This window comes from Natrix helvetica (genome assembly GCF_964273705.1).
Source record: "Natrix helvetica genome assembly, chromosome: 7".
NCBI classification, from domain to species: domain Eukaryota; kingdom Metazoa; phylum Chordata; class Lepidosauria; order Squamata; family Natricidae; genus Natrix; species Natrix helvetica.
The window spans coordinates 25,832,751-25,904,839 of NC_138558.1; the positions used below are offsets into that span (position 1 = coordinate 25,832,751).

Here is a 72,089-nt window from a genome sequence, read left to right on the forward strand (position 1 = left end):
ATGACAGAATTCTGATACGTCTTCCACAATAGAAATCTCTCCGAGGCGATCTTCTCTTCAGTGGCCTGCAGCCTTCTTGACTTCCACATTTCCATTCAATCTCCACAGAAGACATTGTGAGCAAATTCCCCACATGGGATGGAAAATTTGGGCAGCCAGGGAGGCTACAGTAATAGGGAAGAGGTGTAACAGAAAACAACATTGCATCAGGTCTGAAAATAAAGTCACTTCAAAAAATTCCATGCAGAGAAATTTGAAAAGAATTCACAAGAACCCTGAAATAACACCCAAAAATTAAAATCTCATTTTGAGAAATTACTATTATTATCACAAACCACACGATCAATGAAAGGTTCAATATCCATTTCCTCATTTTCCTAATTATCGTAATCGCGCCCTCTACCTCCATCTCTGTACAGACAAATAGTTTGAATTATTGTGGTCTGCATTTGTGTAGACTTTTCTTTATCGTTTGGGGGCTGGGCTTTTCTTTTTGTCTCTTTTGGGGGAACAGGATGATGCAGTTTGGGGGAGTTTGTTTTGAGACTCAAAGAAGCATTTACTCTAATTCACAGGGTTTAAAAGAAGAAGTGCCAAAAGGAATTAGCGTTATTTGCTGGGCTCATTGTTCAGCTGCCTCTTTTTCCATAACACAAATGTGCTTTGTTTACTCCCCAATTGGTTTGGAAAGAAAGGGCCTACTAAAATCAAACAGGCAGGGCTGCACAAAGAAAGCATGGAAAAATACCTGAGAGACAAGAAAGAAAAGTGAGGATTTACCTTGTCTCAGTCTATTATGCAGACATACAGATAAATAAACAGCCCACTCTGTTCAAAGGAAGAACACGCATTCTAAATGGTAAAAAGAATCTACTTGCAGATAGCTGTCTCCCAAACTCTTACTACCAGCAACAAATCCTGGAGGACAGCCAGTATGATTTGTTCTGAACGATTAAATTCTGTGTAGTTTATCATTTACTTCCTGTGTCAGCAAATAATTCTACGTCCATGCATCTTTACAAACATTTCAGGATGTCAGCAAAGTCACCTGTGCCTATAGAGATTAACAGATGTGGGTTTTCAATGCCCTTAGTTGCAACCTAGTGAGATGGACAGTGAAAGGAAAATGATTTCATTTAGCAAAGTCTTCCAACAAAAGCTACATACTTTGCTTCAGCTTTAATTTTACTACAAGATAGTTTTCTTGCAGGAATTTGTTGGGCAAGTTTTCAGAAATAGTTTGCCATTGCCTCCTTCCTAGGGCTAAAGGAGAATGACCGGCCAAAGGTGACCCTGCTGGGTTTGTGGTAAGACAGGACTAAAACTCATGATTTGCCAGTTTCTAGTCTGAGGCCTTAAATCTACATGGCTCTCCCATAATCTCATTTCAGAGACTATGTTGACAACAATAGCAGTTATAAATATTACAGCATACATCACTGAAAATATGGAGGAAGATTTAGATGTCGATTGCATATTCATAGAAAAACACAGTAGCATTTAGTAAATGAAATAAAAGATTTTGTTTACCGCTGGTTTGCTTTGGTTATCCTTTGGCAACCAAACTGGTCAGTCCTAGAAGAGATCAACTCTGACTGCTCTTTAGAAGGCCAAATCCTGAAGATGAAACTCAAATACTTTGGCCACCTAATGAGAAGGAAGGACTCACTGGAGAAGAGCCTAACGCTGGGAAAGATTGAAGGCAAAAGAAGAAGGAGACGACAGAGAATGAGGTGGCTGGATGGAGTCACCAAAGCAGTAGGCGTGAGTTTAAATGGACTCCAGAGGATGGTAGAGGACAGGAAGACCTGGAGAAATGTTGTCCATGGGGTTGCGATGGGTTGGACACGACTTTGCAACTAACACAACAAGCTTTGATTAGCTAATATTTGGTTAGCAAAATCCTCAAGTTTGTGAATTATGACTTTTAGATTCATAGCGTCATAATTTGAAGGAACCATACAATGTAGTCAGGCATTTATTCAGTAAATAATGAATAATTGATTTGAAAATCTTTTCACTTTCTCCCCACCCATCATCCGGATAACCTAATTGCTGACCCAGACTTTGGCACATCTGCCCAGATGACTCTTGGTAAACATCTCCTTCCAGAGTTGTCAACCTCTTAATGCTGTATCTCCAGCACTTCTTAAAAATTGAAAATATAATTTTTAAAAGTATGACCTCAGCCCAAAAAAAAGGAGCCTGCTATCAGAAGATAACTTTTAGGCAGAGTAGATATTTATGTTGACAAAGCATGAGTAGGCAGAAAATCTTGCCCCTGCTGATCGATGACCTGTCCACATTTTCAGAAGAGTTTCTAGACAGAAACTACGTTATGTGCGTAAACTGCAGAATTAATTTATGTTCTTGTGTGTAATAAATTGGTGAGAATTAATATGGAGTTTCTTACTGAAATATAATGTTGAAATGCTCTGAATGTAGAATCTGTCTATAAAATCATTAATGTACACTAAGTGTATATCCTTCAGTATTTGACTGAATGCTAGTTATGTCATTTTTACATACTCCTGTATAGGAAACAAACCTTGCTTCTTTGTAATATTTATTTATTTACATTTCACACTTTTTAGCCACCCATCTCCCTTAGAGAGAGGCTCTGACCAGTATACAATTTGATCAATAAAATTGAGCATTAAAAAGAAAATGTAAGATTAAAAATCTTTATAAATATCTAACAACCTTACCATATTACAAAAGACGGAACACTCCAAGATAGGGAGGTATACCAAAGTTATAATGAAACCAACTAACTCTCACATGGTTTTGCAAAACCCAACTTTAAACCAAAGTGTTAGGGACACATTTCTTTTCATTATATTGAGATGATAGGCACAAGTATAAACATATTCGTCACTGACTTTTATAAACATAGGGTTAGTTGAAGATTTTCAGAATCCATCCATATGATAGTCAAGAAAATAAATTATAAGTTGTATTCTATATTCTATATTTGATTTAAGTTATGAGACATATTCTAATTTTTAAACAACAGTTGGGGAAAGAACAAAAAGGGAAATTGGAATTTGATATCAAGTACTTTGGCACTTTTCTTCCATACTATAAGTTGAATAAAATCTCCATCACCTTGGAAGTTGCTCCAAAGCACATCATGGATCATTACAACACCAATAAAAGCATCCCTTCTGCAATCAATAATAGCTTCTGAACACAGTGGGTTTATTAAAATGCTCTATTAAAAACATTTCTATGCCACTGCAACCCAAATAACATTTAGCAATTCACATTTCTTATTGCTGTTATGGGCGATGGAATGGGCGGGGGGAGTATACAACTATTTCTCCATTTGCCCTGATCCTGACCAACACGCTTTTTTTTTTTTTTGTTATTTAATTAAAAAGAACCAGGACGTATTGAGGGCAATTAAGGCATTATTAGCAGATAGATCTAACTCGTTCATTCCAGGAGGATTCCCAACCAAACTGATTTGAAATGTTTGGACTTAAGCTCTTAGTTTTAATCTCATATCTTGAACTCTGCCCTTCAGTCACTCCCAACCCATTGTTGTCCCTGTCAGCTTTGATTAGCCAGTGACCTATATATTCTTGTGTTTGTGCAGTCCGGTTATACTATTTGTTTTTTAAATCTATCACAATTCTGCCTTCCTCTTCAACCCGAATTTTACTAATAGGGCTATAAAAATTAACTAAGATAACTTTTATTAGCTTGTTTTTTTCAGGTACCAATGCAATGGGACAAGATACACCCTTGACCTGACCCCTTTTGTCAGTGACTTCCACCATGTGACCATGTAAAAATAAGTCAGTACCTATGTCTACATAACATTTAGTAGAATTGCTTTGTGAATCGTGTGTGTGTGTGTGTGTGTGTGTGTGTGAGAGAGAGAGAGAGAGAGAGAGAAAGAGAGAGAGAGAGAGAGAGAGATTGACTGATCTTTTATGAAATGCCTCTTGGCAGGGATAGGATTGCACCCGATCAAGGGGAAAATCGCTATTCTTTGGGAACACTGTAGCCTTCATCACCCTTCAGGATAAACATCAGCTAAAAACAAAATGTGTAGCAAATGGTCAATACACAGCAATTGGTTTGTTCTCCCCACTCTCCTTCCTGGAAAGGAAAGTAGTCCATCTGAGTAGAAATGAATAAAACAACAGAAACTGTGGCTCGGTATTAGTCCAACAGCTTTGCTTACAACAATTCCCAGATTCTATCCTTGGCATACTAAGTTAGAGTTGGAATCTTGGCAGATGTTGCCAGTGCATCTCACAATAAGAGATGAGATGAATCATCGTTCTGACTGATCATATGTTCTTCCACGTGTGCTTTAGAGAATCTGTCCATCCTTTCTATATGGACATCCATTCGCATAAAATAATAATGGAACCGAAATAACAACTTAAAGTGCAAACTATGATTGGTTCTAAATACTGTTTTATGGTGATATTATTGTTCAGACATCTTCTAAATGCTTCAGAGTAAAATGTTTAGCTCAGTTCTAGAAGCCATCACTATAGAAATTGAATAAGTAGATATTGAAACATATAAATATGATAACTGAATAAACCTATATTTTTAAAAGGTTATGGTTATTTCATCGTCTGTTATCATGTATTAATATGTAAGAAGGGGTGAAGTGTTGGCATTAAGTAGCAGTAGGTGTGGCAATGTCAGGTCTTCCTTCTAAGCAGGCAAATCTAGTAGCAAGGATAGCTATAAAATTTGCTTAAATAATGGAGGAGAAACAACAGCATCTATATTAGGCTATATTAACAGAATCTGCAAGTCTGATTGTGGTCATCCCCACCACCCACCTTTTCTATTCCAGTGATTCAGGGATAAGCTAGTTGACTCTTTTCTTAATAATTCCTCCTTTCCAAAGCTCTTTTTCTGCTCTTTTTTTTTCTCTAAACATTTGTGAATATTTCCCCCATGACTATCTCCCTCTGCAATGTATAGTTGGGAAATCAAACATCAGTTGAGGAAGGACATGCATGAAAACTACATTGGTGTTTCCTTTCCTTCAATGATCCTCTGTGACCATTAAGATCTCTAGGAGATACTTTTTCTAAGGATGTCCTTAGGTGGTCCCTGTTTTTCTACTTGCATTTTTACATGGTTTCAAATGTTTATCTGACAAACAGAAATGTATGGTGTTGGGATTTTTGTCCCAATTCTACCTTGCTTTAGAAGAGTGGTCACCAAGTGTCTCTTTGGTCAAACTTTAAATATATTAATTAGGATTTCCATTGGATTTAGCTACTCATTTGAATTGATGTTTTGTATATTATTTCATTGTAATCTATCTTGTTCCATTACATAAAAAGGTAAAGGTTCCCCTCGCACATGTGGGCTAGCTGTTCCCGACTCTAGGGGACAGTGCTCATCTCCATTTCAAAGCTGAAGAGCCAGTGCTGTCTGAAGACGTCTCCGTGGTCATGTGGCCAGCATGACTAAAGGCTGAAGATGCATGGAATGCTGTTACCTTCCCACCAAAGGTGGTCCCTATTTTTCTATTTGCATTTTTACATGGTTTCAAACTGCTATGTTGGCAGAAGCTGGGACAAGTAATGGGAGTTCACTCCGTTATGCAGCACTAGGGAGTCAAACATCCAAATTGCCAACATTTCTGATCGACAAGCTCAGCATCCTAGCCACTGAGCCACCACATCCCTGATCCATTACATAGGTCAGATAAAACTCGAATCCACACGCAAACACCTGTTAAAACTTTTTTTTTCTCACCAAGAAGCTAATAAGCCTTGAATAACTAAATAATACCAGTTATTTCTTTGTTTTGTTATTTCAAACCAGCATGTGGAAGCCTTTTGTACAAGGTCTTGTTTTTGTTATTATTGATTTATTACTATTGCTGCTGCTGTCACCACTAGTTGGTCTCCGTTTTGCTCTTGAAAGAGCTTTCTGCAATTCAAAAGCACCTCTTCAGCGTTGGTCCAAAGAACAATGAACAGGTCAGATCAGCAAGTGGCTTTTTTATTCATTAACATACTGGTTGACTGATGGAAGTTTCTAACAGCATTAAGATTTTAAGCTCATGGTACATGGGTTTACATCAGACCCTTCATAGTAGGTGAAAGCTGGCTAATCCTTGAGTTGCTCAAACTTCTCACAAAGCAAAATAAACCATTGCAGAACTAAGTTTGTGTATTCAATTTACTATTTATAAACAATTTATTGATGAAGAGTAATAAACTTAGATCTCAGTGAAAATGAGGAATGAGAACAAACAGACATAAATTTACACTGGTACTGAGTTTATCTACTTTAAATGCCTAAGTCTTGATCATCGTTTGTCACTTATGTCTTTGTCTTGATTCTATTTTAAACAAGGTCATAATAGTTTCAGTTCAGTGCCTCAATGAACTGAAAAGTTTGCTTTTAAATAAATTATATTATCAATGTTTATTTTTGTTTTGGAAGAGGGATCTCTAAAAATAACACAGGAAGGACAATGTCTTTATCTCTTTGGACTAAATTTTGAGAGGTCGATGTATTCATATACTTAATTTTGAAAGTGACATACTTGGTTTTTTTCCCTCATGTCATTTTCACAACTTAAGAGAGGTTAAATTTAAGCCCCAGACTATCTTTCAAGCGACTTCATAATAGAGTGAAGATTTGAATTTGTTGAGTAGTTTTAATTCTATAAGGCATCTGTGTGAATTTATTAGAACTTTTTTTCCAAATAACATGCAAAAAATATCATCAGAGTTGTGCAGTATTTGTAATAAATACTGTACAACACTGAGGATTATTTTTGCAAAGTTGTTATAACCTTGAGTTGTGAGAGAATAACACAAAGTATTATTTTAAGACCCAAATGTACAGTAAGAATCTGAAATCAATCATACACATCCCTATTTTACTTGGAAGCATAATTTTTGTCATAATAATATTAAGCAATATGGTAATGTAGAGTAATTCTAAAGTTAGAAAAAGAAACGGATTGGTAATAGAATGCCAAAATAAAGGGCTCATCTCTGAATAAAAAATTCTGCAATGAGAGATGTTGTGGATCAGAAAATTGGTTTTACAACTTTTAATTTTGGCAATGTACAATTCAGTTAAAACAGTCTATTATTTGCTGAGAATTATCCAAAATGGACATAGTATCTGGTTTTTTTCATTAGATTTTTAGCTTATGCATATCTTTAAATCTCACTGAAATCAATGGAATTTTAACGATTCTATTTATTCATTACAGAGAGACATTACCAAATGCGTTAATGCATTATTGCAACCAAAAAGCACTTATTTTGACAAAACTGTACCGGTACTATTTATTAGCTATCTTCTTCACATTGGAAAGTAGATGCTTAACGTGATTATTATTTCTTGCTTGTTTAATACCAAATGTTTATATACAACCCAAAAAGTATTTTATGTTATTTTATTTTAAATCCATGTCATCCATAAGATTCGTAAAGATGTTTTTTTTCCATTTGAAGCAAAGCTTTCAGAGTTCCTGAACAGGATATCTTAATTTTATCCACTAAGGCATGAGATTTCAAAGCTTTGTGGGTACAGATAAGCTTCTTCTTCTTCTTTTTCTTCTTCTTTTTTGCCTTACACTTCAAACAGATGTGTCAAATGAATAGTAAGCCCAACTTGGAACACTTGAAACTACTGCCAGCATTTCTCTTCACCATGCAAGTATCTCTTGAAGTCTAATCGTTACCAAGCAACCATAACAATGCTACTGCATGTCTGCATGAAGTGTTCTCTGCTCATCTTGGCTCATTTTCTGCATCTTTAATTACAAAGGAGAAATTGTCCAGCAGCCATGCTCAGACTTGCCCTTATTGAAATAGGCAACAAAGAGGGATAGGATTTGCAGGGCTCCAGGGACCTAACAGACATAATATCCAGTTTTTCTCCCTACAAAATAATACTGTTGGGATAAAGGTTAATCAGAAGCAGGAAAACTCAAGGATCAATCAATAGGACAAGCAGCCCAGATGTGTGCTACTGTCAGCAAATGCATACAGATGAACCATAGTTTTCAGGGTTTTATTCAGGAGTGAAATCCAGTAGGTTCTAACAGGTTCTGGAAAACCAGTAGCGGAAATTTTGAGTAGTTCGGAGAACCGGCAAATGCCACCTCTGGCTGGCTCCAGAGTGGGGTGGGAAATGGAGATTTTGCAGTATCCTTCCCCCGCCATGCTCACCAAGCCACGCCCACCAAGCCACCCCATGCCCAACAAGCCACGCCCACCGAACCAGTAGTTAAAAAAATTGAATTTTACCACTGGTTTTAGTACGGTTTAGTACTGCCAGCTGTTCCTCAGATGATCAAAAAAACCCTCAGAAAATCTACTATTTCGTATAGCATGTGATTTCAGTATACAAGCACTTGAAGGTTGAGGACATTCTCAGGGCAAATGTTTTTTCTAAGTTTTAAGTAAAGAGATAAAGATATATATAGAAATATAATCTTTGCACCACACCCCCAGCTTTTTGTTTGTTTGTTCATTTTCACTCAGACTAGGCCTCATTTACTGCTGGATTTGTGCTGGATCCTTCTGGAGTACCTCAGAGTTGTTAAGTGACAATCTAAAAGCTGATTTAGGATTAGGATAGCTTAACCAGGTGAACCGAGGGCTTCACTTTGATTGGATAGAAAAGCTGGTGCTGTGCTTGGAAGTCCATCTAGTAATACTGAAAGGCTTTATCAACATCCTGAGAGGAGTGCATTCAGAATAGGTGGCCACGAGAATCTCGCTAATCAGGGAAGGATTAGCTAGGGCTCAGAGCAATGCTGCGTCTAATTCCTTTTTCATGACGCTCTCCATGTGCTGCAAAATGATCTGGGTGCAACACCACCACTGCTATAAATATTAGATGAGTCTCTCCAGTGTTTTAATTAGCATTTTCTAAGGGAGCTGGGTGTTGAGCAGTTAGAAATAATGCAGGTGGAAATTAAAAGAAGCAAAATTATTGCAAGATTTTAACACCAACTCTAATTTATGATCTCCCCTGTCATGTTATACAGTGTTCTTATAAATTGTTGTCGCTTTCTGGATATATTTTCAGAGGCTACAATTCACTTTGAGAAGGCACTTTACACCACAGAGATGATGGACTTCATCTCACAGAGATGAAGATCCCTTGTTCGCCTTAGATAATTGTGATGTTAATACTGCAAAATTTGCCTTGCATGGCTCTGTCTGTCTTTTTTTTCACATAATCCTCTTTTGTGCTACTGGGTGACTTGGCATACAGAGTCAAAATGACACACAGCAAAACATTTTGCTCAATAAAGAGTTGTGATGCTTCACTAAAAACAACAGAGTGCTTTGTTTGAAGCCACCCTTCAAAGTTTTGCACAACATTCATTAGCCTTATTATCAGGTATAACTGTCTCCTGTTAAAATGCTATTAAAGTAACTGGTTTCTTGATGATACCAACTGCCCAGGGATGCCTTCCTTTGGGTTTTAGGCAATATTTAATTACTGGGTTAGTCATTTACTATGTTGGGAGTGGGAGAGGGGAGACAGCAGAAAATTGGATCAACTGTATTGTGTGAATTAATGAATATATGCAGCATAACGAAAATCCAGACACTGCTGTCCTCTGAATTTGCTTCGGAATTCTCAATTTTGGGAGATATGTAAAACCAATAATTGCAACAAAAGACATCATGCAATAATGACTAAATCCAACTGTTAAAATTATTCTACTATACGTACCCAGTGATGCTAATGCCATAAATTACACACACACACACACACACACACACACACACACACGATGGTCTTCTTGTAATGCTGCTTTTAAATTTCAGATCAAAAGATACATACATGCGAACAACAGATTCACTTATTGGTAGTATTCTTTATTTCACATAGAAACAGGCAAGATCTTCTCCATAAGCTCCCATTTACTCACTAGCACCATTTAAGTAATATAACAGAGTTAACTATTTTCTGATTAAATCACCGTAACCATATGCTAGCAGCACATAGTCCATTCAATGACACAGTTGGCATTTTAGATTCTCCAAGTTATCACAAAGGAGACTTTGTTTTAATTTTATTTATTTATTATTTCATTTTTATTTATTTATTTAGTATTAGGAGGTAGAATTGTAGCTGGGGAAAATGGAAGTGCAGCCCTTCAAAGAGAGATGGCAGCTTATCCTCTGCACTAACACTTTTGAGTAATTCTATCTGGCCACTGAGAATGAAAAATAAGAAAACAGAGATGGAATGCCTGGAGACATTGTGCTCTATTATTTGCAACTTTTCTAAGATTTTATTTTTGATTTAGAAGTCAGAAGAGAAAGCCAAGCCTCAACTCTATGATTTTAGCCACAAAACACAGCTGATTTGGAAATTTATTTTAACTAAAAACAGCCTGAGATTATTTCAGACTAAAACTAATCCCATTTAGGTTCATTTTCAGAATAAATTAGTTTTTGCTATTTATATGACACCCTAGCTTTTCTCTTCCAACTCACATAACAGTTAACAGCTATAATCAAGACAGAAGAAATTACCTTTAATTTCATAGAATTATAAGGTTGGAATGAATCTTAACTGATTGGGTAGCATCTATTTAGAATCAATCACCCTTCATGCCTCTGCTGTTTTCCATCTTTCATCTTGATTCGGAACATGAAACTAACATAAAATCATGTGTCTGAGTAAATGAAAAGTGAAATCTGATTAAATTAGATTCTGTTTTATGTGCTGTCAAATGAAGTATTTAAAATATTTATATCCCAATGGTCAAATATATTTACCCAAGAGAAAACATGAATTGTTTTAATTACATTAAGTTCAGAGTGTTAAATGTTTTATCCACATGATGCTCCCAACTCAAGGTTCCTGGCTATAATGCACCTTTTCCCATTGACTTCATACAGATCCAGATCTCTGAATTTCTGAATTTGCTATTTCCATCTTTGCTACTTAAGTCATGCTCATTTTCATTACTTTTTTAGAATAATATTTTAAACACGGGTTGTTTTGAGTGCTATGGTCTGTAGCCATATAAAAGTGGTTATGATAAATCTCCATCTAACTTTTCCAAAATAATGTGCAGTATATACATCAATTTAGTCCATGCAGCAGATTGTACGTAAATTTAAAAATACAGAAAGAGAAAAACAGATGTATAAATTCTACTTTTGAAAATATTTTTACCAATTTAAAAAATAGTAAAAGTATCAAACATTAGGAATACAAAAAAAGAAGAACAAATGGCATAACTTTCTTTCAGTTAAGACAAGAGGTCCTAATTTCACTTGCTGTCTTCTGGACTCCTTCAAGTGGATTTGCAGTGTTTTCATGAATGTCAACTTTTAGACATTCGTGTTTCTTCTTTTCCTATGTTTCTCACAAGACATGCGCTTCATCTTTAATGCGGCATTTAGAACACAAAAGGACCCTCCTTTTAATCTTCCAGTTCTCAATATATATCCAAGTAGGCTTCAGTTTCTGCGGCGGGAGGACTTCCATTTCTATCACTTCCTCCATGATGAATGAAATTCTCCATCTAAGCAAACAAGCACTTCAGAGAACTCTCCTTGACAGGGCTGTTAATCCCAAGAGCCTTCCTTATCACTCCATGATTCAAGGGTTGAGGAAGTACAGTATCCCTGCACCGCCTGGCTCTTACATAACTACATGCAAATGTTGAAACATAACAAGGAAACCCCTCTGTAGGTGGGTGCTTTTGTACCATGGATCTTACAAGAACAGACACTTTTTCTGTGCCTGCATAATTCGATTTTGCAACTACCCAATCACATATGCAATATATGTGATTAACCTGATTAATATCATGTTGAACTGTATGAATCGTCTCTTCCTTCAATTATTGAAGCCTACCTTATTCTATTAGTTTTTTCAGAGCCTTTAGCATTATCCTTTCATTTACATATTCTACTATAACGTAAAATACCCTAGTGGAACAATAAGCAAACAAAGAACTAAAATAAATACATATCCCTCCACTATCTGTCTTTGCCTTTCTCTTCACTGAATTTTGACATTGACATATCTTAAAGAAAGTGATCTGTCTTTCTGTAAATGATATTGATCGTAATGGAACAGCTAAAGCCAACATGGCTCCTTTTGCATGTTTGACACTACAATGTATGAAAGTGATGTTCTTGTTAAATTAAACAAGTACTAAAAAGGTAAAGGTTCCCCTCACACATACATGCTAATCGTTCCCAACTCTAGGGGGCAGTGCTCATCTCCGTTACAAAGCCAAAGAGCCAGTGCTGTCTGAAGACGTCTCTGTGGTCATGTGGCTGGCATGACTAAATGCCAAAGGCGCACAGAACGCTGTTACCTTCCCACCAAAAGTGGTCCCTATTTTTCTACTTGCATTTTACATGCTTTCAAACTGCTAGGTTGGCAGAAGCTGGGATAAGTAACGGAAGCCCACTCCATTACACGGCACAAGGGATTCGAATCGCCGATCTGCTGACTTTTCTTATCGACAAGCTCAGTGTCTTAGCCACTGAGCCACCACGACTCTTTAACGAGTACTAGAGATTCGTAAGTCCAACACATCCAACCTAACCCTAACTACTCCGTGAAAATATGGTGTTATTGCCATGAATTCTAGTTTTCTTGCGGATGGGACCACACCGAGGATGCTGCTGAGATTGGACGACCTTGGCTTAGAGTCCAAACATTTCCTGTTAAAATCTTCCATGATTGTATATGGTAGTCAATAACCTGATCAGGCTTTCCCAACTACACTAAAGGAGATATGTTTACAGACATAAAGAGCATCTGCAATCTGAAATATTTTGTTTGCAATGTGGTATCTTAACTCAATTTATAGTCCCTTATCTGTTGGTTAAGCAAAGATCTAAGTACTTCCCATATCTACAAAGCAGATTTTTTAAATCCATTGATCAGGAAAAACTGCAGCTATTTCTATATGAATTGTACTCCAAAACCTACTGTCATTTCAGTAGTTACCTTATACTTTCCATAGTTTGTGTACTTTTCTAAGTTGCATTCTTTTTCTCTATAACCATCTATTAACTGTGATATTTATTTTTAAAATACACAATAGCAGCTTGGATAGTTCTATGAAAAGAGATGTAATCAATGCACACAGAGAGTAATCTTCATGTTTCCCTACAGTTGCTATCTTAAAAGTGCAGTCTAAATTTTGCAATAATTAACAAATTGGTATTATTTTAGATGTTATGCGTTTACATGTGTTCACCTTCTATGGAAGTGATCAAAGCAACACATAATTACTTAGCATTCATCATATAGCTATAGAGTCCGTTGCTGAAAATACTGGGAAAATAATTTTGATGCACAATGATAAAATCTTGCAATTCTTTTTTTGTTTTTGTTTAGATAAAGGAAGTTTGAGACAGAAACCTCACATCTTGATGCTTCTCATTATGTCTTGTTTGGTAGAATCAATTTGGAATCTACCTTTTAATCCATTAACATTGTACTGAACTGCTATAGAGAATAAATAGAGCAAAAACCTAACCTTGGATTGATATTCACGCCATGACATTCATCAGGTACCTATCTGTTTAATTTGTTTTGTAAAAGCAAATTTTCTGGGATCATCCGTAGAAAACCAGAAATACTTTTTTTTAAAAAACCTAAAAATAATAATATGCCTAGCCAGCTGCATCTAATTCAAAGAAAAGAAAAATTATAGTAACAGGGAGCATCAGTTCCAATGAGCTCTTCACACCAGTTTAAACCCTGATATTGATATTAGTCTGAAGCCCATTCTCTGGCTGATTGGGACCTCTCTTTTGTGGGGTCAGGGGGGAGGCCATATTTCAGATATGGGGCAAGCCCATCTGCATTATAGACTGTATGAAGAAAATAGTAACAACAATGTTAATAAATGAGATGTACAGCAACAAGTAGAGTTCTGCCAAGCCCTTTTTGCACTTTTCCCAAAAGCATCGTCATTCATTCTGATGGGGAGAAAATTGCTTTTTAGTTTTCATTAATTTGGTGACGTCATGATTAGAATATGGTATCTTCAACTCTCACTATAGGTTAGCCAAATGAGTGTCCTGTCTGTCATTCTAGGTGCCTCTCTTTAATTGTCCACAGCCTCCTTGGCTTCTCACTCTTCACTTTAACCCCAAAAGAATATATAATGTGCTTTTTCAGAAGTGGAAACATTGGCAAGCAGGAAGTTGCAGAGTGATAGATATGTTGGAAAGAAAAAGAAAATAGCAGCCTCCACCACAGCACATTATCAATCCAAGAATCATTTCTTTCATCAGAAGTAATGTGAGAAACCCTTAGAATGAGATAGAGGAACAAAATCCTCTTTCATAGGACAATAAGTCAAGAAAACAAACTTTTGGACGAAGGAAGGTAGGTTTTTTTCTCAAGTTAAATTAAAAGTTATACACAGTATTTAACTTCATCAGATATTGATCTCGAAAGTCAGACTGTAGTTGGGACTGGAATCTTGGGAGAGATCAGCAGTATGAATAGTATGGGTGTGTAGCAACTGGGTTTAATTCCAAAAAGCTGCATAGGGCTGTTGTCAACTAAATAATAAACTTCTTCACAACTCTTTCAATCAACTGTATCTTTTTCTAGGACTGCTGTCCTCAGGTATGGTCTGGGGAAATACAAGCTGATTTAACTTTCAGCTAGATTAAGAAAAGCCCATCTGGCTTCAAGTAATTTTGCAGCAGCTTGCAAGAGATTAAGTTATCCATAGCCCCATCCCACCCCAGTTAGTCTATTTTTCTAGTACTATGACTTTCCCATTTCCCTTATCAAGTTATCAATCATTTACTTCCTGGAGATACCTTCTTGATATGTATTTGACATATTTTATTTAGTCATTTGTATGTGTGTATGTGCATAAATATGTATGTGTGTACGTTTTTGTGTGTGTGTAGATATGTATGCAGAGTCAAAGCAAAAACAAAATGTATATGGTGGTAGAACAACCAACTTAAAAATAAACATCCCTACATTATATTTTTCCAGTTTGGATCAGAATGATCCTTGAGCAAAAGGATATGAACCTGGTATGTATGTACACACTCATCCATTCACATGGATTGAAGGCTCCGTTGATAAATAATGGATAGATAGATTGATTGATTGATAGATTGATTGATTGATTTATATAGACTTTACTTGTAATTCTTTGCTTAGAAGAGAAAGTTGGGATGGTGCAGCAACAGGAGATTAATTGTCCTGGCAGCCCAAGCTGAATCGATCTTCCTGAGAAAGAGAGAGAAGTAGGGAGGGAGGGAGAGAGAGAGAGAGAGAGAGAGAGAGAGAGAGAGAGAGAGAGAGAGAGAGAGAGATTTCTGATGTGTTTCATACCCGTGATTTTTTTATTTTTTTTATATTTCAGGCAAATGTTATAACTACTTCCCTCCTAAGATTCCTGTTTCTCATCAATAGCTGCAGCAGATGTTAGTATGATAGAGAGGAGCAAAGCACCAACTGTTGACTCCAATTTGGGACATTCCACCAATCAAAATGCAGAGTTGCCTAGAAAAAGGTAATTTACGGAAGACAAATCTAACATCAATGCTTGAGTTGACTCAAACTGTAAAACACTACTTTCAACACAGACTAGGAAAACACAGATAGTAGATACATTGTGGTGGGTTGCAGATGAGTGGACGCTGATATCATCTATTCATGCTCTTCAAAAAGGTTTGGTGCAGAGGTGGGTCGCTGCTGGTTGGCCCTGTTCGGCTGAACCAGTAGTGGAATTCAGGCCTGTGACATCCCCGAACCGGTCCCCTTGCTGCCACTTGGGCGCCATCATTTTGGATTTTAGTGACTGTGCGTTGCAAGTGAGTTGCAACCCAGCAGTAACACCAGCAGCAATCCACCCCTGATTTGGTGTTCCATACACACAAGAAAACAATCTGGAAGTACTAATGTCCTAAGCAGCCAATTGCTTCATCCCAATGTTCAAAAGAAAGAAGGTGTTTTCCAAAGCATCTTTGTCTAACCTGGTAGAGAACTATTGAAATTACACCTCCCCAGATTTAGATCTATTTTGGGAGTTGCAGTTCCAATATCCCGGGAAGGCATCAAAATATAGACGCCTGCTTAAGAAATTCTGACATAGCACAGTGGGTGGAAAAGTCTAGTTAAGTACATATTCTTGTTCATAGTGTATTTTGTTCACTCATAGGCTAGCCTTGGTGCAAGTAAAGCTAGAAAATCTTTCTCAGCAACATTATTTGTAGAGGCAACAAAATTGACAAGATGGCAGGCAAAGAAGAGAGAGATCAATGGGTGCTTTATGTTTGGGTGCTAAACAGTGTGAAGCTTGTATCATGATTCTCAGTCCTCTATCTTGCAAGAACTGATCTCCACCCTGAATGCCACTGACTGAAATCTTGAATTTACTCTCACACCCACCTCTTAAAATAGAATTCCTGGGGTTTTCCCATCCATAAGTGGCTTTATCAAAAAGAGAATCTTGAGTAAATTTTCATCATGCACACTCCCAGTGTGGGGAGGAAAAAATCTTGACTATTTTGTTTTCAACTTTCAACTTTTCAATATAATGAAGAACTGGGGACAAATGGGGCTGTAATCCCATATCTGTTTTATCAGAAGCCAAATAATCAATCTACATTTGTTTGTGACACCAGTACAAATTAATAACAATAACTTCCAAAGAAAATTATACCATAGTTTCCATATCTATTTCAGTTTGAAACACTGAGAATATAATGCATCATCTGCAAACATTGGATGAGTTTCAAAGACCTTTTACCTGCTCTCTGATCGTGCTGCCTCTCATATCTTTATGACATGGAATGAACTACTTGGCGCCACATTGCTGTTATCCATTAACCATTCCTGTTTTCCTAATCAGCTCAGACTCCATCTTTCTCTGTCCTATCTGTTATTGTCTTCTGAAGAGGGATGCAATGTTCTTTTTGCCCCGTCTGGTTTGCTTGACATGATTTGTGAATCTGCCTACTAACAGAGTTCCTTCACTGAACCCTGTGCATTATCTGCTTTCCTATTTCCTCACCCCTTCTCTATAACCAGGCAAAGAGGGTCATACATCTGTAAATGACAGCTGTTATGAAAAATGAGGACTTAGCACACATGGCTCTCATCACACACGGACTCATCTTCCACACCATAGACATGGCGTGCTTCTCTACAAAGGCAGAGTGCAGTTAAAAGTTGAAGAAACACCTAATAAATTGCTGGCCCATCCATTTAATAAGCCATCAAAGACAGAGTTAGCAAATCAACAAACCAATCAGAAATTTGAGACAAGAGTATTTTGTTTATTTTGCCACAGACATTGTATAATTTGTTATCAACCCCATTCTGTGATCATCCAAGCAGTGAGTTTATGGAGTTTTAAGGAAAAGCGTGTAAATGCTGTAATGTATATGCTTCTTTTCCATTCTCCAATATTTTCTTTTATTTATTGTCACAAGAATTCTGTGAGATAGGCACACATTTGACCTTAGCCAAAAAAGCAAAGAGCCATGTTATCTTCAGCACATTCATGAAAGAGAAAGGGACTCAAATTAATACCACTTTATAATGCCTTTGTAAGACCACACTTGGAATACTGCATGCTGGTTTGGTGGCCATGATATGAAAAGATGTTGGGATTCTAGACAGAATGCAGAGAAGAGCAACAAAGATGATTGCGGGATTGGAATTGGTTATGTCTAGTTTAATGAAAAGAAGGACTAAAGGTGATACGCCGCCCCGAGTCCTTCGGGAGAGGGTTGCGGCTAATCAAATAAAATTATTATTATTATATGATAACAATGTTCTGATATTTCAGGGCTGCCACAAAGAAGAGGAAGTCAAGGTATTCTCCAAAGCACCTGAGGGCAGGATAAGAAGCAATGGGTGGAAAATAATCAAGGAAAGAAGCAACCTAAAACTAAGGAGAAATATTCTGACAGTTAGAACAATTAATCAGTGGAACAATTTTTTCCAGAAGTTGCAAATGGTCCAACCCTGGAAATTTTTACGAAGATATTGGACAACCATTTGTCTGAAGTGATATAGTATTCCTTCCTGAGCAAGGGGTTGGACTGGAACACTTCCAAGGTCCCTTCAACTCTGTTATTCTGTTCTGTTTAAGGTATTTGAACTGAACCAAATGATTTGATACAAGGTACACTATTGAAATGTGATGTCATGCAACTTTTGCAAAGTAACTTTTGCACTTCAACTTCCTTTCTTGATAATGAATCTCCTCATGTTCCTCAGAGTAGAGAAAAACACCAAAATCAAATATATTATTTTATTTTTTAAAAATGGATGGATAGAACCTGTGAGAGGCAAAACCTTGGTGTGTGAGGGAATGGAGAAAACTAGGGTGAGCAGACTGATAAAAGTGCCATTATGTATAAAGCAAGCTCCATCTCTTTTTTACATGTGTCACAATATGACACTCAGAAATATCAAAGAGATGGAGTTTGTGGCATGATGCTGTCTCGTTATTTTAGTCCTATGACAATATCATAGAAAACTGCTAAAAATAGATCACGGTAGAGCATGGTTAGGGTATGTCTGAATGGATTTTTTTTCTCCCAATATGGTTTCAAAATCTTTTCCAGAGAATCTATGGTCTTCCATTGTGCACAAATTTAGAAATGTATGAACTGTTATTGAGTGACCTCCTGTGGTAGAGACATAAATCTGATGTGCAGTATGCATTTTCTAAAAACCGATGTATGGAGCTTGAAATGTAATAGAAATGAATAAGAGGACAAAGTAAATTAAACCCTTTCAATAAAACATTTTTGATAGAAATTTACAGTTTCTATCTGAAGCATTCTCCTCATCTCTTTTCCACACTCACTTCAGCAGAAGAAAAATTTCAAATGTCAAAAAACCAACAATAAAGGCGTGAAAATCCCATTCTCACAGTTTAATCAGAACTGATATTTAGTTCAGTTTTTATGTATATACAAACTTTAATTGCAAAACAATATTCTTAATAATAATTTTATAAATTTAAAAATTATTGCAAACAATAACAACATTCAATTTTTTTCTAATCATGACATTCAAAACGCCACAGCCTAAAATGGCTATTTTACTTAAAATTGGAAGATGACTAGAAAGCTAAAGAATAGAGGGCTCCAGTCGTACACTACTTCCAAAAATCATAGACATAAAAAGATCTTTCCACAAGTTCTTTGTAGATATTAGCCCATAAAAATTTGAAAAGGAGAGGTATAATTTTTTTATATTAGTCTTTTAATGGCTAACTCTCCAGCAATTGCTTGTTTTCTACAATTCTCAAACCAAGACAGGCCTTCCACAGATGTTCACAAAAAAAAATTCCATAGCCATATAAATTACAGTGGATTATATTGTTCACTTTAGAGCTTGACAAAATGATTCCAGAAACATGCCTCGGTACGTCCATTAGAAAAGTCACTAAAAGAAAGTGTGTCTTTCTATTGTTTTGGGAAGGGCGAAAATTCTGTTGCTCTTAGAAATAGACTTTTTCATATAAAAGTTATGTCTACCTCTTAGGCAACCAAATGCAGAAATATTCTTCCTAAACAATGGTTTTTGTAACTGATCCTGTAGATTAACAACATAATGAGTTGTGAATACAGTGCAGAATATTTGAATTGGGAGATTTTGAGTGTCTAATCCTTTTTCACATGGGGGAAGGTAGTTTTTTTCTTTTCGTTACCTTTGAATGAATTGGCTTTGTGCCAATAAAATAAAACATGAAATAATTTGAATGTTCCATGTTTTATTAGCACAAAACTCAAAATTGGTTGAAGATTCCAGACACAGCAAACAATAAAAAATCAGGGCCAGCTTCCAATTACTCATCTTTTCACAAGAGTAAGTCACATGTAAAGCTAGTCCTTGTTAACTGTGTTGTTAAGTTAGTAACACATTTGTTAAGTGAATCTGGTTTCCCCATTGGCTTTGCTTTTCAGAAGGCCACAAAAGGTGATCACATGACCCCAGGACACTGCAGCTGTCATAAATATGAAATAGTTGCCAAGCATCTGAATTTTGGTCACATAACCATGGGGATGCTGCCACACAAAAACAGGTATAAGTTACTTTTTTTTACTGCCATTGTAACTAAATAAGCTGTTGTAAGTCAAGGACTACCTATATTCGGTGCTGAGCATCATCAGATGCCAGTATTGCAAAAAATGTTATCAAGCAGGTGACTGTTAAAAGCATTTTGAAATCATTTAAACAAATCCTCATAGGAAACAGTGGTAAATCTTGTCTCATGCATTGAAAATGTGATTTGTCTCAATCTGAATCTGTCATCATAAAATCCAATTCCATTTCCTAACAAAAAGAACAAGCTGTAGTATTCTCACCGCTTTTAAAAAATTAACCCCAGTGAAGTATTAAACCAACAAGTTGCAGGCCAAACCTAATCATTTTTTAAAAACTTTTTAGGTAGCTAAATCTCAATCTGAAGAGACTCAAATTTTTAATAATAATAATAATAATAATAATAATAATAATAATAATAATAATAATAATAATAATAATAATAATAATAATAATAATAATAATAATAATAACAATAATAATAATAATAATAATAAAAATAATAAAAATAATAAAAATAATAAAAATAATAAAATAAAAATAATAAAAACAGGCAGGCAGGTACAAATGGTACTTCCTTCCATCCCTATGCAACTTCTTTGTTTGAAAATAAAAGCAATATAGACTAGCATTATAATAGCAGCTACTTTATAACTAGATCAATGCATTTAAAATCCTTTGCTTTATGTTGTGTTTATTTCCAACATCTGATAGTTATTATCAGTAAACTATAGCTGCTGTATAATGTTTAAAACAAATTCACCATCAAATCAAGCTCATTTCCTTATTATGTCATTGGCATGTCCATACTCCTTTCTTGGTAAAAAAAATATGGAAGTGGTGTACAATTACTATATTCTAGGATGACTTTTCAACATGACTTTCAGTCATGGGATTATTTTTTTACAGTTTTCCATCTAAATACCAACTGAGTGCAATCCCATTAGGCTTTCCCAGTCAAGATCAGCTGAGTGACAGTTCACATATTTCCTTTATCTTTGGTAAATGGTCATGGAAGGAATAGACAATTTTTCACAGCAATAATTCACTAAGAAAGCTATCTTGCACTTTTGAAGTCGTTAATGCCTAAATATCTGGCTCCAACACACCATCACAAAGTTGCGCCATACGATCTAGGAAATGAATTAGGGAATTAACTTAGCAGCTGTCAACAGCAATTAGTTTCCCCGGAACTTTGTGAAAAATGAGCATAATTTATAAGACAAAGACCATTGCAGTGAAAGGCAATTGGATTAAAAATTGTACATATGCTTGCATGCAAAAATTTAGGTATGTATGTTTCACAAAAAAGAACTTGATACAACTTCTACATAATACAAAGTAATATCTTCTTATAAATTAGAATGCATTGTTTTACTATTTTTGTGTAGCAAGCCACTTTTCACTTTTCTGACACAGCAAACATTGGCAGAGTGGATTTTTATAAAGTTATTTGACCAGCTTTAAAAAAATTACACACAATACATAAGAATGTGGAATATAATGTTCAAACTTATTAGAGTGAAGACAATTATCTGTTTTAGAAATTTACTGAATAATCACCAAATTGGAAAACAAGTTTCTTGGGGGCATTTTTATTTCATAAAATGCATTTTCCCTATTGTGACTCACTTCTTTGGAAATCTCTTCATTGTTTCTTCTACTTCAGTTACAATAAACAGTATTTATTATGCCACTTTTTCAAAGCACTGCTCACCTGCACAGCCAATGATATAACACACTTTTCAGTTTTCCCAAAGATTGTCTGGTGATTCTCAGAAACATGAAGGAGCATATTATACAATCGCTTAAATGTCATGTACCAGGATTATAGTCTCAACAACTAAAATATATGGGCTGTAGGCCATTTTCATGTCAAAGGTTCTACATATTCATCTGTAAAGGAACATTCTTCACAAACCTTTTTTTTTTACAAATGTCTAGTATGCTAGGATTTCTTTATAACCCTTGATTTTGAATTCAAGGCAAAGTTTATAGAAACTCTTTATAAGAAGAACTGATTGATTATGAGACTTAAATCTTAGGACTTTAAACCTCAATATTCACCGTATGCCAATAAATAGTCTTCACTCGGTTTAATTATATGGCATAGAATACAACAACTTACAATAATACCTTCAGATCTATTTTTTAAAGATGCATGCTGGGAACTGATAAAAACACATCTGCCTCTGTGGCCACAGGGGAAACATGTATCCATTCCTTACAAAGTCATATAATTTTTAAAGTTTTCACAAACTGACAAAGGATCCATTCAATGGACCGTGACAGACTTCCCAAAATACACTTAACAGGAAAGATAAGCATGGCCCAGCCAACTCCTGGATCAGACAAGTTTCCAGAGTTATTTGACAACATGGGTTTTCTACCCAAGTTCTACATTCAAGGCAAGAGTAGATGTGTAAACTGAGAGTTCTAAATATTAGTGCTCAAAGTGACATGGAATTATTGGCTAAAAATAGATTCTTAAGTTGACTGGATAAAAATAAAACTACTTTTCAACCTGAAAAATACCTGTGTCAAAAATACCAATGAGTCTGACATAATTTTTAAGATGGATTATTCTAGAAGAAGATTTCAGTTGTTGGATTCCATAGCCAAATATGGCTGCTTCTGCCATTTGCCATATTATGAGAGAACCTGCATTTGCACTCCAGCCATTGAAAATATTCCTCATCTTTTGTTGAGAAATTCTTATTCTCAACAATCAGTGCCAAATATCTACTGGTATCAAAACTGAATCACTGCACAATACAATTATTCAAGTGGTTCTTATTCTTCATATTACATTCTATACAAGAGTAAAAACCAAAGAACATTTTACTCAATAAGCCATTAAAATAAATTAATTCTTAAATAACACAGATTTAGAAGTGGGGGAGAGAAAGGGGCAGGGAAGGAAAGTAAGGTGGAAAACACATTTTTGGGTTTAGCTTGGGATAAGATGCTCAACAATTTCCCTGTTGAACTAAGGTTGAGTCTTTCCATGTATTGTGAAATTAAGGGATTTTCATCATGCTTTCTGACTGCTAGTTGGTGTTCAGGAATGCATATAATTTTCTGCCTATCTGTTGCACGTTATGGTTGTTACAATCCTTGCACTTTATGTTGTAGATTCTTCCTGTATTTTCTTTTTGGTTTGTTTGTATACTACCTTTATTATTTTTTCAAATAACTCAATGTAGTGAATATGGATACACTTTCCTCTCCTATTGTCCCTACAACAAGAACTCTGGCCTGAGAGACAATGACAGGCCAAGGCCACCCAGCTTGTTTTCCTAGCTAAGGTGGACTAGAATTGATGGTCACCTGCCATTTTTTAGCCTTCAAAAGATGTTTTGGAGGTCTTTACTTGGTTTGTGTACTATGGTGATACCATCTGGTTGTAATAGTTTAGTTTTTGTGATTTGTCTCTTCTACTGGTAGATTGTATTAATCATTATATTAGCAGTGCCACATTGAAAATACAGAATACAAGTTGTCGTTTTTAACAGTAGTTAAAAATTATGATGGCCTTGGAAAAAGTGACTTATGACTTGTACTCAACTGCGCCACCACCCTTGTCATGCGATCACAATTTGAGTACCTGGCATCTGGCTCATATTTATAACTAGTTTCAGCATCCATGGTCTTGTGGACCAAGAAAAAGTCATAATTTGCTACCTTTTTTGCCAATTTCTGGCAGCAAAAAGCCCATTGAAGAAGCTGGATTTGCTTAAGTTAAAGGTTTCTCCTATCCAGTTGTTTCCAACTCTAAAAGGTGATGCTGATCTCTGTTTTGTAACCGCGGAAGCCAGCATTGTCCGAAGACATTTATGTGGTCATATAGCCATCATGACTATAGCCCGAGGTCCATAGAACACTATAACTTCCCACCGAAGTGGTATCTTTATATAATTGCATTTGCATGCTTTAAAACTGCTAGGTGGGCAACTAACAGAAGATCACCCCATCATGCAGTGCTTGGGGTCTCAAACACAGGCTGTTAGCTTTCCAACTGACACGCTCAGTGTCTTTAACCAGAGGTGGTATTCAGCCAGGTTCTGCCAGGTTCTGGAAAACCGGCAGCAGAAATTTTGAGTAGTTTGGAGAACCGGCAAATAAGTTGACCCTGCCCCTGCTTCCTCCCAGCCTCCCAGCTGATCTTCTTTTGTTGCTCTGAACACGAGAGCAGAACTGGAAAGCAGGTTAGTGGGATGGGGAAGGAATAAGGATTTTGCAGTAATCTTCCCCTGCCATGCCCACCAAGCCATGCCCACCAAGTCATGCCCACCAAGCCAGGCCATGCCCACCAAGCCATGCCCACCAAGTCATGCCCACCAAGCCAGGCCATGCCCACCAAGCTATGCCCACCGAACCGGTAGTAAAAAAAATTGAATCCCACCATTGTCTTTAACCACTGAGACATCACACCCTCCATGGAATTGTTTAACAAATTTAACAACCACTGTAAAACTTGTGATAACATTGGTTCAACTAAACTTATGATTAAGATTTACAACAGAAATTCAGGTCCCAATTGAGGTCTACCTGTAGTTATAAACCCAGCCTCCACCCAAAAATGCCTTTATAGGTTTCGGTACAATTAGCACTTTATAGGAAAGAAATAGCAGACACAGGCCAATGGTTAATCCATTGAAAGTTGCTAGAACAAGATCATGGAGAATATAAGATGAAATTGAAAGAACAGCTGGCTGCAGAGGGATTTAGTTTTCAATAGTTTTTTATATGCACAGTTAAGAGAAAGATTTAAGGTAGATAATAGGATATTTGTAATTGAGGAGGAGAAAACAGAAGTTGAACAGTATATAAATTATGTAATTAGTATTTAATTAGTAAAATGTATAAACCATTATCAAAAATTGAAATGGAAGAAGAATAGTAAAAGAATGAATGATAAAATGGGCTAAGAACTTTGGACATAACATTGATATAATAACAGTGAGTGGTTAAGATAACTGAAATTTACATTATAATTTAAAAGATAAATTTTCTAAGATGATGTACTATTGGTATATAACCACAGACAAATTGTCTAGAATGTATAAAGCTACTTCAAATTTATATTGAAAATGTAGACAACACAAAGGATCGCTTTATCATGCCTGGTAAATGGTTTGGATTCAAGATCATTTTGGATTCAAACACACACAATGAAACAAAGAATTTTACAAATTAATATTTAACTGAAACCAGAATATTTTTGCTGGAATTAACAGACAACAATTAGAAAAGACCAACTGAAGATTTCCTTGCATATAATTAAAAATAGAAAATATTTTAAAAAACGACAATGGAGGTACGGTTGTTGAAGATGATGGCACTATCAGAGATGGCAAAATTAACTTGCTTGCTTAGAAAAAGATCAATGACTACATTCATTAGTGACTGGAAACCACTTATGGACTTTTTCGTGAAAAGGAGAAAACATGAATATGTGATTTATTGGTTTGATGATGGGAAAGGATAAGCAATGGAAAAAAGGAAATTACTTTGTAATCATAGCAAGAGGATTAAATATAAATGTACGTAATTGGTGCTAAAAAGATAGGAACCAACTTCTTTATACCTTTTCCCCTTTTCCCCCTCTTTTTTCTTTACCTTAGTTTCTTTGTACCTTTTTCATAATGCTCTACTTTCTTTACTTTTTCCTTCCAGAATTTGTATTGTTTTCATTCTCTTTTTTAAAAAATAATAAAAATTATATCTAAACAATAAAAAGAAACTTTAGAAGCTTCCAAAATAATATAGTTAGTGATGTGGGGGTATTAAAATATGGCTGACAACTAGATAGAGATATGAAGATAGGGGAAACTAACTCTTTTGCTTCCATATAGTGATCAGATTACACAGGACTAATAATGATGCAGCATATAATTGTTGGGTTATGTTTCTACATAATAAGGAATTTGAAATCCAGTGGCAAATAAAGTTAGCAACAACTGCAGTATTATCAGTCTAATTTTACATTTCATTAGATATTTCCCTCACCCCCACTGAAATTGTTAGAACAATTAATCAGTGGAACAAGTTGCCTCCAGAAGTTGGAAAATTCCAACACTGGACGTTTTTAAGAAGAAATTGGATAACCATTTATCTGAAATGGAATGGGGTTTCCTGCCTGAGCAGAGGAGCGTTGGACTAGAAGATCTCTAAGGTCCCTTCCAACACTGTTATTCTGAAAGCAAGAAATGAGAAGTCCATGAAGTGAATTCTTCTACCAGCAAAGAAGCTCAACCCACATATTTTCTTATGGTAAATATACCATAACACAGAGACAATGAATTATTCAAGATTTAAACATACTTTGTGTGTTTTACAGTTATGGGGATATTTATACTAAATGCAAGTGTAGTAAATTCTCTACTTAAATCAGTAACTATTAACTAGCCACCAATAAAAAACACTTTGCAGTTGTGCCAAATAATTTTATTTGCTGCCCTGAGTGTGTCAAAGTTGTGTATGTCTGATGTGTGGGGAAAGTCCTGGCATAGTTAACAAAAGCAGAGAAAGCTATTCCTGTCAGAGCCAAGTTGCGCCAGATGTACTTAACAATGGATCTGTCAAATCATAGGTTCTTTAATGGCAAAACAGACATGAAGCCAATGTTTGTTTTTGTGCAGCATTTTTGCCAAAGTGTGAGGAAGACAGATGAGCTGCACTGAACTTTGACTTGTAGCTAATGGCCCAAATTAATTATTGCAAGAGGCCTTATAGCTTTGCTTCAAATAGAAGCATGAGCTGATAATTTTTTCTCAGTATTCAAACTGACAGCTTTATGTTTGCTTCCATGTTTACATTGCTCAGAAATACAGCTTTAATATATCACTATGCCAATGGCCGATTATCTGGTATATGTTTATTAGTTTAATATGTCAGCCAATTCTTATAACAATACAATGAAGAAACTCAGTCTCGTGAGCCACTTCAGGTCACCTCCCATTTCCTTCCTGCCTCTTTTTCACTTCTCCATGGCCACTTTATTTTTTTAACCTATTTATACCTTCATATCTAACAAGACAACTTCTTAGAAACAGGACTTTAAGAAAAAGATGATTATTTTGTAGATTAGGCATTTGGTTCCAATTGCATATTTATTTGTAGGTCTTTTTACAATGTTATCCTACTCAAAGAAGGATTTTTCTAGGTCTAACTTCTTGAGTGTGATGTGGCATGGAATTCATTACATGAACTACAGTGAATCCAAAACAATAATCATACGGAATATTACAGTAATTGGCCTTCTACTAGGACAAATTATTTGTCAGTTTTATGTTCTCTGAGTCAGTATCTAAATCTGGGACCTCTACAACTGAGTACAAGTACAAGTGAGCTATGATGAACACATCTGCCTGATGAAAAATTCAGTCTTTTTTATAAAAATATTTATGTAGCTCTCAGGAAGTGGTTATTATAATCTCATGGGAGCTCCAGCGCAATTCCCACCACAGATACTTCTTCAAAGAAATCAGTTCTTGGGGAATTATAATACGTAGCCTGGCCTGGTTATTATTCATTTATTTACTTATTTATTCAAATTCTATACCCCTTCCCGCCATCTCAACCAGTCACTCTGGACAGCCTATAGATCTAAAAACATAAAAACATTTAAAAACATTTAAAACAATAAAAACATCCAGAAGGGCATATATGAGGGGGGGAAAGGTGAAACACAAGCAGTCCTTGAAATTTTTGGTACTCTCTAACTTTAAGTTTTGATTTTCAACCTTCAAATCCTAAATAGCACCACTGCAGAACGAAACTCAACTAGAGGAGCAAAGATTGGGTAATAGAGGAATATGGATTGCAGAGCTGTTACAATCATAACTATAGGACTGATTTTTATCCTTAATTATTAGTCTGTTCTATCTCTAACTCCCTGCGATGCTATTAGATAGAAATCTAGGGGGAAAGAGTTACAAATTGAGGAAAGTGGAGATTGGATTTGGAATGGTCAATTAAGCATGTGTTCATAAAATTAGACCATTTTAGACATTGGAAAAAGATTACTGCTTGCCTGATATGTACATTTACTCTCCCAAAGGTGCTGTTTCCAAAAGGCAACTAGACTTTCTTGCGTGTTTTTTTTTAAACATTTTGCTTCTCATCCAAGAAGTTTCTTCTGCTTAAAGAAGCTTCTTGGATGAGAAGCGAGATGTTTTCAAAGAGGAAAAAAAAACATCAAGAAAGTCCAGTTTCCTTTTGGAAAAGGGACAACCATGACCTGGATGATTTGAGAATCTTCATATACATTTTCTTCTATTAATTTTTACAGGGAGAAGTTGGAGTTGAATTTTATTCATAAGATACTGTCATGCTATTCTTCCCTCTGTGTTGCTGTGCTTCATTTTCAGACAGCATTGAAGGTAAGGAAAGCAAAGTCAACTGACAGTAAGATTGCTGGCTGGGGAATTCTGGGAGTTGAAGTCCACAAGTCTTAAAGTTCCCAAGTTTGGACACCCCTGGTCTAGGATCTGTCGTAGTATACAATATAGTAATAAATAAAACTGGGTACAGATAGTCAACTACAATCAAGCCCAAAATTTCCATTGCTAAATAAGACAGTTGTTAAGTAAAAGTTTGCCTATTTTACAACCTATCTTGCTATAGTTAAGTGAATCACTGCAGTTGTTTAATTAGTAACTGGTTGCTAAGGAAATCTGGATTTCCATTGACTTTGCTTGGCTGTAGGTTGCAAAAGGTGATCATATAACCCCGAGACTCTTCAACTGTCACAAATACATGCCAGTTGCCACGTATTTGAATGTTGATCACCTGACCATAGGAATGCTGCAATGGTCGTAAGTGTGAAAAACAATCCTGTCGTTTTTTTTCCATGCCATTGTAATTTCAAATGGTCACTAAACAAATGGTTGTAAGTTGAGAACTACTTCTATATTGAAACCAGTTTGATTTTTTTTCAGAGAAGGGCTGTTTGTTTGCTTGCTTGTTTGTATTGCTATTGGGCTATTTTGATGCGACTTCAGAAAAGATATTTTGGACCTCTTTTCAGTGCTTCCTAAGAGGAGTTTTCAAATGATTTAATATAAAATAGAATATTTTATGCAAACATTCTGGTTGGATAGTGAGTAGTACCATCATCCCTTAGTTTTGTGATTTTAAAGCAAAAGGTAAAGCAGAAAAAAATTTCCACTGTAAGGCATTCAAAATATTGTCTTGTTCAGAGCTGTAAAGTAAACATATTTCTATATTTCCATTTGCTGGAAATATATTTTCATTTTCCATGCCAGGCTACAAAAGTGATTTTAAATTATGGACTTTTATTACCATTTATACACACAACTATGTACACTGCTATATTGCAAAAGTATGGACAATCCATGTCTATACTGTATGTCTGGTGTTTATTGTGCTTAAATTGTTAGTAAAGGACTGCAACTTGAGTGATTTTTAAAAGTTCAATCATTGCTGGTGTTCTCAAGCTTAGGAACTACGATCCACCGAACAGCAGCTGAAGTGACCAGTAACAAGTAGTTCCAAAATAACATTTCTGCTGATTTACCCAGTAAATGGCAGTAAATATGCAACTGTAGAGATCATTTAAACAAACTAAACAAAGTTAGACCTGATTACGTCTTGAATGAGACTCTATTACAAAAATCCCAGAAATGTAAACCAGACTGGGAATTTAAAAGAAAAAAGAATACAACTATCTGTAGGCAAAGGCAAAGTAAATTTCACATTATTGCCAAGAAAAATGTAAGGCTAGGCCATGCATTTATCAAGAATCAAGCTCAACTGGAACAAATCATTGTCTCCTCTGTTACAAAGATTATAATCTAATATTACATATTTATTTTTTGACTAAAAGAGAGAATTGATCCACTTTGTTTCATTTGAAAACAAATAACCCAGATATTATTTTAGCACAAATATTTTTTACTTATTTTTATAGGTTAGCAAGAATTCTACAAAGAAGTTATCATTTGATAATTTACCATATTGGTTTTCAAAAGAAACTGAGGAATGCATGTTAGCTGCTTCAAGTATTGCTCTGCTTGCAAGTAGATTAAGTCTTGAATTCAAAGTACCAATACGAGAAGATTACTGCATTTTCTCCCAATAACGTACTTCTGTATACATACATTTTCCATTGTTTCCTACTGAACAAAGCAAAGCAAGGACACTTTTATTAACATGGCATTACTGCAAGACAGTCTTCATTAATTAGATGAAGTTGCCCTTCCTATTCTTATGATCAGTTAGCAGCTGGACAAGAGGCATCCACAGTAATATTGATCAAATAGATTATTAGAATCAAAACAGATTAGAGACTGATTCTTATTTTCTCTGCCTCTGATGAGACAAGACCTGAGATATTCAGCAGAATGGAACATTTTACAAAACCTAAAGTTATTCATTTTTCCCTCTTGTCCATCTTGTTTGGTACTATTCCCTTTATTTGTATGCCATAAAGGCATTTGATGGCAAAGGGGAAATCCAAATTAAAATTTACTGATTGCTTTCCAATTACTAGCCAAGTATTTTTTGCCTGCTGTTCAGCAATAATTCTTACTATTTTGTAAAAAGATCAAAGGAGCGTGTAGCTATGGTCAAGCATGCTGAACAATAAGGCCATTCCTATTCACCAGGACAATGCGCAGCACATCACAAGACTGAAATCCCGTAGGCCAGCATGGAAAACAGCTATCTACTTAACTTATACCCAGTTTAGCCGCAAGAATGCCTAGAGACAGGAATGGTCCAAAGTACCTTCTTGTGGCCTGAACAATAGTAATCCCTGTACCAAACCACCTGTTCTGATCTAAGCTTCCCTAAAAAGCACAAGGCTATTCCTGGTCCCAACAAAACCCCTTTTATTAAACAAATGTGAATTTCTCTCATTCACCTTCAGCAACGGCCTGGTAAGCAATCTTTTAAAGGTGAATTTACGACCACAGACCTTATTTAGTTTGGAAATTTGCCATGTAAATATTTTCCAAATGCAGTGCTGTGCAAGGAAAGACTTGGCACAGAGACTCTGAGTTTCACGGAGAGATCTTTACACTCGTGAAACGAACAAACAAACAAATTGTTTCCTGCAAAAGCCCACTCCTCTTTTATTTCCTATGGGAGGGGACATTCACCGTCCACCTGTGGCTTTACTCCCAAGTTGACCCTGATTTCTTAGCTGTTCTTTTCTTCTGGCAGCACTGCGCATTCGCAGTCTAGCTCTGAAGACAGCTGAGAACTGCCGGACGGCCTTGGTCACATCTCTGCCACTGATGCAGAGCCCTCGTCCGAACCTTCCTCAGTCTCCAGGACTGGCCCGTGTTCCTCCCCAATCTCCTCACTGTCCGACTCTGCTACCAACTCCGCTGGCCGCTGGTGGACCACAATACCACTTGGTTTTGACTTGCCTCCTCTATCTCATCGAAATTGAACAGAATTAGGTGTGATACTGGAAGAAGTGCCCCTGTCCTCTCTCATTGGGGATAGAAAGATTCCCCTTGTTGCAATTGTGGTGCTGATATGCAAACTATTAAATATATTGTTCAAGATTGCTCATGACTTGTATTCTCTGGTTTCTTAGAAGATCCATAAACATCAGAGGCAATGACCTAGATAGCTGAATTGGACATCCAATTATGAAGCTATTGCCATACCTCCATAGAAGTTTTGTATATAATTATGTGGATTGTTTGGATATGTTTGGTTCTGTTCTATTATGTTATTACATGTCAAACAAATAATAATCAAAAGAATAAAATTATCTTCATCTTGATTACCTACATTAAGGTTCTATGATAGTCTGTGTCCATAGATATGGATAAGATCAACTCTTTGGATTACTTTCCAAAGATCAAGAATATCCTCCTGCCTAGTTTTCAAGCCAGATTTGCTAGAGCTTGTCTTAAATTTTGCTCTGATGCCAGGGCTGGTCCCAGTCATATTGCTAATTGAAGAACATAACAAACCACACCACAAACATATTCATCAAGGTGCAAACTACCCTGGGCCACCTTAATAATCATTAAGGAGCTCGTCTCAATGCTCCCAGCAAGGATGCTATAGATCTTCTTTCAAATACAATAATAGACTATCACCATTTGTCTGACTTTTATTAGTTAATTGCCTCATGCTACTGTACTTGGTTAAACATTATCTTTTATGAACATTTCTGTTGTTTCTGCTGTAAAAGTTCTTTGTATACTTGGGCAAACATATAAAATGATGATGTGTGATGTCATAATTAGAAGAAGCTTGAAAAACCTATTCTAATCTCAGAAAATTCCAGATTCTGAATTCACTTGTACTTTGATATGCAACTGTATAGAATGATTGTTATGTCAAAGTTTGTGCAATAAGCTTTACATTGGGCAATAAAATACTTTACACTGGGTAATAAAATACTTTATTGATATTCAGAGAGATGCAAAACTTTTTTTCTTTATCTAATTAAGTTTGCTTTATATTTATGGATGGTGGATATTTGTCATTTGTACTGACTGCTGAATTTGTTTTCTTTCAGTTTTCATTGTATGCTGCTGCTGCTTAGAGAACATTTTATTAACTGGGGGGAAGGCAGTAGTGGGTTCCAGATCCCGTTGCAACCAGTACGCTGCAGTGGGGTTGGGTGTCCACCATTGCATGTGCGCAGCACGCACGAAGCTCATACATGCGTACCCACCTCCCGCGACACTCCAGCTGCAGAGTGTCACACAGGCGCCATAGGCTCTATGTGCATGCACGAATGCCCCAATCACCTCAAATAGAGGTAAAGAGAGTGGGCGGGCAGGTGGGCTTCCACAGCACCATACCGGAACAGTACCTGGTGCTCCCAGCAGACACCGGTACGCCCGTACCAGGGCGTACTGGTCGTATCCCACCACTGGGGGAAGGGATGTTGAAGTGACAACAGTGAAAATTATCTTCAACTCTCATTCATTGAATATGTGAACAGGAAAAGGAATTTTGTAGGAAAGTCCAAACGGGGAAAGGGGAACAGGCAGAAAAGGAGACAGAAGAAAGACGAACCAAACAGATGGGGAGACTACTGATTGTTAGTGCTGATTCGAGTGCTGCTGATTGTGTATCATGCTTGCACCATGATTGCACAACATATGCAACTTAGTATTGTCTTCTGTTGATCCAGTTGACCCACTTTCAGGAAACATGTAAGGAAACCAGCTTCCCGGAGTGATTTCACTGAGTGAAATGAGAGCAAACATGCATTTGCAGGAGAGGTCAAGGCAGAGTCACTCTTTTTTGTTGTGGTTTATTGTTCATCAGAAGAAGGACACGGGGATAGAGGGTGATAATTCATCTGGATTGCAGGGTTTCTTCCTTGTTTGTTTTTCTTTCAAAAGATGACAATATATTCTAAAAGCACAAGATTATCTTGAAGATATTAGAGACAAAATTGTTTTAAAGGAAGATGAATAACACTTAAATTGGACATAGAGATCCCTGCAGACAGATAATGCAGTAGAGGGACTACAAGATATAATAAAAGCCAGGAGAAGATGACTGAGAGATGGATGAATGTGGCACAAAGATCAAAGCCTATCTAAACTTTGGAGATCAGAAGAGATTCCAAGTATTCCCATGATCAAGTTAATTAAGGAACTGTTTGTCTCTTGTAGGACCTGCCCAATCAGTTCCATCGTGCATGGTTGGCATGCTCTAGGTTCCTTTGATTAAACAATGTCATCTATAGGATCTTGCAAGCACATGAAAAAAGGTGAATGTATATGTCCCAGGATAATGTTGCAGGATCCAATCTGGGTCAGTCACTGGGTCAGTCACCAGGACAAATGATTTTGTTTTCTGAGCTTCCAGACTCATTGTTGTTAGTCACGAAGTCATGTCGGACCCACCACGACCCAATGGACAATGTTCCTCCAGGCCTTCCTGTCGTCTACCATCCTCTAGAGTCCATTTAAGCTCACACCTATTGCTTCAGTGACTCCATCCAGTCACCTCATTCTCTGTCATCCCATTCTTCTTTTGCCCTCAATCTTTCCCGGCATTAGGCTCTTCTCCAGTGAGTCCTTCTTTATCATTAGGTGGCCAAAGTATTTAAGTTTCATCTTCAGGCTCTGGTCTTCTAAATAGCAGTCAGGGTTGATCTCCTCTAGGACTGACTCATACTGGGGCCCATCTTCAGGGAACGGCTCTCTAGAAGAGTGTGCGCTTTGGAAGCACATTTTCACTGTAGCAGGACCTTCTGAAATGAGGATCTAGGTCATATTAGTGTTGTTCAGAAGAATGGTGAAGATCCGGCCAACTTTTATCAATGTATTGTAATTTTTGGGTTGTTGTGAGACACTCTCAATTATTGGCACTTGAGCAGCATACAATTTTAATAAATTTAGCCTTTAAACCCTTTGCACAAGTTTTAAGGAGAATTGTAGAGACCTTGTAAAGATTCCTGCTTTTGCCTAGAAGAGGAGGAAGCAATGAATGGTCATGATCAGAGATGAGATTGAAACAGTAACCTGTTTGCCAGATGCTGGATCAATAGCAGTGTGCTGCTTTCCTGGGGTATACATTTGGAATGTGTCAGACAGATTCCAAAGGCTCTTTAAGCCTACTGATCAATTTTGCTTTTTATGGTTCATAAAAACAAAAATAAAGCCAGGCAAAACCTTGAGGATATTGCAATGGACTATGAAGCACAGGGCAAAAAGGTGAAAAAGCCAAGGGTAAAGATAAAATTTTCTTTACTCCTTGCTGTTAAAAGACATAGCCAGGAAGAGAGAAAGAAGACACCTGGAAGTGAACAATTGCTTAGGCACAGTGTTGAAATTGAATTTTTTTTACTACCAGTTCTCTGGGCGTGGCTTGGTGGGCATGGCAGGGAAAGGATATTACCAAATCTCCATTCCCTCCCCACTCTGGGGCCAGCCAGAGGTGGTGTTTGCTGGTTTTCAGGAACACTCAAAATTTCCGCTACCGGTTCTCCAGAACCTGTCACAACCAGCTGAATTTCACCCCTGGCTAGGCCAATTATGCCTATAGTTTGGGTGTTTTGCTAATGTGATATATTTCTAAGATGGGAGATTCCTGACAAGAGATAGACTGTAGCTCATAAGCAATGAGATATGAGTGTTTGGAAGCTGCCTTGCTTTAAAGTAATCCAGTGAAGGAAAAAAAGACTCCAATATATAGTATGATAACTGGAAGATATGCAGAATATGGAATCACCCAATAATGAGCATATATCGGTAAATGCAGGAAATAATTTATCAAATCACATGATCCAAGATTTCCAGTGTCTTCAATGTATACAGTATGGAAAACAAACAGAAATGAACAAACATTACTGAATCCTGATAGTACAAAACTCATAAATGGATGAAATGATATCATTTATTCAAAGTAGCCTGACAAAATGGAATGAGAAGCGGGATTAGAAGTGAAGAAAGTACAATGTGAATTGAGATCCAGATATGAGCATGAGGATTCTGTTTAGAGCAGTGGATCTCAACCTTTTCTTCACCACAGACTCTCTTTAAATACCTTTTGAGGCCACGGACCATGGCCACAGACCACGAAAAGACTTAAGATTCAAATCAAAATTTATTCAAGCATTTGCAGACTCTCTTTGATGATATTGTGGACACCCAAGGGTCCACAGAGCACAGGTTAAGAACCACTGGTTTGGAGCATTGAAGTAAGACTACAAAGGAGAAATAGCCAGGATATTGGAGCAGGGGAAATACAATAGATCCATGGTGGTGAACCTATGGCACACATGCCAGCGGCAGCAATCAGATCACTCTCAGTGGGCACACATGCATCACCAGCTGATCTTCACGGGTGCCAGAGCACTGAAAAACAGCCTGAAAACGGCAAGCAAAATGGCCTCCAAAATGTCCTGAAAACAGTCTGAGACACGGCCCAAAACGCCCAAAAAACAGGCATGCGCATGCCACCCAGCTGGTCTTCAAGTTTCCGGCACTCTGGTGCACACACATGCATGTGCATGTACATGAGTTTCGGTTTGGGCACTTGGTGCCAAAAAGTTTCACCATCACTGCTAGAGATTATCAAGCTATGCAGAAATTTTGTTTCTGTTTATACAGAAACAGTTGTACAGAAATAACCTCTGGGCCCTGTTTCAGAACTTTTCAGGGGGAACAATGTAGTGATAATGGACGATTTCAATTACCTGGACATCTGCTAGAAAACCCACTCACTCTGAACTGCAAGATCCAAAAATATCCCTCAGTGATCTTGCTGACTGTTTCACTGAACATTTTAACATTTACAACATATTGATCTTCCTAGATCTGAATCTAACCAATAACAAAGACCTAGTTGAAGAGTGAAAAGCAGTGGAAACTTTAGGATGAAGTAACATGTCATCTTGGCATTCAAGATACTACATAAAAATAAATTGGATCATAGTATACTTGCACGTAAGATTTCAAAAGAACCATTTAGGTCAGGGGTGTCCAAACTTGGGAACTTTAAGACTTGTGGATTTCAACTCCCAGAATTCCCCAGCCAGCATGGCTGGCTGGGGAATTCTGGGAGTTGAAGTCCACAAGTCTTAAAGTTCCCAAGTTTGGACACTCCTGATTTAGGTGGATGGCAAGCTATATATAAGCTAACGGCATAATGCAGCTGGGGGGGGGGGGGGGGGGGAAGTAAATGCAATTCTAGACTACATATATCAGCAAAAGAATAATGTGAAGATCAACATGCCAGAATTCCTTTTTATTCTTCATTGATCAGACCATATCTAAAATATTGCATCCAATTTGGGGCAAACTGGTTTGATTGACTGGATTTTCTCACATATTGCTTTTTAAAGCAGTACCACGATTATTAGAGGCAATAAATGAATTCATTTTACCATAAGCCATGCTTTAAAATGATCTTTATATGCAAATAATCTTTTACAAGACAGAGAAACCCTGAATTTTTCTACATGTGTAGAAAAAAGAAAACATGAAAAAAATTCAGACCAACCTTCGAAGAATAAATTCACACAATGAATAATTCATCTGTAATCTCCGAATGCCTACTTTGGAAATAAATTAGGATAGTAACATTAGTAGTTGTTGTTTTATGAAAAGCAAAACTCCATCCAAAACAATGAAGCGTGGAATATCAGTGTGATCAGAGTTCAGAAAGCTTGAGAATTGTATAATCTAACATAAGTGTATGTTATAAGAATATCAATTCCACATAAGGATTATTAATGCTTCCTAATACAAGCCTTTCTCCAACCTAACTCTTGCCCTCCTGGTGGCCTGAAGATCATTGCTTTTCCATGATGCTTGGGGACTGAAGGGTGGGAACCTGTGAAATGGTTACACTGTTCATAAAATGGATGCTACTTTCCTGCAAATTAAGCTTTTTAATATTTTAATGGTTTTATTGCATTTTAATATTTTATGTTATTGTTTGGTTTTTGTACTGTATTTGCTTTTGGGGGATTTTAACTGTGGGAGCCACCCAACATCAAATATGCAAGCTGGGTGGCTACTCAAATTGAATGAATAAACAAACAAACAAGCAAAGCCTACGCCCAAATGTGGAATCTATCTTGCAGAACTAACGTTTTCCATTCATAGGATGACAAACCCTTAGCCCAGGGGTGTCCAAACTTGGGAACTTTAAGACTTGTGGACTTCAACTCCCATGGCTGGCTGGGGAATTCTGGGAGTTGAAGTCCACAAGTCTTAAAGTTCCCAAGTTTGGACACCCCTGCCTTAGCCAAATGATTAGTATGTTGTTGTATTTAAGATCCAATTTAGAGAAGGTAGCCTTTTTGTGTTTTACACATGGATAATAACCACAAAGAGCTGATAAATAATATTTCCAGAGAACAGGTTAACCTTTCAAATCCATATATTTAATCTCAAAAGAGATTAAAGTAGAAAAATATATACAAAAATTACATAACCAACACTATTTTGTATTATTCAATATTATGTCAATTCATCTTACCATCAAACCCCAAAGACTATCATTTGTTCTTCTGCTCTCCATACACTATATTTATACCCTATTCATCACTTACTTGCCTCTTCTCCCTCTGTCCTCCTCCCTTTTCTTTCTTCCCTCTGTCATCCTTCTCTTCTCCACTTCCCCTTCCTCTCTCCTTCTCCTCTCTCCTCTCTCCACTGCTTTCTCTCCTCCTTTCCCCCCCTCTCTCCTAACCCCTCTCTTCCTCCACTTGTCTCTCTTCCACTCTCTTCATCTCATTTGCATGATGTTATACGTATTCCTCTTGAAGGAAATAAATCAAAGAATAATTGAGTTGTAAAGCAGCGCTACTATGTATTGGTGGCATAACTATAGGCTTTTAGTAAATGGATAAAATGCTTACTTTCAAATCCATATTTCTCCATCTACTCTTTTACATTGCTTAATGAGAAACATAAACACCACAAGAACATGGAAGGTTGATGTGTTGCACATTGTTAGATTAATCTTAATAAAAATTAGAACTGTCTGTGTCTTTTATCAAAGGATTCATTTCTTAGACTTTAAAATAAGTGTTATATGGATACGTATTTTAAAGTATCTTCAGTTTTTCCCCTTGTTGACAATTATATCATTATTTTGACAGATTTATTTTTCTTACACAACGAACTGAAAAACCCATCACAATTATAAGATCAACTGTTGACCATGTATTGCTGATATCAGGGTTAATTATTTAAAACATTTCCAAAAATGACTTTCAAAATAGGCAGATAAACTGTCTTTCTCCTTTCCCAAGTGTAATTGCAATGCCCTTTTCCTGCAGTAAAAGAAAAGTTGCATAAGGTAACAAGAAAATCTAATAATCACGTAGCATCCCCAATGCAAATTTGCTGGAAAAAAGTTTTAGCCGTATGATTATTTTCCAAGAATTATCACTGGGATCATTTTCCAAATTTTCTGAAATTTATGGGATAAGAAGCCTTACCATAGACTACCACCGCACCTATCGTTGCAGTCTTTAGGGAAAAACAAGGAAGCAGCTGTTAAAGTTTCCTTTTTTTTCCTCACAGCCAGAAGTCTTGAAGTCTTTGCGCTTTGTTCTGATATGATACAGAAGATATTCAACTCAAAATGTTTTGATGCGATATTTTGACTAGAACTGTTTTCTTCCATGCCCATTTTATGTTTTCTATTATCACCCAGTTAATACCAGTATCTGTATCAAGAAATAAACTGGGAGCCAGTGAAGATCACATAAAAACAGGTAAAGTCTTCAAAATCAGTCCAAACTGGATCAAACCTTTTTTTAAAAATCAAGAAAGGAGGATTTGGATGTCTTCTCTCCTCTGTTTTGGAGAAGCGATGTTTGCTTGTCACTGGAATGAATTCTGAATAAATATTAGAATTAAAATTTCTAGCTCACACTAGAAATACAAAACATGAACAAAACAGAACCATGTATGTTAACCCTAATAATAGATTCACCCAGGGGTGAAATTAACTTACCTTCTCTACTGGTTCATAAATGTGAGCGCATATGCCTTCCACGCATGCGCAGAGCATCAAAAACGGGGTGTGATGACATCCAGGCAGGTGGGCGGAACCTGCTACTGAGCATGCCTGCAAAAGTAAGTAGAACAGCCGGGGGGGGGGGGAATCCGCTGTGCCATGTGATTTAGATTAGCTAGAAAGCAGAAAATCTGACTGTTTTAGCTAATATAAATTGTGCGTCACATCGTCAGAAATACCAGTTCGCCCGGTATACCAGCATTTTTTTAATACTGGTTCAGGTGAACCGGTCCGAACTGCTAGAATTTCACCCCTGGTTCTACCACAATAGAACAAAATAAGCCCAACATAGTTATAACAATATTTTCTTGTGTTAATAATACAGGAATAAATAATCTTCATACATCCTGATTTTCTGTCACCTTTGTCTGGAATAGTATTCAGAATGCTCACAGTTGTTATTTTTTCTAAAACTCACTTAAGACTCAAGTAAGGGCTAAGCAATTCATGGGATCTGTTACCTTCAGAAACCTCACCACTAAGAAAGAGAGGATTTATTTCTTATAAGTCATTCAATGTGAGGGAAACACTAAAACTATTAAAATTCTTCCTTTAAGCTTAAAGTATAAAACAAAACATCATTTCCATTCAATAAATGAATAAAGGCTAACTTCCCTGAAATCCTAACCTTCCAGCTCTGCTGCTGTGTATGGCATGACTCATCATTCCTTGCAGTCTCCAACTTCACAGGAAAATAGCAATTGCATATTTACAATTGTTGCTATTATATATGGATCTCATTCATACAAGGTGAGACACTCTGGATAGAGCAATCCATAGATAAGGAACCACAATCAGAAGGCTCTTCCCTCTTTCCCTTCATCACCTGCCTAAACTCCAGGTCTCTATAATTGAGGTGGGCTTCAAATAGTAACCTTTGCACCCAGAGAGGCATAGGTGGATGAAGGCATTGTAAAGCCTGAAAGGTTTAAATGTACATGTCCAGGCATTACGATAGCTATTACAGGCAAAGGATCACTTCAAAGCAGGTATTCCCAGAAGCAATACATGGGATTAGGCAGAGAATAATGTGAAAAGAGCCATTGGCGGGAGACGGGTCCCGTACACCTTACACTTACAACTTTTAAAAGCCAGACAAAGGATGTTGTTCTGGTTAAGGTTTTACCTACTAAGACTTTGAGGGTGACACTTAATCACCCACAAGGAGGCTGCTGAATCCCTTAGCTTTCAAAGGTGCCTTGAAAGAATTATATTAGTAATTACTAATTGAGAGAATTATATTAGTAATTACTAATTGAGAGAATTATATTAGTAATTACTAATTGAGAGAATTATATTACTAATTGAGAGAATTATATTACTAACTGGTTTTGTTGGAGATGAGGCAGTCAAAATGGCATGTCTCACCAAGATTTGGTGAGATATGACCACCTGAATTTCAGGTTTGGCATCAGCCATGACCTGGAAACGTGGGGATGGGAGGGAGTTGGCCATTATATCCAGGAGACCTTGATGGTTTTCAGAGGCTGTGTTCTACAGATAATTGGGTGTGAGACCTTTGGCTAGAATTGGACTCTTGGGAAGAATTAAGTTGGTTCCTACTGCACATTGACATCTCAATCTGAAGTGCTAGGTCACTGTCTTGGTGATGGTATGTCTAAGGTTTATAGTTTTGGGGACTTCAAATTGCTCCCAGGTGACATAGAGTCTGAGAGTTCATGGCCACCATAGCTACTATGGATTTCATCCAAAACACTGAGACACGCAAAGGCCAAATGATGGATTTTTTTTCCTCAGGGCAGTTGAAATATGAGGCAATATCATCAACTCTTTGCCAAGGTTTGATAATCACGTTTTGGCTAACTACTGCTCCCCCATAGGAAAATAAGATCTATTAGATCCATCATGGCCAGAGAATTAGTAGACCCTTGAGGAAAATAATTTTTGGGGTGGGAGGGGGCTTATTGATCAAAGTGTTTTTAAATCTCATGTATATTTTCTTCCCCAATTCTACTGCAGTTACAGTTCTTAATTGTGTATGAATGTGTTGCATTTTTGAACATACTTGGTGTATAAATAAGATTAAAAACTAAGCGAAAACCATTATAATGTATAATTACTCAATGATCAGTTTACATTACTGTATTATAAAGTGTGCTCATTCTATTGTTTTATAAAAGGACATTAAAGTAACGAATATTATGAATGGGAATCTATATAATATAACAACTGTAATCACATTGGCCAAATCCAGATGAACCAAGTACAGTAACAACAAAGGACACTTTTATATGTCTCACAAAGACCTGTTCCCTAATGGTGAAACACACTACTGTGTGGCAGTGACGCAGCCTGGCCACGCTCCTGAACCGGTTCCCCAGTCTTTGCTGCCATTGCTGGCAAGGTTTTTATTAGTTTTAATGGTCCTTGCTCATGCGCAGAACAATTTTCATTGAACTGCTCATATGCAATCAATGCGCAGCTGGCGCACACATGAAGCAAACCAGCAGCAACGCTGGCAGCAACCCACCCAGGGGTCTCTCTCTCCCCCCCCCTCTCTCTCCCCTCCCTCTCTCTCTCTCTCTCTCCCTCTCTCTCTCTCTCCCCTCCCTCCCTCTTTCTCTCCCCCTCCCTCTCTCTCTCTCCCCCTCCCTCTCTCTCTCTCTTCCCCTCCCTCTCTCTCTCTCTCTTTCTCTCTCTCTCTCCCCCTCCCTCTCTCTCTCTCCCCCTCCCTCTCTCTCTCTCTCTCCCCTTCCCTCTCTCTCTCCCCCTCCCTCTCTCTCTCTCTCTTCCCTTCCCTCTCTCTCTCTCTCTCTCTCTCTCTCCCTCCCTCCCTCCCTCCCTCCCTTCCTCTCTCTCTCTCTCTCTCTCTCTGGAACTGTTTTACTATTCACTCATAAACATGTTTGTTACTTTGAAGCATGCATGACGGCCTTGCCCATAGGTCTTACGTCTCCAACCTCTTCAAATATCGCCATGTGCAAATTCTGGGAGTTGCAGTACCACCACATCTAATGAGTTCCGCATTATAGAAAGCTGGCATTTATCAACTTTTCATAAGTCTCAACATATTTTTTTTTTTTAATTGAGGACCTAATTAAGCCGGATGCCCTACTTTCATAATACATTTTAGTACTAATTTTTTACAATTGATTGTTTTTAATCAAAGCCCATAAGGTATTCAGAAAATCATCTTTGTTAGGCAAATAATGAATACAGCCGTGAATAAAGAGCAGCTAGAGTGACATCTAGTGCTCATTTATGCCTGACAGAAGTAGTTGCTCATACTTAACACTTCCAATTAAATTTAAGATGTTTTGGTATTTATTGAGATATAAATATCTTCTAAACTGCCTCCAGAACTCGTAGAGGCATTTTTTTAATGATATCTAATTTTTATAACTTAAATCTTAGTATTTTAAGGTTCTAAAGTGTAAATTGATCTAGTAGACTTTTAATGGCTTTTAAAGTTTATTCACATAAACTTCATAAATTAGAAAAAACACACGTCATATTTTAATAATACAATTTTGTTTTATTAACTTGTTAGTTTTGTTAATGTACAGATAACTCTGGACATTTGAGGCCTCACTGAAACTAGATAAAGGATCAGTAACAATAAGTGATAAAAACAAAAAAGAAAAAAGTGTTAACATTAAAGAGTGTTAACATTAAAGAGCAGCATTAAAATCCAAGCAGAATTGGGGGGAAAACCTTTATTTTTTAAATTAAAGTTAAGTAAAAAAAAAACAGTCAAATGCTCCCTCTAATTCTCCCAGAAGGGTGCTGTTATTTGCTGTTATATCTTAAGTACCTATAGAAAACCTCTTTCCAGACTATAAGATCTATAACAGGCCTTCCAGAGATTATTATAAATTGAAAACCAGTTCAAATTACTCGTCCCAAATTGGATAAGAGTTTAAAAGTCCATATCAATACCCCAATCTATGATTAGAAAAATTTGATACTAGTGAGGTTGTCCCCATAATCAAAGAAATAGGAACAACAAAGCCATTACATTGCATTACCCAGAGTCCCACTGTAGTTGATACCAATAAATTTAAACAATAGTTCCTAACAAAACATAGTCCTATCATTTGATATTAAATGTAGCTTCTGAGCGGAACCATGAAGAACTTTCATCTAGAATTCCATACATAAGACTGGAATCATAACAGGACCTTCTGCTAGCATATTTAACAAACTTAGTAGAGGTTCTTCTAATTATCTGTGTGATTCAAGTACAGGTAGCCCTCGGTTTACAACCAAAATTCTTGTTGCTAGGCAAGACAGTTGCTAAGTTCTACAACCTTTCATGCCATAATGGTTAAATGAATCACTGCAGTTGTTAAGTTGTTAAATGGTTGGAAAGTGAATCTGGATTTACCATTGACTTTGCTTGTCAGAAGGTGACAAAGGGTAATCGCATGACCCCGGGACATTGCAATAGTCATAAAGATGAGCCACTTGCCAAGTGTCCTAATTTTGATCATGAGATCATGGCAATGCCACAACGGTCGTAAGTGTGAAAAATGATCATAAGTCATTATTTTCAGTGCTGTTTAATGAATGGTTGCAGGTTGAGAAGTTCCTATAACATGGTCCAAAAGTACCACCAAGTTTCCTATCTATATTAGATAGGAACTCTACAAAATACATTATAACTTTATTTTGCTGAACCATTCTCTCGCTAAGAATTCAAGCATTAATCATTCAGCACATTCATGTGGGAACATTTAACCAAACAGAAATGGAACAATTCTGCTCTTGGTCCAAGAAGAATATCATGGCTGATAGTATTGTGATACTACAACTGCGTGTAGAAAACCCTAAATCTCCATAAACTATGTATGTCCTTACTGGGAATATTATAAACCACCTTCTCTTCATCATCATCTCTCCTCCTCCTCCTCCTCCTCCTCCTCCTCCTCCTCCTCCTCCTCCTCCTCCTCCTCCTCCTCCTGTAACTGGAAAAAAAGAGTATTTCCTAATTTTAAATACAACATTCTAGAAGAAGCTTTTCCTTCACTGGAGTCTCCTTTTTTTCATTAACCGGAACCAATCTAAAATTTTCAGTGTGAATAGAAGTTTGTTTGCCATTATCTCCCTGAGATATATTGAACAATTATAAGTAGACAATTCTGTATTCCAAACCATAACATAAATACTGTACTGGAATATATGGCATAGTTGGAGAAACAGACCGGCATTACCCAATTCCTGGCTGTGTTATAACACATGGTAGAAATACACTGAGTAGATTGATTCATCTTTAGCAACTCATATTGTCATATTAACTCATCTTTCATATGTTAATTTCTTCCATTAAAATATTCAAATGAAATGCAAAATTAGATTTATGACTAGCTCAAACATAGATAAATTACTCTCTTCCACAGCAAGTGATTTGAATCTAATACCATTTCCATACAAAGTTTAATAATATAATTAATGTTAAGGAAAAAACATTATAAACTAAAATTGATTCATTCAATTTTTTTTTAAATGTGTGGTACCACAGGGACATAAACAGTTGAGCAGAGCTATAATATATTTTCAACTAGTCTCTATATTCAACTGTTTCTGGATGAACTTTTTTAAAAGTATAGTATATTGATTTATCGCAATGAAATAGACCTTAAGGTTTTTCCATTCTATCATCTGATCCTGTCAGTCTAGTTTCTTGTTAATTTGGCATAACAGCAAATAAATGGATACTTAATGGAATATATATCTTTCTAAAACAAGAGCTATTCATATGTCTTTTAAAAGTTTTAGTCCAAATATCCCCAACCTGTCCTACTCGTTGCCTTAGTTTATGCCCTACTCAGCAATTCTATTTATGTGACCTTGAGGAAATCCAGTACATTTTATTTTTAATCTGTTATTATTCATCATATACATCTTGCTTCAGGGACTACACTCCCCGCCTATAAAATGTCCTAAGGGCTGAACAAATTGAACTAAATTATATATAAAAGTATGGCCTAGCTGTGTTCCTTAAACAATTTCCTAATATTTGTCTATGTCAAAATACAATAAAGGATTGGACAACCTGTAAATTCAATGTATTTTCAAGGCTCATTTTTATGGTTTCATTCTAGGATCCTGCCCCCAAAATCAGTAGTGCTTCTTCACAGTTTTTAGAATGTTTTCAACAGAAAGGTATGTGTTAAGATTATAATATTTTGGTTTTTGTTTTCTTAAAATGTAAGAAAAAATATAGTTCTATCCTGCCCAATCTCTCCAGTGACTTCATTATACCTATAGTTCTTAGCTGCCAAACATTTTCCAGGATTTAATTGTTAAATGCCAATGTGAAAAACAATGAAAGAAGCCTTATGTTTTTTGGTAGAATGGTAGGCTATGCATGTAAACATTGTCTTATAACCATTTGGTGACAGTTTCACAAAATCTCTGGCCAAAATAGTCACCTAATCTGAAAAATAATCTGATTCTCTGTGTTGCTATTGAGAAAGAGTATATCTGAAAATTCTACTCCCAATTAAATAAAAAATAATGTCATTTCTACTGTATTAACAGGATTCAACTGCTTTCCTTTTTTTTTTTTTTTGCCAAAACCATTGAATACCTACCTGCATATTTTGCAAAGTAAGAAGAGCTAATTAAAAGGATTGTTTGAAATAAACCTCATTTTCCTAAGTATGACCCATAATTTACACCGGCACAGGCAAAATGAATAAATTAATAGATCTCTCCCTTAAAATGTATCAAAACTGGAAAGCAACAGCAGTCAGAAATGTCTCAGGTGTCTAAAACCAAGTGCTGCTATCACAGGAAGGTTTGCAAAGGCTGAGTCATGCCTTCTTCATGTCAATTAGCCTAATTATTGCTTTTGCTGCTTAGAGGGCCCTTCAATCACTTTTGAAACATCCCTCTGCACAAATGTCAGTTAGTCATACACAGATTTTCTCACATACCACAATGTGACTTGGCGGCTGGGCTTGGAAAATGCATTCTTTGATTTCGCCACAATGCTGACCCACCCACTGTCAAAAAAGGAAAGCTTTATCTTTGCCACCCATTAATTCAATGCTCTTCTGTCAGCCACAGAAGCCAAGGCACAATTTGTTGGCCACTGATACAGCCCAGCATCCTATTATCTCTTCATCTTGCCTGCTAGGTGGTCGAGGGTGTGCTTTTCCCTCCGGGGGAAATGTACCTGTTAAGACAATATTTCTTTTGGCTGCAGCTCTAAGCCATAGGCAAAGGGGATTAGTGGTTCAGCTTTTAATTGTGCTTGCTTTCTTCTCCTGAAAATGGCAATCATTCCATAGCACCTTTTGTGACGTGAAAATGAGAATTGGATTAAAGCATATTTTAGGTTCCTCACCAGCTTCTTGAAGTCTGGAAGGCCTTGCTTAAGCCACTCGGTGTGCATAACAGACAGCCAGATCTCAGCACTAATGTAACATTGGCAACAACGGTGTAGTTTCAAAGCAATCGGGGAATCAGCTGCGTTGGGAAGAGGACTAAGATTCAGATTTGAAAGGTGACAATAAATAATTATTCAGTTTAGTTTGACATATAATATCAGCTTGCTACATTTAACAATCAGGCAGATTAAGAACTTTCAATAGAAGAGTACATTTTATTTATTCATTCAATCATTTACTATATTAATTAATTCATTAACTGATTGATTAATTAATTAAATAGTTTCAATGCCATCCATCTCACCGATACAGTGAATCTGGGTAGTTTAAAAACAATAAAACTGTTAGATACTTGTTCTAACTACAGTGGTTCCCACCAAGGTCCTCTGTTCCGGCGAGAACAGAGGTTTAATCCTATTGGTCAAAGGATCTGACAGCTCCCTATAAAAGGGCTGATGTCAGACTCAACCTTCGCTGGATTGTTCTCACTTGTTGTACTTAATAAAGAGCTGTTGTTGCCGTTAATCCTGTGTGTGCCTATCCATTACCCAATCTAACACTGGCGATGAAGATGGGATTGGAAGGCAACTAGGCGAATCGAAAAGAGCGTAGAAATCCAGCAAGTACATCCAGCCCGGAGTTCAGCGTGGCTTCATGCATCCATTTTTGAGCGGCAAACTCAAAACGCCCTCTGAACACAAAATGGCCATGCACGCTCCACCAACTCCATATGACCCAGTCACTGAGCACTGAGACTCGTACATGCTACGATTTGACTGTTTCCTCGAGGCAAACGACCTCATGGGCCTTTCTGAAGGCCGCAAGAAGAACATGTTCCTCGGGTGCTGTGGCCGGGAAGTTTTTGAGATGGTGAAAGACCTCTCTGAGCCAACACCGCTACAATCAGTCGCCTGGTCCATGTTGCAGCAGACGCTAAGGACTCACTATGCTCCCAAGCCGTCCAAGCACGTTCGCCGGCATGAGTTTAACATCAGGAACCAGAAAGAGGGCGAGTCAATTAATGAGTATGTTGCGGCACTTCGCAAGGCCGCAGTGTACTGCAAATTCCGAGACCTGGATGAGCTGATTTTGGACCGCATAATTTGTGTTGTATGGGACATTAGCCTACAGAGGAGTTTACTCGCTAATCTAACATCACTCTACAGATCACCTTGGACGAAGCCAGGGCATCCGAATCAGATGTCAAATCTACTGAGACTCTGAAGCACCAAAGCGCTCCACAAGATGCGCGGAAGAGTACACATGTACATCACGAGGTTGCAGAACCCAAGAGCTCAGAAGGCGAAGAAGATGACAGCTGCCACATGCGCAGTAGCTGCACCCAGCCGGCACGCAAATTCCAATCACATCTCCTGCCTTGCGCTAGCTGCGGAGGAGGCCATGCCAGATCGGCTTGCCGCTTCCGTGATGCAACCTGCCAGTGCTGCAAGCAAAAGGGGCACATCACCAAGGTGTGCTGGAGCAAATTCCCTGCCACTGCCTGGCAGCCTAGAAATGCACCAAACTGCCAACAGAGGCCCAACCAAGGGACCTGGCAGAAGCCACCAAGGTGCTCAGAGGGCGACAATAAAGTCACCTACCACACGTCAATCGGCCAAGTCCGCACCAAGCGGCCAAAAAAGCTGAAGGTCACAGTCCTCATCGAGGACTCTCCATGTGAGATGGAGATCGACACCGGGTCATCACTGACCATCATACCGTGGCCTACCCTGAAGCAGGCTATCCCTAGCCTAAAGAAGCAGCATCTTTACACCTCTGACATCTGCCTACACGATTACCAGGGAAACCAGGTCCCTATCGTGGGCCAAGGAACCTTCCAGGTGAAGTTCAAGCAGTTCAGTGGGAAACTCCCAGTGACAGTGGTCAGCAGTAACCTGCAGAGACTCCTAGGGCTAGATTGGTTCCAAGCCCTGGGCCTAGAGGTGACCGGTATCAACGCCTTGAAAGACAACGGCGCTGAAGCCATCTTTAAGGAGTTCGAGGACGTCTTTGGCACCAGTCTGGGTAAGTATGTGGGGACTCCAATTTCCTTTAGTTTGGACCCCAACATAGCCCCAATAGGGCTAAAGCCCAGGAGAGTACCTTTTGCTCTCTGCCCCAAAATTGACAGGGAAATTGACAAGCTCGTAGGCCAGGGAATCCTAAAGGCAGTTGATCACGCATGCTGGGAGACCCTATAGTGACACCTGTCAAATCTGACGGGTCTGTCCACATCTGCGTGGACTACAAGTGCACAATAAATAAAGCACTACAACAGAACGCCTACACTGTACCCATTGTACAGCACCTCCTTCATTCATTAGGCCCTGGAACATTTTTTGCTAAATTGGACATGGCACAGGCATACCAACAATTGCTGTAGATGGTGCTACAGTGGGGGCCCAAACCATTGTGATGCACAGGAGTGCATTCAAATGTCACCACCTGCAATTCGGCATTAGTATCGCCCCTGGACTGTTCCAAAACATCATAAAACAGCTTTTGCTGGGGATTCCAGGAGTCATCCCCTATTTCGATGACATCTTGGTATCAGCTACAAATGAGGTGCAACTTTTAAAACGTGTACAAATGGTTTTGGCTCGAATTAGAGACAAAGACCTCCATCTCAAAAAAGAGAAATGCCAAATTAACGTGCCAAGGGTTGAATTCCTAGGGTACCTAATCGACAGCTCTGGGATTCACCCGACCACACGAAAAATCAAAGCAATTCAGGAGCCCCCCATAACTTGCAATAAAACCGAGCTGCAGGCGTTCCTCGGGCTCCTTAATTTCTACAGCAGCTTTCTTAAACAGAAAGCCACCGTTGCTGACCCCTTATACCATCTCCTGGCTAAAAACATGAAGTGATCCTGGGGCAAAGCTGAGGCTGCCGCATTTGCCGCGGTAAAACGACTCCTGTCGGCGGATTCCTTCCTGGTACAATACAGCCAGACCCTGCTGTTGGTGCTGACCTGCGACGATTCCCCATTCAGCCTTAGCACCATCCTCAGCCACCACATGCTCAATGGAACCAAAGCCCCTTTTGCATTTTACTCCAGGACCTTGTCCACCGCAGAGCGGAACTACAGCCAGCTGGACCGTGAGGCTTTGGCTGCAGTGGCCGGAGTAAAGAGGTTACATGAGTATCTTTATGGCCGGGACTTCGAACTGGTTGCACACCACAAGCCGTTGTTGGGCTTACTGGTTGGGGACCGACCTACCCCAGTGTCATTATCACCCCGCAAGACCAGATGGACCATTTTCCTAGCTGCCTACTCCTACCGTCTCATCCACTGACCAGGCTCCATTTGGGGGCACTATAATATACTATAATTACTATAATATAATAAAACTTTTGTGATTTTGTTATTTAATAGTAGATTTCTGGTTACAAATTTTCAAAGATTGTTCTAGAATAATCCATCAAATCACTAATGCAGAGATGGAGGAAAATACCCACAGAAGTTCATTATTATCTTTGAATATATGGAAAATTAGTAGTTCAATTAAATCTAACATCTATGTTACTTGGAATATTTAATATTAAACATCATTTTATACTCTTTTCTCCTCAACCGATCAATATATTTTGAAATAAATGTTTCACTCTGTACTACAGGTTAACATGCATCATCGTCTCCATTTTTATTTGCATTTTATTAATTATTTTATTAAACAATTGTATAAGCTGTCCATAACTAAAAAGGATTCATATTTAATCTTGTTTCAAAATTAGATAGAAACTCTGTTCTTATCTAGGTTAGAATATTGTCTTCTTCCGTGTTTATTATCCCTCTGAATCCCTTGGAGAACAGCAATTAAAATAATTAAAAAGCAAAACAAAAGAGGGGTTAAAATAGTTACTTAGCTTTCAACCATAGTAAGTTTCCTTCAAATTAGCCAAAACATTCTTCACAAGATCTCCTCCTAAAACTCACGCAATTTCTGATGACAATGCCATTATCCAGGTATAATGAATTAAGGTTACAATCCCACATGAATTTATTTGAGATTAAAAAGCAGCGTTCACTGCTGAAAAGGCATGTGTGGTATAAGAGGCACTTTGGCTACATTTGCTGCAGCAACAACACTATTCCCTTCATCTTTAATTTGTCTCAGAGTTGCCATTATTTCTGCAATGCTATTTTATTATGCTAAATATATAGGTACCTCTTCTCATGTTATAATTTCAGCTTTTTCTATTATTATTTTTTATAAAGGCTGTCCCATTTTGCTGGTAACCACCTTCCTACACTATGACTGAACTGAGACAGCTGATGATTTTCTGATGACACCTACTACAGTTTGTAACAAGGTACAATGATTGGGATTAATGCAGTTTAAGCATTATGCTTATAAATCTTATTGCAGAAGTGGCACACAGAGCAATCTCTCCGGGCACATGGACCCATCACCCATCGCTCTTCTGGGTTCTGGAGGCCAGCTAGCTGGTGGGATTCAAAAAAATGTACTACTGGTTCTGTGGGCATGGCTTGGTGGGCGTGGCAGGGGAATGATACAGTAAAATCTCCATTCCCACCCCACTCCAGGGGAAGGATACTGCAAAATCCCCATTTCCTCCCAATCAGCTGGAACTCGGGAGGCATAGAATAGATGGGGCGAGGGTAGTCAGAGGTGGTATTAACCAGTTCTTCAAAGTACTCAAAATTTCTGCCACCAGAACTGGTCAGAACCTGCTGAATACCACCTCTGGCGTGGGACCACCAGAAACCAAAAGAGTAGCTGCCTAATGCACATGCACGCACCGAGAAGATGATCTTCAAGTTTCTGGCATGTGCATGTGTGCCGGCCACCTGATCTTCTGGTTTCTAGTGCACATACATGCATGAAGACCAGGTAGCTGGCACGCTGGAACACAGAAGAGCAAAGGGAGCAGGTATACATGTGTGTGCTGGAAACCAGAAGATCATCTGCTTTTCTGGTTTCCGGCGTACGCACATGCATGCACTCCCGTTTCTGCACTCAGTGCCAAAAAGGTTTGCCAACACTGCCCTAGCATATAGTCATTTCATATATCTGCTGACATGATAGTCCATTTTGTACTTTGCACACATTTCTTTAAGTATATATTTATTTTGCTTATGATTAGATATTCCAGTTCATCAAAGCTACTCTGATATTTTCCCCCTTTTTTCCCCAGTCAGGTTCACGTCTATTGGAAGTACCTTCTTTGCTTCAATGTCTCATTTGTACAACAGGTAAAACATTCAATATAAATGTTTTAATCAATATTTTAAGCGTATTCTGCAATAATTAATTTCAATGGGATTGTACAGGATGAACTTAAATTTGTATCAACTGATGTGTTTATAAATTTTATAGGTGCAATTTCCAAATATTGAATTATGGAAAACATAGCCAGTTTATTTTAATCCACATTTACTGTTAAAAGTATTGATACTTAAATATGAATATTAGAATGTTTATTAAATTAATATATGTATACATAAAACATCTGATCAATCCAAGATCAGTTTCTCTTTTCTTTCATTTAAGATCCCAATCTTGTAGGCAACATTCCACTGTCTTATCAAATACAAAGTCAGCTGACTACAAAGCCAACCTGAGCCTCGCTTATAATTGCCCAATGATACACTTTAAAGACACTAAGTTACAGCTCATGCACTAAATATCAAGACTACCTCTACCATCTGGGCACCTTGAATACTGTATGCATTGCCCACTGTATGGCATCACAGTGTAAGATTTAGTTCTTGTAGTCAGTAAAAACAAAATATGAGCAAATCTGATCATTACCACACACACACACAAAATACTGATAGAAACAAGTCCTCCCAAAGAAGACAATGCCAAATAGTCTACTATATAACATAGACATAAAAATGAAATGACAAGCGTTTGAACATTGTGTAAATGTGTTTGTGTGTGTTTGTCTTTAGCTATCATTCTTAAACCAAAGCAGTTGCTGAATTCTTTCTAATTATGGCTTCCTACTTTCTTTAATAAATGATGCTCATCTGAAATTTTGGGTTTTGTTTTCCCTGAAATTGCCTAAGTGGTTCATTCCTGCCTGGAAGGTGAAATATAGCATACAATTTTAGTTCTATTGTTCCAAGCTATTTCAAGGCCTTGATAAAGATAAAGCAAATCCTTCTTTCAAAATATTATGAGACAAATAAGTCCCATAAAATATCCAGGTCAGCCCTGAGCTATACAAGCTATAAATTCAGGAACAGAAGTTTCCTAGGATTAAGTTTCACTGTAACCATTCAAGTCATAGCTTGCTTTTGAGTAACTTAAAACTGTTATATCCCAAACATCTTTCAGTCAGTCATTTCCTCCATTTCAAGGATGGCTTTCATAAGGTCTATTTTTGTAAGCTATTATACATTGCTTTGTTTTTGTACCAGCTCCACTTGTGAATTTTTAAAAACAAATTATTCTGTATTCCAGAAACATGTAAATTATTACTTACAAAAATCTGCCAGATTATGAATATTCCCCACTGAAGTGTCTTCTGAACATTCTGTCTGTCCACTGAACTATGCACTTTAAATAAGTTGTTTGATTTATTGTTAACATATTCATTGAGATGTAACATGTCTTATGACAGGAAAGAGAAGTTCATAAATACAAATGGGAAATTATATTCCTACCAGAATTCACAATGTCTAAACAGTACAAATAAATCATCTTCCACACTGCATTCAAATATTGATAAATGGGCAATAATATTATTACTTTCAGAAAGAGTGAAAGAAATTTGTTTTCACCATATACTTTGCAATATTTTTAACACTATGTTTTTCTTTATTCTGTCATCTGGTGTATCTATTAGATTTATCATTTAAAATTCTCTCCAAGAGGAATTTCACAAAATCCCTAAAGATACCCAGATTGGTAAGCCTATTCTAACTGCTATAACAATATCATGAAGCTGAGCTTGAATTACCAATACACTAGAGAATTCTAATGCAATTATGAGTGTTTACTTACACCATGTGTTTCTCACTGAAGCTCGGCTGTATCAGGATAAACCAAAGGGAGCTAATGTTTTATAGATGGTAAGACTCTGTTTGTTTTCAGTAGGGCTAAATCTCCCAAAGCACTCAGACACACTAATTAAAGTAAACTGCAGAGGCCCATAATAAAATATATGTGTTTGGAGACTGTGAGATGAACTCTGCTGGCTTATTAAAAGTCAAAAGAAAAATATACATTATTTATGACTTCAAAGGGACACATTGGGAGCTCTGGTTTATTTAAAAGATTAACTAAGCATTGGTTATTGGTGACCATCTGAATAGCTTCTCTTTCACAGTTCATTAGATATGTCATACATGTGGGAAGTCGTAATTTTGGTATTGGGTCAAATAGTATTAATTAAATAAATTTCAGAGAGCATGCCAGTATTATTAAATATAATCTTTGTGAAAATAGCAATGAAGAAAGCATTGAGCCTTTTTTTTTTCCCTGTTCACTACCGCCATTCACATCCTAATTATATTTCAAAATTCTAGATACATTTTTTTAAATGCATACCAAAAACCACTAGCCAAAAGGAAGTTGTTTCTTTCATACAGATATGGGTCCAGACACAATTATATTGATACTGGCTCTCCCTTATTGTATAACAATGGCCAAACTGTGGTCAAGAGCTGTAAAGAAGCAATCAAAATTCTCCATTTTCATTACTAGGGAATGACATATTTCCCATTCCTGTAGTAGTGGAATATATGTCACTGTCCAAATGACTTGTTGGAACAATGTCTAATCCATATAAACAATGTAGTTAATGAATAAGGACAGCGTCACGTTGCCACCACTTGTATTCCCCAATGCCTCAGCAACAGTCTTAAGGCCATCTGCAGAGGTTTTTCACTGCTACCAGTTCTGCGCTACTGAAAATGAGAACCAAAAATCATTGTCTTCACCAGGAATAGCTCCTATAGAGACAAATAAACAACAAAGCCTCTCAGCCATACACTCCACTAAATGGAAATGAAATGAATCACTTGCATGTATACAGCCATACATTCACATAAGCCCCCCTCCTTAATTCATGTTGCATTCATTTGCCTGCCTGTCCATCAAAGCATCCAGCAGTTCCTGGGATCGAGCACTATAAAGCCATTAAGATGGCTTCCCTTTGAAAGATCTGTTAGGTGGCTGCAACTGGGTGGCAGGGTAAAGATAGTTTCTGTCTATGAGAAAACAGACTGCCCTCAAGCTTAACAGAATCATGGTGTCTCAAAAACCAGGCTTGAATTGTAGCAATTTCAAGCTAAGCTGGAAATAAATGAAGTTGCTAAACAGGAATGACATCAGGCAATTAGTAGGCAATGGGATAAGTGCACAGTAAAGATCATATGTGCACATGCCCTGTGAGTTGCACTTTCTGACACTAAAGACACATTTCTAGAGATTTAAATAACTCAATGACTTCCTTAAAACTCATGGGGCTTGTCTATTTATGCAGCCCATAGATTGATACAAGATTTCCTATTTGTATGAATTCCATTTGTATTCCATTCTTTTATCCAAATTGTTTCCCATTAAGAGTTGTTAACCTAATTTTGTGAAGCTTCTTCTCTGGTAACATTGTACTGCAAACTAGGGCATACAAAGCCTTTGCCATACCAATTCTCGAATACAGCTTGTCTGCCTGGAATCCACATTATATATTGGACATTAATATAATTGAGCAGGTCTAGAGGTATTTCACGAGAAGAGCATTCCAGTCCTCTGCTCACAATAGAATTCCTTATGCCACCAGGCTCAAATTTTGGGCTTGGACATCCTGGAATTAGGCCACCTACGGTCTGACCTAAGCATAGTACACAAAATTGTCTGCTATCTGTCAATGACTACTTTAGCTTCAGCCTCAATAATATGTGGGCAAACAATAGATACAAACTCAAGGTAAACCACTTCAACTAGATTGCAGAAAATACGAATTCAGCAACAGAGTGGTCAATGCCTGGAATGCTCTACCTGACTCTGTTGTTACATCCTCAAACCCCCACAACTTCAACATCACCACATTTCTAAGAGGTTCATAAGGGGGCGTGCATAAGCGCACCAGAGTGCCTGCCGTCACTGTCCTATTGTCCCCATTTATTTGTACTCATTTCCTTTGTTCATGTCCATGTTTATACTTAAATCTATTAATTTGTACATGTTTGACAAACCAAATAAATAAAAATAAAAATTTTCCACACCCACTGTTGAAAAAGAATAACAGAAGCTAAATGCCCAATATCCTTTATGGGCAAGTAACTGCATTCCATAATCAAAATAAGAAAACTTAGATGTTTTTAGAATTTTACAACTACCTTGGTAAGACACTAAGAAATTTCCCAACAGATTTGAGATGATATGATGTAAGTACTATACTTCACTAAAATTCCGTCAAAGTAGCACCCTCCAAATTATTCCAATCCAGCACCATATTTTCTAGCTAGAGTCCAACATCTGGAGTACCATATTGAAGAAAGTTGATGTTTTTTAATGTGGGGTCTATACATTACAAATACATATTTAAAATCCATCATAATACTTGACTATGACTATGGATTCCACTGATTTCATATATCTGCCATGAACGAAATCCAAGAGCTCAAGTTGCTTTAAGCAACCAAATAATAGAGAAATTAATAATATTAGCCCATGCCTTACATTAACTGGGTGGTTTCAGTTTGCCTGGAGAAACCTAGTAGTTTATATTTGACTCATAATCTTAACAATTACACCATACAAACCACATGTGTATTTTTGTTTAGGGTTTTTTAAATCAATCATTCATTAAGAATGAATAATCATTCATTTTGGTATAACAGGAAAAATAAACAGTAATGAAAAGGAAATAGAAGGATTACAATTAATTGTAGAACAAAAAATAATTGAAAAACTGTCAAAGAGAATGAGTAGAAGAACGAAAACGCCCCTACAGAGGAGGAGACAATAAGGATACTAATCTCTGCGGAAATGGGCAGACTCATGCTAAAAAATAAACGATAAAGGAGATACACAATACTATTCAACATGGAATAGATTCTATCAATGGTTAGAAACCATTGATAGAATCAATGAGGTAGGTAGAAGTTGGAATTCAAAAGAATCAGGTTAGGTGGACATGGAATGAGATATGTATGTATTAGAATATATGTATTAGAATGATAGATAAGTTGACATACTACAATATGATGGTCAGAAACTACTGCACAGCACTAGCACTGTTTAAAACAGTATATATGTTATTCTGTTTTTACATTTGTTGTATGGTAAGTGGAATGCCAAGACAATTACACTGTATTCAATATATGTATATGTAAAGAATAAAAATAAATCTTTTTAAAAAGACACAGATAGTCCTCAATGTATAACCACAATTTGGGACTGTAATTTCCATTTTTATGTAGTTAGTGTAGTCATGAGGTGAGTCATCATATGATTGGTCCCTGATACCATCGTAACTTCGAACCATTGTTAAACAAACAGTCATAAATTAAGGACTACTTGTATGCTAGGAACACTTTAAATTTCAATGTTCCATTTTGCATGTTCAATATGTATAAAAAACAAACCATGTCGTTTTCTTTTAGGATATCTTTCTACAGTGTTTAGAAAGCAACAATTCTTCTACCCCATGTTTGGAACTGATTGTGCATATTTTTTTAGCTTAATGTTGGCATTAGATTATATACCTATGACAGATGGGACAAGGTCAACGAGGTAGCTTACCTCACCTTTATATAACTATAAATGTCAGACAATAAAACTAAGGGAAGGAAAGGATACTCTTATGTATTACCTATTACGTTTTGTTCCCACTACTTTTGGACCATATTATTTCAAGTTATTATTTAAAGAATTGTTCATCTAGTTTTCATAACAACAAAGTAGAAAAGGTAAATAAATTGCATCTGAGCACCTTATTTGAAAATTAGGCACTGGATGGAGAAACTGGCTTCCAGTAAAATTAACTATCACCCTTAGTCCTTTTTTTTCACAGTAGCCTAATCTGAGATTTAGTAAAGCTTGCCTTTGAAGTTAATAATAATTGACAGCTTTGAAGGGAGCATTCAGTTTGGACTATTTGTAACATTGGCTCAGCTAGTTACTACAAGGAATGCAAAGGGGATTGTTTCCTTATCTGAAAAGCAAGAGAAGTTGTGTTCCAATATTGGCACAAGTGGCTTTTCAGATTTTAAAAAGAGACAAAAGATCAAGGTCAATAGCTTATCTGAGCACCTTTAACTACTCTTAATTGCTCATTCTATATCACTAAGTGTCCCAAGTAGTGTTTATCCTCGCTTTTGCTTAGAATCTTATCTTTCATTTTTGGTTATGTGATCATAAATTATGGCACTATATATCCTGACAATCCATTTTATTTAGGAATTAAATTCTATGTTTCTTTTCATTCTAATAAGCAAATAAGCCTACTGCAAAAATGGGAGTACTGTGTATAAACAGTCCAGTTTAAGAACATCTCCACAATGAAGAGTAATCTAAATTATATGCTTTAGGCCAAATACAGAAAATAATTTTATCCACATGTGATTAATTTTAAGACATTGAAATATATATTAAATGTGTGTACAGACATACGTGCATTGTATTTCTTTCCCTAATTGTCATTCTTTTGGATGGAAAAGAAACTTATTTCTCTCTCAAAAGATTGAAAACATGTTACTCTAACACTGACAGGGTACTGATTATACATTGATTATAAGAGATTTAGAAATACGTAAGAGCTCCATTGTACAGTCCTTCCTTCAGAGATATGCATCTTCCCATAATTCAGTTAAAATCTAAGAAGAGGAGATGACATGAGAAATTCTTTAATGGGTCATTTTTAGAACTGCAGATAGGTAGGGAAATTATACAGTGACAGAAAGACGCATCAGAGAAAACAAAACCTTCAAGCAATAGCAATAGCACTTAGACTTATCCTATATATTGCTTCATAGTGCTTTTACAGCCCTCTTTAAGTGTTTACAGATTCAGCATATTGCCCCCAACAATCTGGGTCCTCATTTTATAAAGATAACTTACAAATATGGCCAAAATGCAATTTAAAATAATTCTAATTGCATTTCTGATAGGTTGCAAATAAAAAGGCCAAAAAAATTTCAGATACCTGAAGCACAGTTAAGCATAATATTATCTAATATTGCCTTTTACTGTAAAATCCAGCTATGCAGCAGCATCTAACCAACCTTAGCTGATCTTGAAAAATAAACAGAATTGATCTAGTTAGTAAATGAAAGAGGGACCAGCAGCAGATCAAAAGGATGTGGACCTGGGAAGCAAAAGCTAAGTATTTTATAATATATCCTAAAAGTTCATTAATACATCTATTTGGGGTAAGCATCAAAAGTCAAGACGAACTTGGACATGATATATTGTTGGGATGGCATGCCTTTTTATGGTACAAGGAAACTAAAACACAGGGATATTTTAGAAGACATTACTTACAGGAGGCTTTGCTACTAAATTGGGAGAAGATTAAAAGACAACATTATTTAAAAATTCCAGTCTGGCTATCAACTATCGAAGCTTTTTCATACGCAATAATATACAAAAAGGAACAAACAGTTAGATATGGTGAAATATTGAATGCAAAGGGTGAACTTAAATCTATGCAAGATCTGGAAAAGGAAGATATATAGATGAACTGGTTTTCATATGTGCAAATACAATCTAGATATAACAAGGACCGTAAAGAGGAAGGTTTTTATGATAAAATGACTGAGTTAGATAAAAGTTTGATGGGTACTGATGAAAAATTAATTTAAAAACTTTATGGACATTTACTAGAGGTTAAGTTAGAAGAAGAACAAGTTAAATGAACAATGATAGCTTGGGGGGGGGGGGAATTTTAGGCATGGGATTGAATTAGAGAAGTGGCAGAAATTGTGGTCCCAAAATTACAAAATGACAATGTCAACAGCATATAAAGAAAAATTGTATAAGATGTTTTACAGGTGGCATCTACCCCCGACGAGAATAGCAAGAATGTTCAAGAATAAATCAGAAAGGTGTTGGAAATGTCATCAGACACCGGGTTCATATTACCATATGTGGTGGACTTCCTCAGAAGCTAAAAGATTATGGACTAAGATCCACACGTGGTTGGAAAAACTGACACAAAAATGTATAGACTTTAAACCAGAGACTTTTTTATTGGGAATTATACTAGAAATATATAATAGAGACTTGAAATACTTGATTGTAAATGTTATAACAGCAGTTTTGCAAAAAGTTGGAAAAATGAGAAAATACCAATGCAGGAGAAAACTATCCAAAAAATTATGGAATGTGCAGAAATGAAAAAAATGATATTTGAAATTAGAGAACAAGAAGATGAACAATTTTTCAAGGTTTGGGATTTATTTTATCAATGGTTAGATAAAAAATCATGGTAATGGAAAAAGTGGGAGAACTTTTTATATTTTAAGAATAATAGAATGATATATGCAATACTATACAGGTTTAGCACTGTTAAACAGATTAGAACAATGTAATGGAATAATGTTGTATGTGTGATTTCAATATATAGAATATTTTGTTTAAAATGTAGGAATAATAATTGGAGTTGAACTATTGGTGCAAAATGATGTTGTATGTATGGATTCAATATTCAGAATATCTTGTTTAAAATTAAGGAATAATAATTACAGTTGAAAAATAGACATTTAATAATAATGTACTTATGTTTATCTAATGAACAATTTGTGATTCAATATATAATTGTAAGTGGTGACCATGGGAAGGACGCAAAAAATCTTGTAACCAAATGACACGTTATAGAAATGAAAGAAGGTTGTATGTGTTTTATGTTTTTTGTTCATTTTTATTTGTTTAAAAATAAAATATATATATTAAAAAAAAGTCAAGATGAACTTGAAGTACTAGGCATTTTGAAAAGGAATCATGGATATTATTTTAAAGAACTGGTGAAACCAGAAAAGTATCATTTCCTTTCAGTTTGTCCCTTCAAGCAATCTTTCATAAGGTGATATTGGAACAGTTTCTATTGATAAGTGATAGATATTTCTATTGCAGGCAGATTGCCTGACCGAGTGAAAACTGTTCTTTAGATAAGCATTCATGATGATATAGGATTTTTAAATTCTGAATACTTAGAGCAAGATGCTGATCTACTATTTCTTTTTTAAAAGTTACGTTTATTTTGCTCAGTGCTTAAAGATGCAGAAAATGTTGTCTTCAACTGGTTTTTTTCATGCTCTATTAGATCTAATATTAAACCATATCTCAAGTATCACCCATAATGCTTTGACAAATCCACTTTAACCGCAGCATTGCCCTTCATTTTGACTTCAAAATATTCACCTATTCTCCTGGATTTGTACTGTTTAACCCAGAGATAAAGGTAAGCTTCTATTTTTAATATCAATGGATTATATCTTCCTGTTATATGCCTAGATTCAATAGAGTGTTTTCAATCTAAGCACATCTATTTTGAAGAAACCAGTAATGCCACTGTAGTTATTACAAAGCTAGATAATATTTTTAAAAATTAACCATCTTTCATTTAATTAATTCAATTGCTGCAATTCTATCTACTCGCCATTTTCCAGAGGGTTGTTCCCAGTGTTATCCTTCCTATTTGGCAACCATTGTGATAAACTATCACGACTGCATGTACCATACCTTTTTATTTATATATTAAAATTTTATGCTGTCATTTCCCCTCTAAGGTGACTCTTGGTGGCTTCCAGATCATAAAAAGATGGATAGAAAAGTAATTAAAATATTAAAACTCTGCATATTAAAAATTTAAGGCTAAACAAAAACCAGGACTAAGAGATGGATGGCACAAGGATGTGGTGGTCTTATTCAGCAGTGAATGCCCCTCTCAGGGCCACAAGCCAACCAGCAAAACCAAGTTCCATACTCTTCCAGAAGGCCAAAAGAATGGGACCAATTCTCACTTCCAGTGGTAGAATGTTCCAAGGCTTGGTGGGAAAGGTTCTTCTCCTTGATGCCACCTGTCAAAATAACTTAGCAAACAAGGCCTGTAGCAGGCCTCTTTCGCAGGTGCAAGTGAGGTAGATTAGTTCCTTTGTGATGAAACAGCTTTTCAGATATCCTAGACATATATCATATAGGGCAGTAATGAACAACACCTTGAATTGGACCCAGAAGCAAGCTGATAACTAATGCAGCTTGTACAATAGCACTGTTACAAGGGTCCCCCAGTATCTGTGCGCCACTGCAGTCTGCATCAGCTGTAGCTTCCAAATACTCTTCACGGGTATCCCCATGTAGAATACATTGCAGTAATCCAACTGAGAGATGACCAGGGCATAAGTGATTGTGCAACCATTTTAATCATACATGACTTTTATCCAGTGGTGAAATTCAAATTTTTTTTACTACCGGTTCTGTGGGTGTGGCTTGGTGGGTGTGGCTTGGTGGGCATGGCAGGGGAAGGATACTGCAAAATCTCCATTCCCACTCCACTCTGGGACCAGCCAGAGGTGGCATTTGCCGGTTCTCTGAACTACTCAAAATTTCCGCTACTGTTTCTCCGAACTACTCAAAATTTCTCTTTTCTCATGATATCTGCTGCTTACCGCAAAGAATGTTAATGTCCTTTTACAGTTTGTTATATTCAATCAATAAGATAGACTTTCTTCAGCATTAACAATGGAATTATATCACCTCCTTCACCTCAATGAACAAGATAATAAATTTAGCCAACTGCTCTAACAGGAAAAGGTTAGCCATCACTGTCCTAGGTGCTGCAAACCTAAAAACAAATAATCCAAAACCTAATGTCCATGATCTTCATTCTGAAAATTATCAATCCTTATCTTTTCCTAGTGTGATTTCTGTATCTCCAGAAATTAGCTAATAGGGAAGAAAAAAATTCAAAAGAGAGAGAAAATAGGTGTACATATTACAGATGATGTATGCTAGAATAGCACAAAAATGCTCCCATATCTGTATACTTTTATCCCACCCAGATGAGCAATTTACGTATTTCATGAATCATATTTTGAAATGAATACAACCGAAGAGCTGGCAACATTTCTTTGCAGTGAATCATTAACATTAGCAAAGATACAAGCAGTATATTTTAAACCATCTATCCCACCAACTTAATCAGTCAAATCTTTGGCTTCCACTTATTTTTTAACTCTTTGTTCCTGTATGTCATATTTGAACTTCCTTTATCTGCTGGGAATAACAGAGTAGATTATGTTGACACTGTTTTAATACAGGAGTTGTAGAAAGGAGCATTTCTCAAGAAATTATATGATTCCCTTGACCTCAATGTTGATCTTTTAGTTGTATTTTAAATCCTATCCGATTATGTTTATCTTCCCCAATTTTTAATTCTCCATTATATTTGTTTTTAATTGAGTAAGGTTTTTTTCCCAGTGTTTAGCCCGAGTTTTGTTCAGTTTCTTTTTTTAAACTTAGTTCTTATATGTTTTATTCTAAAACGAAAAAGGAAATAAGTATCTTCAGCAATCCTGATTTGCATTAAATTGCTTGGGACATTTAAGTTGTCTTAAGACTGGATTTTTTTTTCCATTTTCAAAAGCAGAAAATATTCAGCACTTCTCCCCAAGATGGCTGTTGAACAGTAAAGGATATTTTTATCTTGCCAATGATCTGCTGTTTTTGCTGCTAAAGCTGGTTCTTTGGCAGTGCTTCTCCCTGGGTTTGAATGGGACTAGGCATGAAATGTTCTAATCTTTGCTACCCGTTCAGAACTGGGAGCTCGCACACAGCACTTCTGTGCATGTGCACAACCTTCTGCCCATGCGCAGAGCATTTGTGATGATGTCTGGCTGGGTGGGCGAAGCCTACCACCGCTGCCACTACCGGTTCGCCTGAGCGAGGGCAAACCGGCAGAATGCCACCTCTGGATGGGACCATTTTAATGACCCAAGACAGCTTTTGAACAGTCATGGATCTACCTGGGAGTCTTGAAGATTCCCGTTCCCTCTGGGAGCAGTCAAAAAAAACCCTGGGCACAGATGCCGCTTTATAATGCCTTGGTGAGGCCACACTTGGAATACTGCATTCAGTTCTGGTCACCACGATGTAAAAAAGATGTGGAGACTCTAGAAAGAGTGCAGAGAAGAGCAACAAAGATGATTAGGGGACTGGAGACTAAAACATATGAGGAACGGTTGCAGGAACTGGGTATGTTTAGCTTAAGAAAAAGAAGGACTAGGGGAGACATGATAGCAGTGTTCCAATATCTCAGGGGTTGCCACAAAGAAGAGGGAGTCAAACTATTTTCCAAGGCACCTGAGGGTAGAACAAGAAGCAATGGATGGAAACTAATCAAGGAAAGAAGCAACTTAGAACTGAGGAGAAATTTCCTGACAGTTAGAACAATTAATCAGTGGAACAGCTTGCCTCCAGAAGTTGTGAATGCCCCAACACTGGAAGTCTTTAAGAAGATGTTGGATAGCCATTTGCCTGAAACGGTATAGGGCAGGGGTGGCGAACACGCAGCTCGCGAGCCGCATGCGGCTCCCGGCCAAAATAAATGAGGCTCTTTGCCTCTTATCATTATTTAGTATACTGTGGCTCGGATCGCGCGCTCCCTTTCGGAAGCTGGGGAGGTCCTTTGCAGGCAGCTAGAATGGGCCGCGCCTGCAAAGGACTTCCCCAGACTTGCTTTGAGGAGCACGGGGCGACTGAGGCTAGTTGTGAAGCCCCAAAGCCCCCACCGCCACCGGAAGAACTGCTGCCACCTCATCCTCATCCTCCTCTAACAGGCAGCACTGCCGGATTTGCCGCCCGGCGCTGCGGCTGAGATGAAGCCGCCAAAGCTCCAGCCGGCATCTCCGCGCGTGGCAGCGGCGCCTCCCCTCCGCTCGGAGCAGCTGAGCTCAGTCAGCGCTGGGTTACCCCTGCCCCCTCCTCCTCCGCCGCCGTGCTTTTGAGGAGCCATGAGGCTGCAGGAGCCAGTAGGAAGGCGGGGGGGAGCAGGGGAAAAAAAGCCTCATGGCTCCTCAAAAGCACGGAGGAGGGGGAGGGGGCAGAGGTAACCCAGCGCTGAGCTCAGGAGCAAATCTGGTGATTCTGTTGGAGGAGGAGGAGGAGGAGGAGGTAGCAGCAGTTATTCTGGTGGCAACTCGTACTCGTCGGCATCTTCAGCAGAAGCCCTGCCCACAATGAAGAAAGCAAAGATGGAGCAGATCCACGCAGATGACGTCGCTGCAACATGACTGGAGGAGGAATTCTGGGAGTTGAAGTCCACAAGTCTTAAAGCTGTCAGGTTTGAAGACCCCTGGGTTTTTTTTCTAAAGGGTTAGGGGTGCAAGGGTCTTGTAACTTGACAGCTTTAAGAGTTGCGTGCTTCAAATGCCAGAGTTTCTGAGCCAACATTTTGGTTGCTAAGCAGGAGCGTTGTTAAGTGATACTGATATTATATAACACTTTGAATTAAGCAGGTACCTTGAAGAAACATAACTTTGAGTTTCAAATAATACTGATTTCGTTGTTGTCTTAGGTGACATCTGTGAAAAAAATTCGGGTGCTCAGGCATGAAAATGTGCCACTCAAACACTATACTTTTCTGCTCACATCGAAAAAAAATTAGAGGGAACATTGCTTCCGGGTCTGTTTTGGCAGGTCACTGCGTGGTGTGGCTCTCTGACTCTCACAGTTTAAAATTTTGGCTCTTTTTGTCGAACTTGTTCGCCACCCCTGGTATAGGGTTTCCTGCCTAGGCAGGGGGTTGGACTAGAAGGCCTCCAAGGTCCCTTCCAACTCTACTATTGTATTGTATCTTCTTGTCAGCAGTTTGTCTTCTTAAGTATGTCTGGGTTTTAACTTCATTTTTTGAATGCTATGTTTACTTTCTTTAAAGGTTGACTGGTTGGCTGAATGCTGAATTATTTTAACTCCCCTGCTGGACACTTTTTTATCTTTTTCCCTTTTATTTATATTGTTTTGAATAACTTTCACTTTTCTGTAAGGAAACACATCATGCCATTTTAAAGCGAAAGTGATTTTACTTGGTTTAAATTTTTATCAGGTATTCAGTACAAGGATTTTGTATTTTATTGATTTGCAAAACATTTGTTTTTCTTAATCTTTCTTTTAATTTTGGATTGAAATATTCCAAAAATATCATCCTGCTTCTTTATCTTTTTTTTTATTCTGCTTTGAAGAATATTTTTATCTACTACATAGAAAAACGACATCAGATTACGGGCAAGGGAAGGAGGCTGATACTCAAAAAAAGTCTGTTTGGCAACATGCGATACTTAGCTAAAAGCTTTTTTGAAAAGTTTGACGAACTCATAAAGGCTGTGGAAAACATTCAGAGGAAAATGACTGTACATAAAGCACAAAAGGAGTTTGATCTGAAAGCAATAGGCTCACTGGGAAGAAATAAGACTCCATATAGCTTCTGAAGTTCAAGCTGAAGTTATACACCAGCAGAAAACCATCTGCATGGATAAAATTGGTCTTTTTTTTAAAGTGGATTGAAGGGGATTGGAGAACAGATTTATTCCATTTAATTGGGGAACAATTTCATCTAGATGTTTAGAGAAGATAGACTAGCTTTAGAGCTTGGACTTATTATCAGAAATCAATTTAATAGAAATGGTATTAAGAAACAAATGTGGATATTTGATCCAGGACCAATAAATGTTAATTCTTGGGATGATTTGGAATCATTGTGATTTGGAAGCTGTGGTAAATTTTCCATGAGTTTCATTACAATAACAATTTGTTATGTATATGTATATATGTATTAGTGTTTTTTAAATGCACTTTTTTCTTTTTAATGTCTTGTTTGTTTTTTCTGTTTCTTTAAAAAAGAACTTTAACTTTTTTGAATAAAATAAAAATAGATTTAAAAAGTGGGAAACATTAGAAATGCAAATAAAACATTGATAAGATTCTTTTAAAATATTATCTTTGGTTTCAGAACCATTTTTGAACATGTTTTTATGCTCAATTTTAGGGTTGGAGTTAGTGACTCACTTTAAGTTCTTTATCAAAAGAATATTACAAGAAAACTTAAATAAATTCCAGGCCAAATCAGGACAATAAATAAAACTATAAAGACAATGGTTAAGACAAGTTACTTACTTTAGAAACAATATTCAGAACAGCACAGAATTATTTGATCTGTAGGAAAGATGTAAGGGTTTGTTTGATCTAGAAGTGTTAGTATCTATTTGGATTAGTCGTATTTATTCTTAGAAACATCAGAACATGCCCAAAATTATATTTTTTTAATTTATGTATCACTTTTATTTTGTTCAACTCAGGACAATGTACATAATGCTCCTGAGTCCCTTTTTCTCCCAACAACCATGCTGAGAGATAAGCTGGACTGAGAGAAACACTTACAAAAAGTCTCCCACTCAGCTTCTGTAGCTAACAGAGAACTTGAACTCATATTCTTCCAGTTCCAATCTAACTTCAAATTTGTACCTATAATTACATTTTCCAATAATGAATTGAAACCAAAGGCTGGGGAGAAATCAGTATACGACTGGTCTAAGGAACACTGACATAAATTATTTACTTATTTATTTATTTCAAATTGTATGGTCACTCATTTCAAATTCATAAACAGCTGACAAAAATTAAAAACCCTAGCAAATTAACAACTATTGCTCGGGGTGTACCATCATCTTGCTGCTCCAACTCAGTGGCAAAACCATGATGTTAAAGCCTTAGAAAAAGCTAGCAAGGTCAAGGCAAATGGTGTGATGTTATTCCATCAGCACTCAGCAAGTACCACAAGAGAAAAGGTTCTCTTCCTCCTTAAGGGATGGGACCTGGACTGTGATTGGTGGCTGCCATCTTGATTTTTTTAACTCCTTCCCTGCAGATATCAGATAGCTGATATCCGATTATATCAGATAGCTAATTGGGATTGACTACATGCCTACCAAAATTTTCAAAAATGATTCAGGAAGATGAAAGTGCTTGGAATAATATTTATCTTTTATTAGAGAAAAGTGGGTATTACAGCCAAATCATTTCCAGGGCATGAAGTAAAAAAAATGCTTGCAGCCAAGATAGAATCCTTGTATCCTGAAAGCACTACTAAACTACAAGAGAGTGGGAGGGAAAGATGGTGGTACATGATAATCCTATTGTGTCTTTATGAAAAGAGATAATTATTCTTTTGAGCAATGATTAATGCTTATGAACGATAAGTCAGAGGCATTGGCATATTGCACAAGGAGGGAGGAGTCCTGACTTCTTTGGGAACAGGCCCGGCTATGAATAATTGCTTCCCACAATTGTTTGGATGCCAATACTTGGCATTATTAGGCATTGTTCACACCAATTCAACTGGCAGATCAGAGTTTCATTTATAGATGTAGATGTAGAGAAATTTTAGATTGGTCAAATCTACGTGTCTGGAAATCATGTGTTGAATGAGAAGAAAGGAATTATTTTAAAAATGCTAAATTGAGTAATGGAATCCTACTCAAAATTAGATAAAATTGATCCAGACATTTAGCCTGCCCCTTTGTTCTCAAGAAAACATATCCATTAATTAAAATCTAAGATTATATATCCTCTTTGTTCACATTAATAAATGGTAGCTGGAATGGCTGCATGCTTACCATTTTTATCTCCAGGACATTGGTCTACCAGAGGAAAAACAACAAATCAACAAATGTTGAGTTGAGGACCACTTGATCAGATATATAAGCATATATGCGGATATTCCAAATTGCAAGTATATATCTCCATAAATGTCATAGCATTGGGTGAAATCAGAGGAAAATGAATTTCAGTCCTACATACAGTCAGTGGCAATGCAATATTAAGAGTTACCTTGAGGAAAGATGGGCAGAGTATAAATTTTATAAATAAATAAATAAAAGTAGCTATTGGGATTGATTAATTGTGTGCCATTTTCAACTCCTTGCAAACACATAGACAGATTTTCTTCATGAACTACCTAACCTGTTCTTTCATGTCTTTTAATAGTTCCTTTATCACCTTTCATTGTAATTTGCTACCAGTTCCTAAACACTCACTGAAAATTTTCTCTGATTATTTTGTAGTTATCCATAGATATGTAATGATGTGACTTTACTGACCTTATTAAAAGCAATGTAACAGGAGTACCAACATTATTAAAAACAAAATTGAAAGGAAAATTCCAAGAAACCATGAAAGAAATCTGTTGCTCTGAAAGATTACCAGACTAGGCTTCAGTTCAGATTGTATTTCTATCTCTATCCAAGACTAAAATGGTTTGCATCCTTTTTTCTTTGATCCTCATTACATTCTATGACCTTTTTCTTCTGAGTTTATGTGACCTCTTCACCTGCCCTGATTCTGTCAGGGGGAAGAAAGTAAATAAAGGTCAAGATAGATGTCAACCTAAGCAATTACTAAGAGAAGAACTTGTACATGACCCTGAGATTAGAAACAGTGACCTCTCGTACTGGTAAAGGAAAGCAGGGTCCCTTTTTAATCTACAAATTTACACCCACTGCTCCAAATGGAACTCTGGTTTATTTGCATTTTAATCACTCCCCAATTTATTCCAGGACTATCTTGGTTTTCTCATCTTCTTTTCTAGATAGGCCATCAATATATAGCCCAAACAGCAACAGGGGAGGAATTTTTAAAGGCAATAGCACAGATGTTATTCAACATACCAAAGCAGAGTTCACCTTTTCATTAAAGTGAACTGTGTTGTGACAGTAGTACCTATTGCAATGAGATACTGTATGCATGTCATGCAGAGAAAATTTCTGTTGTTGTTGAGAGGTACATTTCTGAAAAAAAGTAACCTGTCAGTAGCTTCATGATGGCCCTGGGTAAAGTCAAAGCAAAAAGGGAGCAATCCGCTCCCCTTACTGCTGTCTTTCTTTTTTTTCTTCCTATGAAATTGATGCCTCTGAAGCGAAGGGAAGAAATTAGTCTGGTTTGCATTGGAACACAACTTATCCATTTTTGCATTAAAGTGGTCTAAATTGCAATCTAAATTCAATTTTCCTTCAAACGTTGCACTTCTCAAACATACTTTAAACTGACACAATATCAGGTCAGGCTAATAGGCACTTTTCAAATCTTAACCTATATTTATATAGCAAATATATAACGTTGTTATGAGAGGCCTGTATGTGCCTCTCCATTACCCAATCTAATACAAATCATTATATGTTCTTGCTTAGCTTTCTCTAGCATTTTATGCAATCCAAGATAATAGATGATAGATAGATAGATAGATAGATAGATAGATAGATAGATAGATAGATAGATGGATGGATGGATGGATGGATGGATGGATGGATGGATGGATGGATGGACGGACGGACGGACAGACAGACAGACGGACGGACAGACATTAGGTTAATCTAAATTCATCAACCTACTGGCTGACATACAAGACTTTTGCCATTGATGAAGTAGGAAGCTGGTGATATTGACAGATTTTAGTTGTAGAGCAAACAAATATACATAGAATTTTGAGAAACATACAGATAAATTTTCAGAAAAGTGTTATTTAGTACCAGATTTCCTATTGACAGCATTACTGTAAATGAAGACAATTATATCTACCTGTTTTGACATGACAGGAAAGTGTAGCTCAAGCCAAAAAAAACTCCACTTGAACTTACTGAACAGCTAATTGTCTGAACATCACAAATGATGAGATGTTCTCCTCCTGAGAAGCTAAACTCTATGCCTATTCAATGTGAGTCACACATTGTGATTATGTGATCAGCATTCACTCATCTGCTCCATTTGTGATCATGTCATTGTGCTGCCTCTGAGCAAGCTGGTGAAAAGCAGAAGCTTCTTAATTAAAACAACAGATCTGTGAAGAAATTACTGTCCTAAAGTGAATCAGTCATCATGTCTTTTGACATGCCTGTGAAATTCCACGGCTGGGATCCAAAGATGTATCTGAAGGATGTACTGTTGACATCATGCAAAAGCTCTTGCAAAAGGAGAGGAAGTTCCTCACATGTGAAACTTTCACTGGATTCTTGCAGAAGGAAATGTGAACCATAGTAATCAGAAACAATGAGACAAAGTGAAATATTATTTCTTCTCTGAAATTTTTATTTAATTGATAACCCTCCATTAATTGATAACCCTCTATTAAACTGAGGGTGTGGTCAGAAAAGTCAAGAAGGCAGCCATGGCATTGTGAGGGAAAATCCAATGAACATAAAACAAAGTTCTAATAAAACAGAGTTCTAATCACAGACAATTCTAATGTAGAATTTAAGAAGGAAAATGAAATATTAGCATGCTTGGTGGTTATTGCCAGAAGTTTTCAAGTGAAAATCATGAGGAAATCCACTGCAAGAGAGTAAAAAAAACCCAGATATACCATGATTGTTGATATAACCATAAGGAAGAAAGCAGAGCAGAAGTATAATCAGAGGTATAGATGTACTTATTAAAACTGATATTCAAATAGACATTCAAATTGTGTAATTGGGCAAATAGACAACTAAGAGGATAAGAAAACCAGGCATGAAATATTATGAATTTGAAAATAGAAAATCTCATATAGCATATGCCAAAACTTAGAAGGCACATTAGTGCCTGAAATACTGAGTATTTTGAATGATGTAGACATTAGGGGGGAAAAAGTGCTAAAATTGAGCATTTGTATGAGCCTAAAAATAGTAGTAAAAATATAGTATAAATCAATGGTGGGATTCAGCCAGATTGCACCACTTCAACAGTTAATCTTTTGAGCAGTTTGGTGAACTGGCTGTTGGAAGAAATCATTAGGGCAGAGAACCGGTTTTTAAATTATTTGAATCCCACCACTGGTATAAATGGAATTTGATGCATTTTTCCTTCTTTCTTGCCAAGTAAACTGTAGGCAGCCTCTGAGAATTGGAGTTTATCTTCAATTGTCTTGGAAGGAGGTATACAAAACTACAATGAAAGCTTTGCCCGTGTGAAACTGATCATTTAAAAAAAACTACTCATTTTCTTCCATATTCTTCCTTTTAAAAGGACCCTGTTTGAGTCTAGTAATAGCAATTTTCAATTAATCTTTTTGACTTTGATTGAAGGATTAAAAATATAATTTACTCATAGGATTAACTAATGACAAAAAAGTACTTCACATTCAATATACCCAGTATACTGAAATTATCGTATGAACACAAAATGATTTTAATTAATGTCTTTTCTATAGTTTTCAAT

The 72,089-nt window shown here is 37.0% G+C and overlaps 1 long non-coding RNA gene across 2 annotated transcripts; it reads left to right on the top strand.

Moving 5' to 3' along the window:
• The first annotated feature begins 14,275 nt into the window (after positions 1-14,275).
• On the top strand, positions 14,276-28,457 carry LOC309395210. 2 transcript variants are annotated; one of them, XR_014175864.1, is made up of 3 exons: positions 14,276-14,358; positions 15,365-15,514; positions 28,367-28,457. It is a non-coding gene; the product is annotated as an uncharacterized lncRNA (long non-coding RNA). The 2 variants fall into 2 exon arrangements; XR_014175865.1 differs by lacking the exon at positions 28,367-28,457 and adding an exon at positions 17,798-17,935.
• Positions 28,458-72,089: the final 43,632 nt, after the last annotated feature.